This window comes from Falco rusticolus, chromosome 8, assembly GCF_015220075.1.
Source record: "Falco rusticolus isolate bFalRus1 chromosome 8, bFalRus1.pri, whole genome shotgun sequence".
Classification (NCBI taxonomy): Eukaryota; Metazoa; Chordata; class Aves; order Falconiformes; family Falconidae; genus Falco; species Falco rusticolus.
The window spans coordinates 46,795,312-46,867,400 of record NC_051194.1 but is presented as its reverse complement, the minus strand read 5'-3'; the positions used below and the strand labels follow the sequence as shown (position 1 = coordinate 46,867,400).

The following is a 72,089-nucleotide window of genomic DNA, read 5'->3' as shown; positions in this document are numbered from 1 at the left end:
ATCAAAACACAGCTCTGGAATTGGACCTTGTTCTTAAGTCAGAGTTAATAGGAATAAGACCTCCAAACATGCTGACTGCAAATGATGATTTGTTTCTGACTCTGCAGAGCCCTGTTGTGAAGAGCCCTGGAGCCATGACATATAAAAAAAGGGAAAAAAGTCTTTTAAATTGGCACAGAGAAAAAAAATTCCAAGTCCTAATGCTGACAGTTTAAATATGTAATTTTTTTCCAGAAGCCACTACAATAAATGCTGTAAATAAATATTTCTTCACTGTAACATGGTGTCCCTGCTTGCTAGAAAGGCATTTGTGTTCATGGAAGAGCCAAATCAATATGCACTTATTCCAATATAAATATTTGAATATTCAAATATAAAAGTTCATTTTATAATAACAGATTACTGGTGAAGTAGCATTTAGCTGTAATACCATAGTGGTGTTGAGTAGTGACAGCAAAGCTAAATTTACCATTTAATGAGAATGAATCAGCACTAAGTGAATAAAGGGGAAATACCTTTTTTAGCACATTTCTGTAATTCCTCCCTATTTACCTCTTTCTTCTGCAGTATTTCTCACTGGGTTTTCTTCTTGCTATTCCAGTTTATTACAGCAGTATGAACTCATATATTGACTGAATCTGTGTACAAACATGCATGTGCACACATACTGTCTATCCTTAAGCTGATTTGAATAAGTTTGGCTCATGAATAAGTGTCTCAGGAGTACTCAGTAAGTCTTAGTAAAGGCAGACTATAAAAAAGGAGGAAACTTTTAACGAAATATTTTCTCATTTTTTAAAATAATTCTGGGTTCTTTTAGGAAATTCATAAGAAGGGACATTGCAGAAATGAGTGTAGTGAAATTAGAGCATTTTTATACTGTTTCTAATACACAGAATGATATATCATCATATTTCTGTTTTTCTCATACAGGTGTTAGCATGGTTAAAATCAGCTCACATTTGTAATTACAAGACCATGGTTTGAATTGTTTATTGTTCTCAAAAATCTTAATCAGAACAGCTGAGATTTGCTGTGGCTCAAAATTATTTCCTTAATCAAATAAAAATGTTTAACCATTTCTAATAATAAGTTGAGAGAAAAATAAGTTTATTTGCTCCTATTAAAAAAAAATTAAACATGTTGAAAAACTTTTCCATGCATTGTCATAGGAAAGTTGGTGGGATACTTGTCCTGCTGTTCTGCTACTCTGTTCCTATTCTTGTGAAAAAAATCTACCACACTCAGCAAAGCCTCCAACAAAAGCAAGGTAAAAAACCCCTCCACAGTAAACCAGTAAAGAAACTCAGTTTGTGTGAGCTTGGTGATTCAGCAGTGTTTAGTAATGCAATCTCTGCAGATGCCACTCCACTAGTCCCTCATGGCGCCTGGCAAAAGCATCATCTCCAGGACACAAGCGAGCATCTTTTGCACACTGGCCATGGGGCCCAGACCCTGTGGTGCAGCTGCATTTTATACAAGCTATAAATTATTTAGAAAAGTACAGATTTTAATAAAGAGATTTTTTTTGTTGCAGTGGTTTGGGGATTTTTAATTTTTATTCTCAAAACTGAGGAACAAGATAGCATACTAGTTATGGTTTAATCGCATATAAATAGGACTCGAACTTGCGTATATGTATCATCTTTAACTAGCAGAGCACTGTAGTGTGTGCTTAATTTTCAGTGTGTAAGTAACTTCCATGGAAGTTAAAGGAAATTTTTGAAAGTGTACTTTGTATGTTTTGCCAAAGATTAATTGATATCCAAGAAGTACCTTAGCAAGTTTACTTGCATTCCCTTACATATAAACAAAGCAATTACTTTAAAGTTATATACACAGGTACCATTTCTGTAATTGCAATGATCCATAACAGCAAGATGGATCCCATGAGCTTCTCGGTGTTTGGCAGTTGAGATTTTCTGCATTTTACATGGTTGAACAGATTATCTGATGGTTTTGGCCACACAAATCACTGAGTCCTAAACCTATATATGTGAGAAATAATTTAGTAAGTAAATGCTTTTCCACTCACAGATAACCGGAAATACCACTTCACAGATATATTCAATAGAACTGAGCCACATGATTAAACTTAATCTTCCCTTTTTCTTTGTATGATCTACTGGTTTAAATATTTAAATGACTGTTAACAGGTTAATATAGGTTATCTTGATCACACAGAAATATGATATGATTAAGTTCCTCAGTGTACTTGTCTGTATCAGCTCTCACATATTCACTTACAAAGGCTATTGTCTGAACTCCTGAAAACAAGATCTCAATGAGGCATTTCTTTTGTTGGCTAAGTAGCTGTGTTTCTTCCTGGGGAAATGTGGAAGTCCATGTCTACCTTAGAGAGAATTTCTTAAGAGATGCATGTCTAAAAAATTTGCCTTCTAAATTTTCAGATAGCTGAAGCAAAGAAGAACCAACAGAGAGTCACAGCCTCAGAGCTGCTGGCAGAAGGCGACCACTGGGGTTTCTAGTCCAGCTCCCAGCTCAGATCAGGACTATTACGATCTCTAAATCAGGCCAGCCATGGCTTTGTATAGTCAAGTCTCAAGACCTCCAAGGATGAAGATTTGACAGCCTCCCTGGATGACCTGCTCCGGTGCCACACCACCTCCAGGGGCAACCTAGCAGTGCTGGTACTCAGCAATATGCTCAGCTAGAGCCAAAGGCTCAAGGAGGTCACTGCCAGGTGGCTTAGTGGAGGTTTGTAATTTATTTATATACAAATTGTCTATTGGCTCCCAAAGAGAGTAGCAAATTGGAAATGAGGACCAGGCTGGCTTGTCATTTTTGTGGCCTTAGTTTGTCTTTTCTGAGGTTTTCACTTAATAGTGGAGGTCTCCCAAAAGCAGAAGAATCTGTCATAGAAGCAAACCTAGATACTGCACTTGGTGTGGGAGGAGACTGAGGAGTCTCACTTGGATTAGAGGGTCACACTGAAGTTCTTCTACAGTTTAATCCACCACCACCTGGTGAGAGATGATGTGAGCCACATAGAACAGATTCTAGTCTGGAGTTAATTCCATTTAGCTAGAAGTCTGTTGTGATCTTGAAGAGCTTAGAAATGTAAGCATTACATTCAAATGTGATGTTGGAAGCACGTTGTTGCTTGCAAGTTTGTTCCAGCTTACAAGCCTGCTACAGCTTGTGAATTTAATTTTAGCTCTGAAACTTGCTCCAGTTTTGTAAGGTTACTGAAATCCTGAGAGAAGCCAGGTTTCTTACGTGCACCAAGAACAGCACAACGTTTTCTTAAGAATTAAGCCCACTAAAAAAAAAAAAATGTCCCCCCCAACACCAAGGGCTTGAACCAGGTTTTCCCACCTGTCAAACACATGCTGGGCCATTGATATTTGATAGAAATTTCTCACCACCCCTTTGCTCCCAGCAGCTCCAGCTTAGCTACAAGGATTTAATTACTGAGTTTTTCCCAGCCCCAGAAACCAGGAGACACAAAGAAGACCAGGAGCCAAAGTTGCTTGGTGCTGTGGTTTATACTGTGCCCTGCTTTGCTTTGTCTCTGCCACCCACATTGTCAATAAAACAAGAAAACTGTTTTAAAGGTTAGAGCAGCGTTGGTTTGACTAACAGCCTGCTCCTTGCAAAGTATTTGTATTTGAGCTTATTGAACATTCATTATTTATCAGACACTCAGCCTTGTAAAATTGATCCAGGAAAGGCTCGCCACATCAGCCAGGCTCCTGGTTTGCTGGTTGTGTGTTGAGGAGTGCATTGCTTTTGCTTCCACACTCAAACAGATAGCACAGCAAAAGCTCTCTGAAGCAGCCTACCAGCAAGGGCACAATAATAGCTCTTTTCCTGACCATTAATTCAGACATCATGCAATCAGTCAAATGAATCTGTCCTCCTCTGAGGCTCTTGTGGAGATTGCTGTCCTCTCAGCTCCATTGAAAGGGACCCTAACTCAGTAGCCTGTGTCTTCATTTAATTAGAGCTGTGATAACCCATGGACAGACTCATTTTGCCAACAGCCATATATCATAGAATCATAGAGTGGTTTGGTTTGGAAGGGACCTTAAAGATCATCTAGTTCCAACCCCCCTGCCGTGGGCAGGGACACCTTCCACTTGACCAACGTGCTCAAAGTCCCTTCCAGCCTGGCCTTGAACACTGCCAGGGATGGGGCATCCACAGCTTCTCTGGGCAACCTGTTCTAGTGCCTCACCACCCTCATATCACATGCCCATCACTGCCTGGCACCAACAAATTGCTGTCTATAAATAGAACACTTTTGATATGGTGATAGCAAGCATGGGAACACCCTGTGAGGCTGCAAATATAGCTCTTGTAGCCCTCCTCTCTAAGGAAGTCCCACACAGCCTGGTTGGATTTTCATTTGATTCCTCAGCTGTAATTCTGATCCCATGTCAGAGCTGAAAGTGGCACGTCAGCCTTGAAAGAGCCCTTTGAAAATGCCTGTGTAGGCAGTCTTGTCTCAGTGCCAAGCTTAACTGAGAGCAATGTGCATTTTAAGGAGAAACAGCTTTGGCAGTCCATCAAATTTCCTCTGTTTGTTGCTGCTGCATATTTTATGTCACCACCATATTACAAAATGAATACTCCATATTACAAAACTAATATTGGAAATATTTCCTCTGTATTTTATGGACTTTATTTGTGCTTTGTTTTCACACAATTGTCTTGCTTTCGTCTCTAGAGAATTAATATTATTATCAAGGGCAAACAAGCCTGGAATTAATCTGATTTAATGTTTAATTATTACTTATGATGTTTTTTAGATTACATACCAGCATTGTAGAATGTTGTTTAACAAGCTAGAACAGAGAGATGCACAGTAAGCTGGGACACTGGGATTACTCTGAGACCTCATCAGTGAGGTTTTTCAGCAGTAGCATCAACCATTGCGTGTTGTGAGTTTTAGTTTAAATTGCCATTGCTCTAATGAGGGGAGCAGGCAGAACACTTGGACAGAAAGCTGGAAAAATAATAAAAATTTTAAAGCTGAGCTGAGAGCACCCACCTGGACAATTTCATATTGAGCACAGCTCAGGCCTCCCAGCCTTCCTTTTGGGCAGCAGCTGTTGTCTGGAAGGTTATGCCGAGTGGCTGCTATGAAAAGGAATAAAAAAGGAGCCGAAAGATTACTGCTTGTGTGTGTAGTATCATCGATGTGAAGGCGATGGCGTATTTCTGTGGCTTCTTTTGAAAGCTGATAGGGTTGGGTTTCCCCTTGAGCATACCTGGCTGCCTTGCCTGCAGAAATCCTGAACAATACAGATGAAATTTTGGCCTCTCTGAAGTTCACAGATAAACTGCAGTTGGCATTAGTGAGAGGGAGGGAGTGATATTCCAGTTTTCCCCTAGTCTTTCTTTACTTACTGCCTGCCCTGGGAGTGAGGGCGTGGATCTGGCTATGTCAAAAATCCCCTTGTCAGGGGACACCCACAGCCCTGCTGCTTCCCTTGCTCTGCAGTGGTGAATTTCGGAGAGCTGTGCTGAGGAACCCTGTGTCAGCGAGACAGAGCCAGCACAGCACACAGCAGTGCTGAGGTTTGCTTTGAACACTGAGGATGACCTGAAGATGTGAAGTGCAGGTCTGTGAGCAATCCCTTCATAGGACAGGGACAGTGCACAAGTGAAATAGGGCTGTCTTCATGGTGTAAGGCTCTGCAGTAGGGAAGTGGACACATGATAATCTTTTCAGATCATTTCCAAGCTTCCTGATTTGTTAATGATTTGTATGCAGTGAAACCCTGCTGCTCAGCACTGTGTAGGCATCAAAATCAAGAGCAGGGCAGCACGATCCTGTCAAAGATGGGCTTGCAGGCCCTGGGGTAGTGCTGTTCTCAGTGGGGTTGTCTGTGTTATTCCAGAGTGGGGAGGGAGCTGCAACTGTGTCCTTAGGTCTAGCTGGTTTGGAAATACTCAATTTCTACTCCCTTTACTTAGAAGAAAAAATTACTTTCTCTTTTTCTTGTCTTTTTTTTTTTAACTTTGAGTGTTGATAATAGTGAAGCTCAAGGGTGACTAAAGATTGAATACAAATTGTTTAATTTTAAATAGGGCTTATAACCTCCCAGCAAGTTCCAGACAAAGTGTTCCTAAAAACTCTTTATTAAACATTGCTTATTGTTGTCCACATTTGAAATTTAGTTTACACAAAGATTTAGGGGTATTGCTAAATAATTACGTGGCAGGATAATCTGTTCTTCTTATATATGGTTACAATAATTTAAAAAATCTGTCCATGGAGTAGTTCAGGAACAACTATTCTTCAGCAGCTATTTTGGGTCAACTCAATGCATAGTCTATTAGAGGTATTACTTCTGCTGCAGAGTAATGAATCATATTTGCAGTCAGGAAGTCACTTGTGTAATTGTCACTAAATATAACAAATACAGGGCTATTTAAAGGATTTTGGGATTGTCTGATGTTCTGGAAGATGCTGTTTCTCTGGAAGGATTGAAGCCCTTTATTCCAGCTGCTCTCAGTGGTTTAATATGGAAGAAAGGGAGCTATCAGGGTTTGTGCAATGGGATGTTGTCATGCTTTTGCAATTCCTTTATAAAGTGAAAAGGCACCGCCTTAATTTGGAAAATTGACTTGTAAGCTGGGTATAAAAATATAGCAGAATTCCTCTTCATATTAAAGGCTAGCTTATCGGTTTTAAAACACAGGGCTAAACCTCATATTGCAAATCAAAACAGAGTCTCTTAAAATACTCTGATTGTTGCCAATTCCCTGGTGCTTCATTTGACAAAAAGATGGATTAGAACAAACTCAAGTGTTATTATTATTACCACCTACATGAAAGAGTGTTTCTTTTATTTATATTAATTACTGATTAATGCATTCTGTATCTTCAGCTCTTTCAGATGTTTTGAATGAGATGTAGTGCTTTCCATAGTTTCTTGTCTAAAGGGAACCCTGACAGAAAAACTGGTGTCTCAGCCACCATGCACAAGGAACCACGCAGAAGGAAGTCACTGATGTGCTCAGATGCTGTACTTCAGGAAACACTCTGGGTGAGATTCTTGGAGAAGTAAAAATAAGTTCAGAGGTAATATTGCAGACAGCTAATTTTCCACCTGACAATAATGTTGTGAGTAAATACACTAATTCATTTTACACTGGAGCACAGAAGGAAAAAGGAGCTGAATGTGTGGGGCTCCTTGGGCGTGTGGTGACTTGGGAGCAGCCCAGAGCTGCAGTTTGCCAATGTGGGAGGAGAGCAGGGCAGCCCAAACAGCCTGATAGCCATCCAGCCCAGCAGGGCTGTCCAAACAGCTCCTCCAAGCAAGCTGGCATTGCTGACATCATCTGCCTTTGATAAAGCTCAGGAGCTTTTATTTGTTTGGAAAGAAACACTACAGAGTGGCTCCTATCCCAGTGAATTTGCATGCTAACTGGGACAGAGAGGGTGTGGGATGTCGTAGCCAAAGGGCTTGCAGCTGCTAATATGGCTCTTGGTCGTTACAGCCTAGTTGTGGCAATGATCTCACCTGGGAGGGCCTTTTCATACAAATCCTCTTGGTCTCACCATTCAGGATGAGCAAAGGCCTTTTGTCTGCTTGGAAAAATGCACTAGAAGCAGCAGTCACACAGGTAGGTGGAGGACATTGTACTTAAGAACCTTAAAATGTTACTGAGCTCTTGTTTAGTCTGTGGAGATCTCAAAATGGAAGAATCCAAAGTAGGTTGCTAAGAGTTAGGACTGTACTTTGGCATCACACCTGAAAGTAGGAAAAGAAGCTTCCTAGGTTCATGGGTCTGGCTTTCATACTTTTTGTGCATAAAAACCATCACAACATCTTGGGTGTGAGGAAGTGAGTGAAATATAGTGAAAAAATAACTGTATTTAAGGTATCGATTAACATGAGACCAATATTTTGTCAGGTGACTGCATGAAATACAGTGGTGAGCCTTTCATGGCCCAGGTTTTGTGGAAAAGGGTGGTTTTAAAATAGCCTGTTGTACGTCATCAGCTGATCTGTCATTTTCCATAATTCATGAGCACTGGGGCAAGATTAGACAATGGAGTCTTGGGTGAGAATTCATTAATTTCCTCCATGGTTTAGAAATGTCAGAGGTGTAAAGCTGAGAATAATAAAAGTCAAACTCCTTAGATATATCTACTGTGCTAGGAAGAATATTACTCTGAGCATCTCTGATAGTATACACTGTCTTAGTGTGCATGTGTCTTTAATTGGTATGCAAGGAGTTTATCTGCTTTACTGCCTGCACTTATCAGAAAAGATATAAAATGGGATGGTGATAATGGCTGCCTTCAAAGAAAAAGATATGTTCTTTCAAGGGTGTAAGTGCAATAAATCTTTCTAGTTTAAGGGCTCACTGGAAGCAGAAGGATTCTGTTCTGCTGACAACTGAATGCAGGGAACTTTCCCAGGGGAAAACAAATCACGTTTCGCTATTCAAAATATAGTAAAAAGTCACTGAAATGTGATACTTCAGAATGCATATTACAGTATTTCCTACTGACTCCTTTACCAATTAAGCACACGTACATACTAATACGTTTCTCAAGCAGTTAGTATAAGGTATCTGGCATCGCATACATACACTTAGAATACACTTGTGAATGACTCCCACGGTAATCTGTGGTTCAAATTTAGAAAAAAAAAAAAAGACTAATAATAAGCTGTTTACTTTAGGTCTTTTTTAGACTATACTACAGGAATTAATTTGCCTGGAATAAAAGAGACAATGCTGAGTTCATTGCTATTCCAGAACCATTCTGCATGTCTATGGAAAGCAGAGTTAATACTACAGGCACCTACTGGTCTTGAAAGGATCTTTTGTGAGTTGAAAAGAAATCAGTATATTTACTTTAGTAAAACCCACATTATTCATAAGAATCAAATGTTGTGCCTGACTGTTATGGAGAAACAAATCAGACAAGGGTGTTTTAAACTGATCTGTCAGTATGGTGCTTTCCAGTGCTCACTTTGTTCATGCAGCCAGCAAGTGATGTTAGCATGAATTTAAATAATTCCTCTTGCCTTGAATAATGACCATGAAAGTTGAGTAATGGTATCTGGGAAATATCCTAACTTTTGAGGAGCTGCCCTTTATCTAGGACTGTTTGTTTGCTCCTCATCTCCCCCCGCCCCTAATTGCAGGGAGGTGCTCCGCACAGCATATGACTAAACATAATACAATTTGATTTGTGTTGCAGTGTTCTCCAAAGAACAAATCTGTAAAATTACAACATGTGAAAGCTTAACACAATGATATAAAATAGCAGTGGCACGGTTCATATCTTAAACTGACAGACTGATAGTGATTATTGCAAGGACAATGCCCTGCATATGTCAAACGATTTGCAAATAATTTATGTCACCTTATCCCCCATTATTGTTTTTGCAGAGGACATAAACTGTGTCACTAATATTAAACTGTCGGCAAAAAAAGCCTACCTCAGCTTTTTCCTAGCTGAGAATGCAAAGACATCTGCACAGAGACAAACATGCATATGGCCATCATTTGTCCAACATCTTACACATAGTGAAGGTTTTTTACTTGAAATGCCAACCTATGTGGCAGATGATGTATGTGTTTCTTCAGTCCTGTGATTACCAGCACAGAGCTGCTCTGCAGTGCTCTTCACCTCATCAGTTCCACAAGCTGCACTCCAAGGTGTGTGAAACATTTGCAGGGAGATGGCATCTGACATGCAGCAAGGCAAAAGCATTCTAGTGTGAATATTTGACTCCAGATTTTGTTCAAATCAGGGTCAGATTCTGACCTGGAGAAATTAGTGTGGGTAGAGATTTAGCACTACAAAATAGCAATTTGAAAACTGGAATGAATGTATTTTAAAGATGGGGAAGTAGAGGAAAGTGGTGCTGTCTCCTGGGTAACTCCCAAGGGGCTTTAAAGGAGAGGAGAAGGGGGAAGGCTTTATAAATTACCTGGGCTTTATTCTTTTGGAAATAAGCAGAGGACAAGGCAATCTTCATCATTTCTGTTTGCTAAGTTGCATCATCTCAGCTGCTGGGTTCTTTGTTTAGGTTTTGATCGTTCATTTATTACTACCAAGAAATGCCTTTGAAGAGTGATTTTCAGAGGCCGTTGTGGTTAAAAAAGCAGTAAAGAATGCAGTGCAGTGGTTGGCGCGTGGGGCTGGGAAACCAGCCTCCTGCTCTAGATTTTGCCCTGCTCACATTTGGGACAAATTACTTGCAACTGCTGTGGCTTGACTTACTCTTCTGTCAGGCAGGTTTTTCTGTCTGACTCATCTACTTGGCTAAGTTTGCCAAGTATTTCGTAATTTTTGGCTAGAAATCACTTGTTTGATTGCAGATCAGTGACGTTTCAAATAGTATGCATCAAATAACTGCTGCTGGCTTTGGTGCGAGAGATGGCTCCAATTCACTGTGGTGAGGAGGACAATATACCAAGGAACTCACTGTGCTGATTTAGGGATTGAAAGGGAACTCCATTCTCTTATTGCTACCAGTTTTTTTCTCTTGGAAGCCTCATTTAAACATTTTGCACTTTAACCCCCTCAGGAGTGAGGAGTCTGCTCGTTGCCCTTCCAAGCTTTTCTCAGCCTGCTTCTCAGTAAATCACAGTTATTACATTGGTAATTTTTAGTATTATAATACAGAGTTACCAAAGAAATTTGAGAACTGCATTATCCAAATGAGTTTTCATCTTACTTTGCATCTTTCCAATGCTGAATTTTGTCAAACTTCAAGAAAATAATTAACACCGATTTGTTTGTGATTAGTGAGTTAGAAAAGCAGATTTTAGGCTTCATAGTTCATGGAAACTCAATGTGTTTCCTGAGGCAGTAGCATTTGGACTCACTATAGATACACAGAGCAGAAGGTGGTATGCTTGCAGGATGCTTCCCTCTGCCTAAACAAATCCTAGAAAGCATGCTAGTTTCTCTGTTCACACTAAAGTGATTTTATTGGCACAAGGAATCTTTCAAAGCAGAAGGAGGACTGCAGTCCACAGGTGTGAAAGCCTTTCCTAAAGGTGAGCCCCTTTTTTTTTCCCAGTGCAGCAAGACCCTGAAGCAGCAGCTGTGAAGGCAGAGGGATCCCAAAAGGATGTCAGGGATAAGGGACAGCAGGACAGGCCCCAGGAAGATGCACTGAACCAAATGAAAGCACCTCCATAGAAATGAGTCTGCAGGAGCTGTCCTCTGTGTGTCAAAAGCATTTCCATCAGATGATGGGCAGTGTTTTCCACAGCAGTGTTTTTAGGCTTTGCTACAAGTGTGCTTTGGCATAAGAGCAAGACCTTTGCACTCACACTTGCATATAATACACAAGTCAGTCAGATCTGTGATCTTTACACACGTGGGCAGAAACCTACCTGCCTTTCACTAAACATTATAACCTACAACAAAATATGCTGGTAATAAGTTTATTTAAGTAGAAAAAAAACCATATTTTTTTTTCTTTATGCCCCCAAACTATTGATCTTCATCAACTGGCTCTCAACATGCCACAACACAGGCTTAAATCTGCAAATGAAAGAGATTGGAGATAGTCAGTAATCTCAGCTAAATACTTCTTGGCTAGGAGGCATCATAGATCAAGATGCTAGGACTTCTGAGGGAAGACGAGGACAAAAACTGCGAAGGAATTTTAGAGGGATTTACAGGAATGAAGCTAGAAAGAGCACTGGACCTAAAGGGAAATTTTTAATGTCTTGACAAGAAAAGAAGGCGGGCAGCTCTTAATCTAACAGTCCAAGTGATAACATCTGAGAGATCGCGGATAATTTTCACAAAATAATCTCAGGCAATAATCCTGTGCATCAGTCACAAAACTGTTGATCTCAGCAGTGAGAGAATGGTGTGACCAGCAACAGATAGCTTCAAAGTCAAAACTGTACTTTGTAGCTGAAAGTAGAGAGAGATGTCACCAGCCATGAGAGGGTAACAGAGACAATCTGAGATGTGTAAATTCATGCTGAGAGAAGACAAACTTGGAAGAAGATGCTCTGGGTCATGCTGTAGTTTGATCAGACCAGCTGGGTGATGGCTGGTCTTCTTTCCAGCTCTATTGAATTTGTCATGGCTAAGCTGCACTGGTTCCTCCCCACAGTGCCTGCAACAAAGTTCATTTGGATACCTTCTGATGGCTGCCTGCTTAGACTAGGAAGATGGTCTTCTGTTTGCAAGCCCTTTCCTGCTGCTTTTATTTTCTATGAACAATCATCCTTTTCATTCTTATTTCAAATCTTTATCGCTGAACTGAGGTCACAAGCCCTGCAAGACTGGTGATTTGAGAGTGCTTGTAGGGAAGGTGACAATCATGCCCTACATCCTCTAATTTTCTTCGATGCAGAGTAAACTTTTAGGGTAAAAAAAAAAAAAGAAGAAAAGGATCTAGTTGAGAGAGCACTTACATGATGTAAAGCTTGCTTACAAAAATGTCATTATTGACAAACTGCATTACTGTTAATATTAAGCCAAATACGAGAGGTGTAAGTTCATGCTGACCTCTCATGTCAGCTCACTATGTCAAGTCAGCCTCTGGGCACACGCGTTTGGGTAGACAGGCATTGCTTTGGCTGCCACAGATGTCAGCAGGGGCAGTCCGTCTGTGTCAACAGTGCAAAGTGCTTCACCTCAGCTAGTACCAAATTTGAAGTGTGCAGCAATAGATGGGAGTGGTTGATGCTCTCTGTGGAAAAAGCCTGTGCCTTCTTTCCAGCAAATTAATTACTTGGAGCCAAAAAGGGTCTCTCAAACTCTATTTTTCTTTTTTCTTGTAAACCTCAACAAGCAAACAAAATTGTACCCAGAGTTTCTGCTTGCTTTCAGTGGTGGCACTTCTCTCCTGGGCTGAGTTCTTTGATCATATTCAGGGCTAACAGTCAGTATTACATCTCATTTATGAACCTAGAAAATAGCGTTTCTGTGGGCATTGCTACGTGACCTGCACCTCAGCTCCCCACAATGGTTTTGCAGGGAGAGGACGTGGTATATCACAGTGACTTGGTAGCTCAGGGTTGTAACAGCACACACATTCCTCACTTCTGTGTAGGCCAACCCTTTTTGTATTTGCATGTGAAACACTTCTGATCAGGCAGCTGCAATCTGTGGGCTCTTTTAATGCCATAGGTGACCAACGGCCCCAGTATGGATACAATTACCTGGGTGTAAACTGAATTCTGTTGGTGTCACTGAGTTTGGTTCCTGCACCCTTGTTATTGCCATCACACAATGGTGTTTTAACTGTCCCTGTGGCAAAACCTTCCAGCCTAGACAAGCTCTAGAAGGTTAAAGTCATTTCAACGTTTCTTTTGAGGAGATTACACAATGGGCCTTGAGCTCCCTGCCAAATGCTGCTTTTTTACAAATTTGGCACTGGGTGTGTGTGCCAAGTGTTGTGGACCTGTGACACAGACAAGCGCATGTTAGCAGTTAGTGAATGCCAGAAGAGAGATCAGCCAGGAAAGTTTCAAACTACATCAGGGTATAGCCTGACTTTGCTAATGCTTTCCACTTCCAACTCCTACTTTTATCCTAAGATCAGATAACGAGTAGCACTTTTTCTTTGTAACAATTCATTAATCAGAGAAATGATCCTTGCTAGTGTTTAGATGTTTTACTTAATTTGGTACTTCTGGCCTGCTGCCCCAGTAGTGCCAAAATTATTATTTCTCACCCAGCAGGTGATAAATAACAACTTCAGTCATGATTAATACCATGAATTTCTCAACCTGACTAATGCAAAAAACTTCAAACCTGCAGAACAAGTGGGTGCTAATTGTTGTGAGAGCCATTGGAGCTGCACTCTGCTTGGAAAGAAAGAAAGCCACAGGAAATGAAGTGTTTTCTAGCAGCACAGCTGATCCTAAGAGGCATCATTAAGTACAGCTCAGCAACATTCTCTGTGTGCCGGGCTGTGCTAGGCTCTTTTTTTCCACAACACTGAGCTTTAAGTGCATTTGAGAAACAGGAGATTGCCAGGTTATTTTTCTTTCCTTGGGGAGGAGGGGAAATAAAACAAAAGCCAGAGAAAATAGCAGATTAATATCTCATTAACACCACTCAAGACTGTAATTTTTACAAACTGGTATGTGAGGAGTGGTAGATCCTAGCAAAAGCTGCCATCACTGAAGCTCCTTCCCATAAAGTCTGTCTTGAAATGTCATCACAAAATCATGAAATGTAGCATCAGAGACTCCCCAGTCAAGGAGAGCTTTCTTCAGAGAGGGACAGGAAAACCAGGGGCTGAGGAAGGGCCACCAGCTGGAAGCAATAATCCAGTACTATAAATTAGCCTGTGGCTGAAATCCTGGCTGCCTTTGAATCACAAGCTGTTTTGCTACAGCCTGCGGTGGAGCAGGGTGGTTGCTCCATTTCCCATGCTGTATGTGCAGGGTACATGGGATCCACAGTTCAGCTAAGCATACAGTGCTGTGCTGGTCAAGCAAATGAGACCTCCGTAACATCTGGAATTGGCATGACACATTTCTGATAGCAGCAGACACCAAAATCCAGCAAGGACACAACCAGGAGTCTGCACTGACCAAAATTAGTCCCATCCACAACTACACAGAGGCATCTTAGGAGTGGAGTGGTCCTGTTTTCACCAGGACTTTCTCAATTGTTTGAACTCCATCAGCCAAGGAAAGCACCTTCTACTTTCCAGCTAGCATTTAGCTCAATGTGAGCATCTCCGTATGAAGCTATTAATTCGTGGAACAAAAAGATTAGGAGAAGCAAACCACTGTGGGTGATTTATACATTGTTCAGACTCTAGCATCTATTCACTTGTAGTTATGCGTGCTTTTATGATTTTGTTTTGGTTGAGTCCCCTAGTGGGACATATTCAGAGAATGTATGTTAAGCCATGGAGCAGCTGCTCCTGACATTCTTTCTGTTAGAGATCTAATTTATGTCTTAATTTTGGGAAACTTCAGAAGTTCCAGTTGCCTGCTTTTGTCACTGAAAATAGCCTCTGAGAGCTTGGGATTTTTGAGCTTGAAAAGCTAGGAAAGAAAATGATCATCCACACTGTCCTGCTACATGAAATAAGACCACAGGTCTTCCCAGCCTGATTCTGCCTCTGGTGCAGCAGTTGTGCATCAGTCATGGGAGATCTTCTAGAAAACACAGAACCCAAGAGTAAAATCCTCACAGACTGCACTTGTGCAGCCTTGTCCTACTAGAGGGCCACTCAGACCAACAGCAAGCCCTCTTCACTTGCCCTTGGATAAGGCAGGTTGGTTTGCTTGCTCAACTCCCTTGCTAGAGAAGTTATTGGGTTTGGGTTGGTTTTGGTTTTTTCCAACCTTAACTGGTTTTATGGCTGGTCGTGTTTCAACTTTTCATTTTTGAACTGTGCACAGCATGTCAGGAGCAATCAGTACCTGTGTCCTTTCAGCCTCAGTGTCCTTTATAGGATTGCAGCTTCCCAGAGGTAAAGCGCAGCTTACAGACATTGGTCCTCAGTGCTCGGCTCAGTCTGCTCTGTAGCGCTAGTCATGCTAGCAATGTCATTTCAAAAAGCAAAATGGTTTCTTGTATTTATGAGTTACAAAGTACGTCCTTTGCCTAGGATTTTAATAGCTATTTTCAACCTGGTAGCAGAGCCGTTTTCCTTGTGGTTTTAAGTTTAGATATCACCTAGAATGCGGTGCAGCCTGAACTACAAACCAGCTCTGTGGCAAACATGCCATATAGAAAGTATGCTCTTCAGTCAGGAAGTAAGGAATGCTTTTTCCCATTTAAATTTTGTTTTACTAATTAAGTTATCAAAGCCACACACAAGGAATGAGGGGTGGTTAAATTTTCAGAAACTATTCAGTTTAGCTTCCAGAGCTCAGTCTCTGCTTGTCCTCTCTCTTCAATATTGAAAACTCTTGTCTAATTAGCTTGTCTCCCTATCTTAAATGCAGTCTGAATAGCTCAAGTGGATTTACACAAACTTTGTAACAGATCAGTATCTTCTGCAAAACCACTTCCACAGCATTTGAGTACATTTTCTAGATGAGACATTCAAAGTGGGTTAATGCATGTGGCTACCCTAGTGAGGGGTTTTAATCCTCTGAAGTTAGAAAGCTTGCTCTGTGTTACCATACAAGATTTGCATTAACTAGCTCTTCAGCATTCAAAGTGTTGTATTTACCAGTGCTTGCACTGCCGCACAGAAACCTTGCCGAAAGAGAAAACCATGGTTTTCAATGCTGTTCCAAAGCAATTGCTGAAATTTGGTTACAAGGTGGCTGATGGCCTCTGCAGCTCTGAGAAGAGGAATCCACACCCACTTACACATTTTTAGACTGCATGTAAGTCTATGCCTGTGCATAGGTAGGTGTGGAAGTCCATGAAGTAAATTACTCCTGTAGTTCATTCAACTGGTAGAAGAACTGCCAAAGCCACAGAAGCTAGGTTAAAATCTTTACTCATGAATGGCGCTTTAAATACCAGGAGGTAAAAGGCAAGTCTAATTGCTCTGGATTAAGATACTTCAGTTTTCACACGGGACTTCTCCGTAACTGTGGCGTTGCTAGTCTTAGAGACCATTGGAGAGTGCTTTTCTCTCAAAGTACTGTATATCGTAGTTTGGAGTGAATATTAAGAAAAACCCCACAACAAAATTCTCTTCCAGTTTTCCCAGAAGTTGCAGTACTGTGTAAGAGCAGGTTTAAAAGAAATACCTGGGTTCTCAGCTACCAACCACTTTGATAGCAGAAACTGTCACTAAGCAGTCAAGAGTTGATGTTCAATGTGCACACGTAGAATTTTAAGACTGAAATGCAGGACAAGGTTAACTTTCCTCTCATGGCAAAGAGCTATTTGCTAGAAGGCCAAGCCCCCCTTACACATTGATACTTACATCCTGTATCAAGAAGCAGGCAGTAAAAATTCAGCTCTATTTTGCAAGCAAGCTGACAAGAGTGGTCCCCGGCAGTAGGAGTGAGTAAGCAGTAGTGGTTCATGAGCCACACCGTGGAGGGAGAGCAGCCAGTCCAAGGTACACAGCTGTTTCCTGTTCTGTTTTTAAGAGAGAAGGAAATGGCAGCCAAAAACCTCATGACCATTGCATAACCAGTTCAAGCCATTAAGTATTTTGACACCGAGGAGTACAGTCAAAAGAATACGTTTCATAGTTGGAACCGTTTTGTTTTCTTACTAAGTCAAACAGCTTGAGCTGGCTCCCAGTTGTGCCCAGGACTTCCTGAGTGCATGAGGACTGGTTTTGCCACCAGCACACTCATGGAGTTGTTGGTGCTTTTGGAAAAGTGTCAAGTATAACTGACAAAGCAGAACAGAGTGGTGCCATTTAATGTGTTCAAAGAAATACTAGTGAAATTGAGCCCCTGGCTACACACAGGAACTCCCCCTTGAAAAGCGCCACGTTGCCAGGGGTTTGGGCATACCACAATATTTCTTTACTGCTGTAGTATATTGTGTGTACGTGTACCATAGGGCGATACGGAGGCAGAAGGACCAAGGCATGCCAGCCACAGGCTCATACCACGTCCTTCTGCTACAGGAACCGCCCCAGCCAGTACATCAAAGTTCAGAAGCAACATTAACGTACTGAAGGGGAAACATACACTTACTTAGCAAATTCATTTCTTAAAAAGCAAGACAAACTGAGGATTAAAACAGGGAAATCATAGGAAGGGGAAAAAATGTAAATCCAAAACCTGAAGGTGAACAAGAAATAAAAGCAGAGGTAGGACACATAAGAAGTAATGACAGCCAGGAGCCACTTTGACACAAAATAAGAACTGACAGTAAAAGCACATCACTTGTGTGCTGCAGAGCTCCAAGACGTTTTTGTCACCAGTTTCTGAATGAATTTTGGCTGTCAGGCAAACTTAAAACCTTAAAACATAAAACTTACAAAGGCATTTAGAAAAATCAGAGAGAGACTTTTTAAAGTATTTTATTTTTTTTATCCAGATACAGTATTTGTCCAAGGTCACTTTAGAGTAAGTGGCATACAGGCTAGTAAAACTGAAGTGCCCATACAGTTGTTTCAGGTTAAATATGCATGGTATATTCTACAACACAAAAACTGCATTTAGAGTTTTTTCTTTCTCCACAATGATTTGGCAGTTTTAAAAAGCTAACACACATTTCCATTCTCAGAAATCAATTAATTGAATAACAAAGCCCAAAACTGAAATGCAATCTACCTCAACCACCAAACAACACACTTATCTCAGTAAGGACCTCTTAGCAGATCGGGCTGCAACAGTTGTGGAGCTGTCTTTATCGTGACCCTCAAAGTACTGCTGCTCTATTCGCCGACAAAAGGCTGTGAGATTACTGTAGTTTTTCACTTTTTCAGAAAGTTCATCAGTGGTTAGTTGAGTAGTAAGGATTGTGAACAGATGTCCAAATACCAGAGCATCTAATTCAGTCGGTCTGTAAAAACAAACAGAAAAAAGAACAGGTATTTTGGAAGACAAGTTCTAATCAAGAAAAATCCTGCTGTTCTGAATAATTTTTAGGGAGCCACACAACTGAAGAACAGGGAAGAAACCAGGCAACACTGAATTTGCCAAATGCACGAAAACTGTGTATACAGTATATACGCACATTGCTAGTTCTCAGTATCGCATCTTTCTTTGCTTTTGGTACCGTGGAAATAACACTTCCCAGATCAGCCAGAGGTATTGATCCAGTATCAAACCATACTCTACCTCTTAGTTCTGTAACAAGGGCAAGTGTTTGTCATGTCTTTTGGGTCTGGTTTTTTTTTTATATATATATATACACACATACATCTGCAGAAGAATAAGACCCTCAGCTATTATCTCACACAAAATTAAGAGGAAGGGGGGGGGGGGGGGAAAAGCATAAAACAATGTTTTATCTAGGTTATACTATGTTTAAGAATGATTTGAGAAGATGCAATTCAAACTTTTCTTCTATAATGCGTATTTCTGTATCCACTCAATTTACATTACCCACCCAACTTGGAAAAGATTAAGGGGCAAAAACACACACAGAAAAGTAACCAAGACCGTATGCTGCCTTTTGAAGACATCTCCCTGTCCAGATGTAGTTAACTGAAGCCCAGACCTGAGCATTTCTAGTCTTCTCTACGCACAGGAGACAAGAAGAAGCTAATGTGATGTCATTTAAATCTGTAACGTTTTTAAAATACTAGTAAGAAAAAAAACAAAGGGGAAAAAAAGCATTTTGCAATTGGAATAAATTGGTGAGAGCAGAAGACATCCCATGAAGGCCAGATTGTTCCTTTTTTCTCCCCTGGGAATGTGAATTCTAGTTTTCACTTCGCAACTGACACTTTGCTGACACAAGGCTAGCTTCCTCCCCAGTCCTCACAACTCACAGGCACCCTCACGCTAGCTCAGTTCATTCAGAACTGCCCCTGGTGTTAAGAAGGGCAAGACAAGCTGCCCAGCTCAGGATGGTATGACATACATTCACTCCCCTGTACCTATTAACGAATGTTACCCAAGAAATTAGAGTAAAGCTCTAAATGTATAATTTTTAATAAGAAACTCACAGTATAAAGGTGTACATTTGTACCCTACATAGGTTGTGGTAGACACTGTAGAGAAGACAAGCAGGATTAAAACTAAATCATAAATGCCAGAAACTTATATAAACTTTCCTTTTAAAACCTTTAATTACTTATTTCTGAAACTTCATGTTTATATTCCAGTCACACATTTGTATGTCTGCAACTAATCATGCAGCATTAAAATAAGTCAGGAGTTTTCCATATATCTGTATCTCACATTCCTGGATGTAGTATTTCAGTAAAGAGTAACTTACTGCTTATTGAAGAAATACGGTTGTGTTCCTAATCTCTGGGAGAGAGCCTGACAACACTGATCTACATCTTCAAGCACCTATCAAAACACACAAGAGATAAAAGATCGGTATTGTCAGGGGAAATACCAACACTGCAAAAAATAACCTCCTTCGTCTATTTGCACTGACAGTGGGAACACGGTACATACAATGCTGGCACATCAGAAGCTGCTACAGTCAGTCATCAAACCTACACAGGAGGCAGGTAGCTAAGAGTTATTTAATCTAACATTTGATGTAAGGCAATTCTGATTAAGTGCTTCCCATAACATTGATAACTCAGCTTAATGAAAAGTAGTAATTTACACCTCAAAACTACTTTGCTTTTGGGGGTTTTTTTTACATCTCTGACAATGGAAGCCACAATCCTGCAAAGTGTGCCCCACACCATACAGAAAGTGGGGGCCATTACTTAAAACCTATTTTCAGGACTACTGCCTAAACTAACATCACCAGAAATGTAGACTCATGGTAAAACATCCTTCCTCCCACGCCATCGGGTTGCACATAATGTAAGATTTATTGCTGATGAAGGCAAATATCTGACTCTAGATAATGTTTTAAGTACAGAATATATATTTTTCCTACATCTGTTTCAAGAAAGTGCTACTCTTCAAAGCCTTTAAAAATAAAGAAAAAATAAAACAGGCTAAAAAAGCTTCACTTTTCATACTGACCTGTTCAAGTGTCTTTCCAGCCCATCCAATGGCTTTCATCTTTCGCCTTACCTCCCACTGCTTCTGATATGACAAAATGCGGTTAAGAGGCCACGGGTAAGGAGAGCCATACCTCGGGTGAGTAATCTTTGTCGAGAAACAGAAAGGTACCGTGTTATCATATAAGAAAATACAGATACCTCTATGCATAAAATAGCTAATGTTCAAATACTTCTATCAGAAAGGGAGCTGTAAAAGAGAAAGGGAGTTGTATGACATGCTGTAATTATTTGTGCAGAATTTATAGTTTGCAGCATAACCATTTAAAACTATTACTTCAGAAACACATACAAAACCCGCATCTGTTCTGCAGTCAGCTAACTCCAGTAATGACACAACTTCCCTAAAATGTATATGCAAGCGAAATTAAAGTGAAAAGACCATATCATTAACGGTATAAACCTCAATGTTTCATTTATGAGTAGGGACTTGCAATTGTGAGCGAAAGTGTTTTCTCATTAAATTTTAATTAAGATAAATGCTGCAGAACCACTCACCTCCTCTACTGTAACATCATCACACCATTGGAGATAGAGCTAGGAACAGAAAGAACACTTACTAAAACTTCCTAATAAAGCAGAATACAGAGACAATAATTTCTCACTAGTAGAATTTTCTTTTCTATATTAGATTAAATTTCCATTTCATTCCTTCTGTTAAACCTCTGAATGTACAAAAGAAATTAGAACTGGAAGGCAAAAGCTCAGCTGCTAGTCCTTACTTCACCAGCACCAGGACCAAGCTGAGACCAAAAGCCCACTCCCGCTGCACACGCTCCGTGGACAGGTTACCAGCCCTCAGCTGCTCAGCCACCTGCAGCTCACCAGCATTTCCAACACAGTTCCCATGCTGGGATGGCATCTCGTTAACTGGCCACAGACACAAACCGCAGAGGACCCCAGCCTCCCACTAGGCATGCGAGCACACACACTGTAGAAGGTGATCGCAGGATGCCTGGCCAGCTGTGGGTTGGGGTAGGACCCCAGGAACCACTGGCATTTTCCAGTTGGTTACATCTACAGATACATGACACATTTCAGTTTGGGGAATCATACAGGCAGCTTGTGTCTAGAGGAACATTTCAGCAAGCAATCTATAGAGCACAGAGAACTTATTCCTGCTTCCTTTCACCCCAAAAGTTGCTGACCTCACCTAAGAATAAGCAGCATTTCCAATACAGAGAAACATCCTCAAGCTTTCTTGCCTATAGTCACTTATGTAAGTGTGTGGAGTTACTACAGTTTGCTGTACCTCTGCTGTCAAGAGCATATTATTGACTAATTCCATGTAGGCTTTCATCTCAGCTTTTTGGACTTCATCCAACCCATCACTGAGAGAATGGCCCTAAATGGGGGAGGGGGAGAAAAAAGAAAAAGACAAACGTGTAAGAAATAGTATTGGAATATTCAGCAATGCTTGACCCAAGGACCTCTAAAGTCAATGAGCTTTGGCTCAGACCCTGATCTCTTACATAGCTCAGTAACAAAATACACAGGCTATTTTTACATACAGTATCCTTTAGAATTAAAAATAAAAATTTTAACGTAACATAGCTAACCTACAAGAAATACAGACTTATTACCAGTTATAGATGAACACAGTTTGAGCACACAGCCCCAGGTTAGTGTACCTCTGTGGCAAGAAGTAAACACAAATTTACATCTGTGATACAGCTTTATCAACTGCTCAGTGAAAAGACAGTGTTGGTTAAAATATGGGGGGGGGGGGGGGTGGAGGCAAAGGCAAATCTGAACAGTACCTGACACTTCAGAATTTAAACCAGTCAGTTCTGGGTTTAAGAGCTCTGAGATCCTGAGACAGGGCATGTAGAAAAAAGTTCTCAGAAACTAGCACTGCTATGCAGCTATTCTGCATAGAATTTGCTTCCAGAATTTGAGTAGATGACAAAGAAAAACGTCTCCACCTCAACAAACTTCTATGCCAGGGTATCTTTTCTTTAGAACAGCACTACATTTCTACACTATTTTAACAAATGAAGTAACATTCCAGAAGAGCACATCAATTCAGCACAATGCTAAGCAGGACTAACATGCTATTCACCAATTTCTGAAAACAATGTACTATTACCTTGGCTTTTACAAACTGGACTATGGGTCCAAGTTCAGATACTACTTGATTTCCCACATGAATAAAGGGAACTTTGCCTGTAAAATGAGAAATGTATTTTAGTAAGAGCTTTTTATACCTGTAAAACATAATTTACAATTTTCAAAGCAATTAAATATTGCATCAGTGGTTTTAGGGGTTGGTTTGTTGTTTGTTTTTTTTTTTTTCAAATGAGCACAGGCAAAGCTCTAATGCATAGCTCACCTGGTGAATGTCTGTAATAACAAACATCTTCCTCCTCCTAAACCTTTTCTACATACAATACTTGCAATTGTGTATTTCAAAGTTACTGAGTGAGATCTATTGACTTGTATTTTAATAATGGATTTTGGTTTGCCGGAAAGACTTAATTCAACGTATCTCTGAAGTACAGCTGGGAAATCCCAGGAAAGCAGACAGAGCCCTTGGCTAGTTTTACGACGCGTGTTCCCATCCTCCCTCCTATCCCACTGTCAGGGAAAGGGCTGCTGAAATGATGGGAGATGTGGCACTATGCCCAGGAAAGCAAGCAGGGGGAAGTGCAAATGCACACTCAGCAAGGCAAGGTCTTGACTCTCCCTCCTCTGGTCCTTTAGATTTCCAATGACTGGGCCAGCCGGCTCCTGTTGGCTGCCCCAGTCTTTACTCTCTAGTTGTGAGCCGGCATTTTCAAGCTCCCGTGGTCCTGGGGTCAGGAAGAGGTTCTCAGTATGAGACTCAGCTTTTCCATCTGGAGGGCCAGGCAGAGGAAGGAGCTTCTTCACCATCATGGAAGCAAAAATGGGTAACACTAGGAAGGCTGACCATTCAGTCTATGAAGCTGAGCCCTGATAGCCCAGTGTGAAGCAGGGCTAAAAACAGACAGTCTTTCTCTGGTTGGTAACTTTTCTTACACACAGAACCAAGCCAAAGCTTTAAGGCAGGCAGGGGTACAAGAGGAAGCCCTGTCACACACAGCGTGCCATGGAGTACGACAGAAGTTGCCATATGCCCCTTTTCCCAGCTCTCAGCGTGTGAAGCTGAGGACTCCTGCTCCAATCCACCCTAACCAGGTTGCTTGCTCTGCAAATCTTCATCCAAGTGCAACTGATAAACACCAAACTTATAAATCATTTAGCATTATTTACATGATTGAAATAATCCACAAACCAGAGATAAATGCTGGATGTTTTGTATTACAGAAAATGTCCTCAAACCCAAAGGCAGTAAATGAGCCTGCCCAGTGCAGTGGGGCACTGCACCCTTTTACCTTCCCACCTCTCACTGTGGGCAAACTCTGCTCTCCATAGACAGCACAAAGAGCAAGATCGGTACCTGCCTGACTCCAAATATGTTATTAGCAATACATTCACTCTTTTCAATGAAACACAAAATACCTACTGTTTGGCCTAGCTCAAACACTCACTTCTCACTGGCTCATCGGCCTAAGGGTAATAAATGAAGTGCACCACACCAAGAAAGGCTTCATCTGCATCCGCACACTGCAGGTTGCAGAAGGAAACAGAGTCTTCTCTGTGCTGCAGAATTCAGTGGTTTCAGTCAGACTGTACTTCACATACCAGGACAATTCTTTGGTATCGTGCTTCTGACTCCCTCAGAATGGGTTTCATCATTATGACAACTATGAGATAAATAACCTTCCCCAAAAAAGATGAGATGCAGATCTTTGTCTGCTGCTGCGAGACAGAGGGTGGTGGGGAGGGAGAAGGGAATAAATGACAACCTTGTTTGAATTATCATTAAAGATTGAACCAATATAAAGACAGAACATGTGGCAAGTGAATAAAAATAGTAGGGACTCCAGGTGTAAGGGCAAAAATAATACATGTATTTCTACCTACGTTTAAATTGAAGCAGTATCGTTTTCCCTCTCATGCTCCTTGTTTTCAGAAGAAGGAAGTGTTCAAACCCAATTACAACGTCAGATGCCAGAAAGTGTGGACATGGGGTGCAAGTGGCAGAGAAATGAAAACATGCAACTGTCACCACTCCTACTCCTGCGCACACAAGATGCTCCTCTGTGCATGAATTCAGCATTTCAAAGCTACTTTATTTACCAACAAATAATATATCTCTCTCCATATTTTGCTGATTTTTTGCTACTGCCAGGCAACTGTTTTTTTTTTTAAAATAGCTTAATTCCACTGCTTTTGACAAAAATATCAGTAATGGCAGCAGCAGAACCCATGCAGCTGACAGACATATACTGACAAGCACTTCCACGTGGCAGTCACCAGAGCCAGGTAATCAGTAAAGCAGCACCTCCTCACAAAACAAAAATCTGGGACAGTCTGCAAGGACTGCCAGACGTCTGTGCCCTGCATTCAGCAACTCTCTCTGGGTTTTAGTTAACCTTCTGAAGCTGGCCTCTGGATGTTTTTAGGCAACCAGTCATCCCCAGCAAAAGGCAGGCTGTGTACCCTTCTAATGCTTTATTTATTGTTGGTGAGTTGGGATGTTCTGCCAGACTCATGGATCAGAGGAAGATTTAAATCCTCTATCACCCTGAACAGCGACAATGCACCCTTCAGTCTTCTCCTGTATCAACATCCTGGCATCATATCCCAGACAGGGTAACAAAAGATAATCTTTCTCCAGCGTCGTCTCACCCCAGCAATGGGAAAATATAACAGCATTCACTGGAACATTCCCTGGATACAGAATAAAGCCACTTTTGGAAACATATGTCTTTCTATTTCAGGACACAACCACTCTCAGGCATTTGAGAAAAGGTTTCCACCAGGCATCTAAACTGTTTGAATGCTTTGTATGGGTACCGCATTCACAGGCACAGTTACACACCGTGCCACTGTTACTTTGCATTTGTTTTAACTGTTTGCAGAGGAGAAACTGCACTGAAGAGGAAGGGGGAAGGCAACCCGCGCACGGTTGCACCGACCGACTGTTATCAGCAAGACAAGGCGTAGTTGCCATGGTATCAAAATGGAGGTATAACGTAGTAATCTTAATGAAGGCCACACTTACCAGATGGGGACATGTACTCAGCATTTGCCCTGCAAACCACCCGGATTGGCAGATTGCACATTTGCAAAAAGGCCTGGAAACAAAGAGTCACATTTTAAAAGCATTAATAGACCAGTGACAAACAAATGTATTATTCTCAATGCATTTGACTATGTTTTAGCAGTTCCTAGTATCGCTTATGAAGTATAGTTCCTTGCATACTGCTTTTAGGAAGAAAGAAGGGTAGGTAAAAGAAAAACAAGGGGGGTTTTAACTTCCTTAGACAACTGTTTTATCATCCAGTCACTGACTGGAATTCTATCTATTTTTCCTGTTTTTTCAACATAAGCAGAGAGAAGCAGTATCTGACAGACACAATTAGTGCTGTGGCTGTACAAAATTAAGTGACATTTTGCCCCTCCAGAAAATCGTAGTACTTGCTTCTTCTGGCTAAAGCCGGCTAACCAAGTTCATGCGGTGTAACATGGCGAACACCTACAGTACCTTCCTACATTATATTTACAATAGCTGCCAGAAGTTTTGCTCTATGATACTGTCAGAGCACAAGCCTGCTTTGGGAGGAAGTATTTATGATGTTTAATTTATGTGAATCATGGAGAGCGTAAGTGATCGATTTACTGCTTCTATCTGTAACCTCAGATTCAAAGCATTCTCAGTAGGATACAATTTTGCCAACACCTACCATCACCACAAAATCCTTAGTGTGCTTCTGTTGAAATACCAAAATATCAAAAAAAATACTTGTAATTTGGACAGAACATGGCCAGTAAAGTACCTCTTAATCTCCGGAGTCTCTCACCACTCAGCTAAGTCCTACCATTCTTTTTGTCTTTGCAATTAGACAGGTCACAATTCCAGATTCCAAAATTATACTTATTTATCCACAGTGGCTTGAGGTCAAAAAAACATACACCAAGACGGTTACCACCATGAAGAAAAATGCTGCCGTAACATGGCACTTTCCACATGAGCTTCCTCCTACCTCTTCAAATTGCAGGACCTGGCAGTAAACTGCACTCTCACAGCTTTAGATGCTGAGACCATAATCATAGACATCAAAGTAACCTAAACCTTAACCTTGAGATTACCCACATCTGCACTAAATGAGACCATAAGACATGAACTGATACCGGCATCAGTCCTGTTCCTAACTTGGTGGTTTATGCAGTATCCATCAAGGAAAAAAACAAAACAAGCCAAACAGCCCCCGCTCTCCTCTCTCCTGTGCTCTTCCAAGCCCTTTATTCCCAAACCTAACCCAATCCAGGGAAAAAAAAGCCAAAAGCTTTGGTCCTTTTCCAACCAAATTCAACAACTGCACAGTCCATTACAACATTTGGCTCCTGCAGGTTTAGATGACTTAAATTCAAATCCCAATTTAAAGCAAGAAACTATGGTCACAAGCTGCTACACACGACACTGATTATGGCTGACAAGAGGCTGCCTCAGAACCATGGAGGCTCTGCAAAATCCACCAGAAACCTGGTTTCTAACATCTTTTGATGTCCTCAGCGTAACTCTTTAACTTAATGCACTACTCCGAAGCCAATTACTATACATGCACATGCAGACAGAGACACAGAGTACTAGTCATCATCAACATAAGCCAAATACTGCAGCTCCTGCCCTATTTAGCAATAAATTGCTATCTAGAGTGTTTAATCCCAGCTGGAACCTCCACTGCTGCTTAAGGATGCAACTATCAACCAAAGACGATACAAGGTACTGGCCACATTTGACACCACCCCACTTTCTAAGTCTGTGTACCCATTAGTCAACCAAAAACTGAGGCTTTTGCTGTCTTAGCATCTCGAACTCCATGCAAACAGTAAGAATACCCAAAGGACTAATTCTTAAACAAGAATTTAAGGCATTGGTCTGCTTCAGCCCAGGGTCTCTTCCTTTGCCTCCTGGCTCTGCAGGACCTAGTAAAGTCCAGGCTGTTCCAGCTACTGTTAAATGCATCATGTCTTCTGCCCAAACGGTGGCTTCATATGCAACTTCTTTGGAAACAGTGAAGAATACAGAGACTTTGGTTTCTATTAAATACATGCTCCTATGCCGCTGCTGGGCACAATCTAACACACCAAAAACATACACTCTAACTCAACTGGTACACAGACTTTGTTCTTCTGAAATTTCTACCAGTAGCTAACATCATCTCAACAGTACTGTGCTGCAGTGGAGCTGATGGCATCAAACAACAGCTCCAAAGAATTTCCTCTTTGGGTGGGAGGAGCAGAGTGAACTTCTACCATACTACTGTCCTGGTTTCAGCTGGCAGGAGAGGTAATTTTCTTCTTAGAAGTTGGTGCAGTGCTGTGTTTTGGATTTGGTGTGAGAACAGTGTTGACAACACACTGATGTTTTCAGTTGTTACTAGGTAATGTTTATACCAAGTCAAGGACCTTTCAGTTTCTTGGGGAAATGGAACTGGGAGGGGACACAGCCAGGACAGCTGACTTGAACTCGCCAAAGGGATATTCCTACCATGGGACGTCATGCTCAGTATATAAACTGGGGAGGGTTGGCTGGGGCCTGCAGATCCCTGCTCAGGGACTGGCTGGGCATCGGTCAGCAGGTGATGAGCAGTTGTATTGTGCATCGCTTGTTTTCTTTTCTCCCTTCCTCTGGATTCATTTTTCTCCCTTCTCCCTCCTTTTCATTATAATTGTTATTATTATTATTGCTCTTAACTTTGTTTTATTTCAATTATTAAATTGTTCTTATCTCAACCCTCGAGTTTTACATTCTTTTCTGATTCTCCTCCCCATCCCTCCGAGGGGTGGGGGTGAGTGAGCAGCTGGGTAGTACTTAGTTACCGGCTGGGGTTAAACCAGGATAACTACTTAGTCCATAGTTGTTGAAATTCATCTCAAAAATATGTTAAGTTTCATTTGGTCTAGGCTTCCTAAATGAATTTGTTTTGCAGTAAGGCACTAAAATAACTCTCCAATTCTGCATTAAGCTAGAAATTACTTTTATAACTGCCATGTACTATTCTCACTGCAGGTTTAGAAGAAAAAAATCTGAACAGCACTGGAGTTAGGGCAACACATGAATAACTTAAGTACAGAGACATATTTAAGCAAAAGGAGGTGAATCAGAGAACTATTACTTTTTCATATCAGCATGTCAAAAATGAGACACACTGGCACAGAACGCTTCAGTTACATGAGTTGCTTCAGCAAATTACTGCCTACTGTACATCACATCATACATTGGTACTGTGTGTACAAGGTTTCTAACAAAAACAGTTCATGACTGTGAAAAACAGTCCTCAACATAGAGGCTGAACTATAAATAAAATCTTTTCAGTGTAAAGAGCTCAGCCAAGTTTCCATCAAAAATCTGAATCTGACCTTTCTCTCTCTCCTTCTCAATAAACATCCATAGATCAAAGAATATCAACCTTTATTACATTTGGCAGGGAAATTCTACCTCAGCCTCTGGCCTAGTGCAAAGGGGATTGAGAATACATTGCCATTTTGGCATCTCAGAAATGCAAACACGCCGGGACCATGTGCCTTTTTCACACTTCTAAGAGAAAAGAGGAGAGAGGAAGTTGAGCCAGAACTGAGCTCTAAATTGGGAAGAAATATTAACTAAACAAAATGTTTGCTACTCTGCATAATAAAGCACAGATTCTAGTAAACTTAGAAGTCAGTCCACCCTCAGTGAGGTTATAATAATTTTTAAAAAATTTAAAAGATGACCCTAAAGTAAACACCAAACCAAAAACCTGAATAAACTTCCTTGGAATACTCATCTTCAGTTCTGATGAATGTTTTTTAGATGACTGAGCTTGGGAAACTAAAGAGTGATTCGAGACTAAAATTGGACAAATCCATCTGGTTCTGCATTCACCCCAGCAGTCCTCCTGTGGAGTTCAGGAACAGTGGCCACTGGGGCTGCCTCTCCAGAAGCATTACAAGGCCTGTTCCAGCTATCCCTTCAGCATCCACGTGTTAACAGCTTTACACTTCAATCTTCGTCTGTATTTAGGATTGGCTTTAAGATTAGTGATGCAATAGTAATGAAACACAAAACCAAAGGAAAACAGAACAGTGAAAGAGTTGAAGACAAAAACCATTTTGTGCCATACCATAAACCTAAAAATAAAAAATAAAAAAATTAAACCCACAATTACATCTTTAAAAAGACAGACACCCAGGGAATTAAAAGACCAATATGCTGAGCTGTAATTTGCATCCAAAGCATGACCTATTCAGTTTTAAGTGCTCTTTAAAAATTGTTCTGCAGCAGGAAAGTGAAGCAAAGCCCCACGATATGAGACACGTTTAATCCTTACTGAATCTACACTGATGAACTAATCATTACCTAGAGAAATAGGCCAGTATCCATTTCTTGATTCAGCTTAAACTAACGGTCAACTGGAGAGCCTTCAAGTTCACTGAAAAATATATGGCAACTGATAAAAAGAGGCAGTGCTATCCCAAACTATGAGGGCTTAGACTAAGAAATAAGCCTTACAATTTGCATTGCTAGGAGAGTACTTACATTCTTCCACTGATGTCATTGAAAAGCGTTGGAAGTATTAGCAACATAAGTGCTTTTGACTTTTCAAGTTTTCAAGCACAGTGAATGCATTTCATATTTATGGAAATTATGGTTTCTTTTAGAAAAAGAGATGGACAAGGATCATGACCAATGCATTCTTACAAATATCCACTGCCAGAAAGCCTCTAAAATTTTTTTTCTGATGCATTCAATTAGCAAAATCAGATTTTAGACAGTAACTGATGTTAGATAGTAAGTGGCATGAAGTATTACCAAAATAGTTGAAATTGGCACAGATCAAAGAAATCATACAGAGAGAATACAGGACAAAGCAGCAATTTTTGTGAGTCTCTATCTCATTTAACACTTTAGCCCAGTGATCAAGGGAGGATTTGTTCCCTTTTTGACGCTCACATAGAATGTCAAGAACCAACACATTTGGTGTGCAGATGGTATCAGACTGTCATGGCTTCCAACCCTGATAAAAGATGCAGTGAAACACTGATTATTTCAGCTCAGAGCATCTCATTTCCCTTTGGGTACCTCACACATATAATTTGAGCAGGCAAATAAACCCTTACTCTTCCTGTCGGAGAAACCAGCAAAAGGGAGTGAGCTTAGCTCCTCTGAGTGCTTTTGGAGTGAAGGGCAAAAGGCTGAAGGCTGAAACCACCCCAGTGCAGTTCTGCTGAGATTCATGAAGATATCAACACCCCTTCAAAGACACAGCATCAAAAGCTGAGCAATCTGAAAGATCAAGGGCCCATGCTTATTCTAGTACATCAGAGATTATTGCTAACATCATAAATTTGACTGATCAACTTAAAAAAGGACTGAAAGGGGCCAACTGAATTCCAAGTGACATAAGCTAGTTAATCAAGCCCTTGTGAAAATTCACCTAAAAATGGTAAGCAAGACTGTAACAACAAAACTAGAAACAAGACATTTAACTGAGCATAGCGTGTCATACCTTGACTTGTAATTCCAAAGAACAGCATTAGATTTCCCACTCTTTTCTCCTCTGGAAAAAAAAAAAATGTACTGCCAAAGAACGAACAGGGTGACTATTGTAGGCTACAACCTGGATCTCCTCCAGCACCTAGGATTCTCATGCAATAATACTACAGCAGTTGCAGTTCTTCAGAATAGGGGTGGCGGGGGGTAGGGCTGGCAATTATCTCTCCCGTCTGTGGTAAAACTGGTACACATTACTTCATCTAAAGTTTTCCAGTCCAAAGTAAAGATGTTCACTGAAAATGTTTGTTGATACTTTGAAAAGAACTCTCCTAAACAAACTCTAAGCAAGGAAAGGAGAACCGAATTCCTGCTGGAAAGGATAAACTTTTTTTTTTAACGCTTAACACCTATCCAAAGAGTTAACTATTTGAATCAAATAGGATAAAAAGGAGAAATTAATGTTCTCATATCCCCTTGCCCATGTTACAGAAGATCAAGAAATTACTTCCCAATAGGCTTTACACAAATAAAGGTAACTTCCTTCAGGCATAAATCTATGGCATTCACTACAACTGAAGGACATCAAACAAAAACACTCAGGCTTTTAAAAGGAATGAGTAATTTCATGGCTCATACTAGTTAGTGCAGCATAAAACAAGGATAATGAAATCTCAGTTAGGAAGAACTGGGTTTATTCCCCTGGCATCAGCAGGAGTGCCTCTTTTATTCATATGTTCCATTGACTCTTTGCATTTCTGTACTTTTAAAAATAGGGGCCCGATTTCTTGTGCTGTATCAGCATTCAATGACTGGAGCAGATGCCTGGAAAACTGTCCAGTTTAGTAACTTATGTTTAATATAATGTCTACTACAAACACTTAATTTACTTCTGGAACAAAGTGTGTCCTTTCTTTGGATGAGGTTAATATAAGAAACAGGTAAAGGCATTACAAAATAAAGATTCAGCTTAATGGGGTCTGTTCAGCTTCTCTCCAACACAGCCCTATTCTGTCTCTCTTCCCTGCAGGCCAACAGTCTCCCCTCTCATGCTCTTTCAGCCCCTCTACCTGTAGCATCAGCTACTCTGCCAGCACCAGGGAAAGGGAGAAATGTGGACAATGTATTTCTAGCAATGCTGTCTCTCTTCTTCCAGACTGAAAGCACCAAGCCTACAAAGTTACTACTGCCTCTGTGCACCTTGTTTTTAATGGGAGATCTTGCTGTAAACAGGGAGGAGGAGAGGGGCTGCAAGTCCATGAGGGAAAATAGAGGAGAGGGAGATAAAAAGGTGCCACCAGATTAATTATGTCTGTCTTTCCCTGCCCTCCCAGTATTTACTGTTCTAGACTAGGGAACAAAGACTGTGGAAGTGAGGACAACGAATTGAAGAAAAGGCATGGAGAAGCCTCTCAGCGCCTTTCCTGCTCTACCACAAGCTGATCCACACAGGACTATGGTTTGCATTGCACTGCCTTCTCCTCCCCAAGAGTAGCATGAGCCACTCTGTTTTCGAAGTCAGCATGGAACAAGCCAGTTCATATTTTTGCTGCGAGAAAATGAAGTATCAGCAGCTATGTGCAGAAGGGCTGATAGGAAGCTCTGAGGTGACACTTGTTACAGTATTAATCACCAATCTTATGCCTATCATTCATTTCAATCATGGCAGGTGACACCTCCTGCCAGAATTACAGAGTACAGTTACAACAGCATTGCTTAAAGGACACAATCAATTTAAGGCTTATTTTGTTTTCTTATAGCCTGACCAATTTCAAATTCAAAATGTAGGTAATATGTTGGATTTCAGGTATCTAAAAAAATAATCAGAGCAATCACCTCTCTGCTGCCTTAGCCCAATTCAAAAGCCCAGAGCCCAGAAATCACAGCCAGCCACGGGGCAACTCACCCCACCCTCCCCTTCCTCCTTTTCTCACACAACTGACATTCTCGTCTCTGCTACTGCCGCTGTCCTCGAAACAATGCAAGAAAGGGATGCCATTGCGTCTTCCTATGATGACAAGGATGGAAAATGACTGTGCATGAAATACAATGGGAAAGAATTAAGAGACGGGAGGGAGGACGTTTGTATTTTACAGTTAATTGTTTCAGATGCCATTCTTACTCTTGTTCTCCCTTCCTCTTTGCTCTCCCCAGCTAAGGAAGGGCTGTTTGGACACTGTCAGCTGGAAATACAATACACATCAGGCAGCAAATCACCCTTTCAAAGCTCCACCACAATGCTCTTCCCTTCCCCTTCAGTCCCCTCGCACAATAATACATATGAGCAAAACACATATACTCATTAAAAATTAGTTACAATTTGATGTAAATCATATCCAGATTGCAGTTTCTGAGATCAGAGGCAAGAATGAAATTACTTATGTCAAGACTCAAATAGTTCGCAACTTATATCCCCAACATGAGCAACACTATTTTCAGATGGCACACTCCAGGCTTCATTTGAAGAAGATATATTCATGATTAGTTTTTAATAAAGAACGAGGCACTCCAAGCCACCTCTTATTCAGCAGCACTTCTAAAAGCACTTATACAATACTGTTGTGAAAAAGAGTGAAAGGCGTTTTCTGTTTTCATTTTTGCATTATTTCATGAGCATACAAAGGACAATATGTGATGACAACTAAAGAGTTATTCTCTACTTTATTGCAGGAACACATTTTAAAATTAAAAACCATGAACAAATCTACAGAATAATTCAGTTTTCATATCAAACAGCTGCAGACCCTGTAACTGAAATAGTGTGTCTAAGGTTATAAATGAAAACTGTTCAGTATCATTCTTTGAGTGACAGATTAAATTCCTAATCCAGTTATGGTAATGGCCACATGTGTAGTTTAACATAAATTAAGAGCTTAATTATATTTGTGACTATTTTAAACAAAATAACAAATTCCTTTGTACCTGTGAATGTAATTTATAGCAAAGCCACGTTCATTCTCCAAAACAATCTATTTTACACTGCAGCACAACACTGCTCTAATGGTATAATGTAATTCTTGTTGTAGAATGCAGAAAGAGTAGATTCACTGGTAGCACACAGGTTTTGAAGATAAATGAAGATGCTATTCATTCAGGGGTAATTTCATCTTAGAACTATATGAAAGATGTTTCACTCACAAATAGTACCTGTATGGCTTGGGATTTAAGCATGTTTTCAGCTACAACGCAATGTGCTAGATTGATTATGTTGATACTGCATTTCTCATCATGAAGAATTCCAACTTTTATTCTCTTTAAAAAAAAGACTGTCAGATTTTCATTTCAGTACTAAGCCTTTGTTCAAGCCTCAGCAACAAGTTCAAATTTCTGCTAATGTTTTGCCTAGAGAAAAAAACAAACCACTGCTCATATACACACACACACTCAAGAAAAAAAAAATCACAAATCTGTCAAGGGCAATTAATCATGCATGATTTACACATTCATTTGATTACTTGTTGAAGTAAATAAGCAGTTGGTCTGTGTAACACAATTTTAAATTGCCCAAACATCCTTCTGTCATTCAGGACTAAGAACAGACAATTCTAAATGCGCTTTCCTGGAATATATTAAGACCATTTATAAGGACATCAATTGCACAAGCAATTAATACATATCTTAACATAATGAGCTGCAGGCTCTATAACCTCAGGACAGCTATGAGAATTTCCACAATCCTGAACATTTTAGACAGCCTTTTAAGCAAGACTCTGACACTACTTGCATAAAGATTTCAGAAGAACCTGTAATAACAGAGGCAGTCTCAACATCCACATTCCTCCTCCCAGCAAGTCCTAACATTTGAAGCAAGAGGCCTGGCACAGCACAGCTGTATTAACCCCCTCCCTCCTATGCAGCCACACTACTTCCATCCAGGCACTAAACAAAAAAGGCTTTACCTGCACCGGGTTTCAAAGGGAGACGAGGCCTGGACAGGCTCTCCGCTTCACACTGAAATATACTCTCCTATGGTAATTCAGTTTTAATTCGTTTAAAACTCCATTTTTCCATCCCTGAAGTTGTAGAGTTGTTTTGTTATTGAAATATAGTTGTGTATTCCTTTCTGGGGTTTGGTGGCTTTTCTTACTATCATAAGACTGATAAGCAGGAATGCTGTGTAATGGAAGCTGTATAACAAATAAGCAGAGAACGGTTTTTAACCATGAGTCATGTTACCCAGGAGGTGTATGTGTCTTCATTAACTTTAATGGGAAGAGGGCTGAACATCTCACAAGAAGAACAGAGCCTTCATTCAACACACAACATTCTCTTTCCTGTCGCTGGATAATCATTACTGATTAGTATTTTCCTTGATCTTAATTCATTTGCAGTGAAAATAAAACTTCATTCAATATCAAGATTTTGCAGCCTAAGATCAAATGGGCTTCACTTTCAACAGGACTGTATAATACAATACTTCAAGTTAATGAACAAGGAGTGCAAACACCAAGATGTACCAGCAATAATGCACTAGCTCTTTTGAAGTTATGTTGCATTTTCAGCAAATATAAAGAAGGTGAACCCAGTAAAAGGGAAAGGAATTGTTAGTCTGTTTCCAAGAACAACAATGGGCAGAAGCAGAATTAAAAAACAAACAACAAAATAAAAACCCCTACAAGAATCAGCAGAAAGGTTCCACAGATGAGAGGGATTTTTCTGGGGGGGTGGTTTGGTTGGTTTTTAACTATTGAAGGCACCACTACATTTACTTAGCAATTAATGGAAGACACTGCCCTCCCCTCTCTTATCTGACATACAGCTAAAGTCAGAAGTCCAGATTTCATTGCACAATGAGAAGTCATAAGCCAAATCATTATTAAAACAGCTAGATTCAACCAACTTCTTATGTTCAGTCTGCAGCCCTCACTACTCATTAATTCAAACAAAATGCCTGCAACAGTCTGTTCCACCTACACTGAGAGTAACTTGCTCTGCTGTCTGCTTGATCTGCTCTGTTGAAAAGAGGTACATGAAATGCCATCTGTATTGCAGGATCATCAATTTTAAACAGTCAACTTTTACTCTAAATAATTACTTATTATGACATCTGATTTTATTCTTTATTTTATATGTAGCTGTCTGTATATATGTCCTCTGAGCGCTATCCCAGAACAGCGTTATGAAGAGGTGCTGCAAGGAGATTCTGAGAAAGATCTGAAAGACCAGTTGCAGCACATTTAGAGTCTTGTTGTGAACCATGTTCCTTAAAGATCTGATGATTCACACGCTCTTTTGATCTGAGGGACTCAAAATTCTGATGCTTTTTCACCACATGGATGTTCAACAAACCATCAACAAGGTATGTATCTTCTCTAGTGCTATCTCTATGCCCCAAATTAGTAACAGGGGGAAAACTAATGGCAATAGTGGGGAAAAAGTCCCAGGTACTAGCTCCTATTTCTCCTCCTATCCCCCATTCCCATTTCTTCCTCAGGAAAAGACACACACACACCCCCCAGCAAAAAGATACCCAGTAAAAAGATAAACACTCATCAGAATAAAAAGGAAATTCTAAACCAGAGGAATTCAGCAATTTCCTTACACAAAATACACCAGTATATTTAAAGCTTTCTGATCACTAAGCTAGTAATATATACCTACAGATCCTAGTAACATTTCAAAATGGATCAAAGACACCAAGGATAGCTATTCTTTTGCAGTCAAAACCATGTTACAGAGATTCTTCAAAATAGATATGATTCCCTAATACAAAATTGTTCTATAAAGTTTAAGATCAGATATCTACCAGAGCCATATTTATAGTCATGGCTACTATCAGTTGTCCAGCTAGAGAATATTGAAGAAAAACAAGCATTTTTAATATATTATAGATAATTTATCATCTAAGTGACACGTGTAGGATAACAACAGACTGGAAACAGTAAAGCAAAATGATGCATTAGAAAAGGAAATTTTAGGGTTATGTTGATGCTTTTTTCTGTGGTTTAAATACAAGCCACACCTACACATATTGTTAGATGGCAAGAATATTCATGACAGCCACAAAAGAATACAGTTTCTGGAGTAAAAAGGAACACTGAAATCAAGTGAGCAACAAAAGCACTTATTTGCGTTAACTGTGAGGCACAATATAAAACACACTGCCCAAACAAACAGACACTGCCCCATTTATTTTGTGTACCAAAGATGACTCCTCTTTCCAGGAAAAGATAAGAGTGTTTTCTTGCTGTGATAGAATTTACTCTTAGAGGTACCTCCTAGATTGCCAGACTGGAAGGAAAAAAGTTAAGAGATCTTGGAAGTAATTACCATGATCAAATGATCCCAACCTTTTCACCGATCATGTCAGCTAAAGTTTCCAAGTGTCTCACCTCAACTAAACAAGATGTGACCTTTTTGGATCGCACTCAAAGACTGCTTGCTCTAGCTGCTCTGAGCTAAACTCACACAAAAAGCAAGAAACAGGGGAACAGTGCAACTCCCTACTACACAAAGCAGCAGCAGTTACTCTGAAGAACAGGAACCTTACAGACATCCTGCTCACCACCACTTCTGACAGTCAGGCCCTCTTTGCTAATGGGGAAAACATCCCCTTGAGATTTGGGGTAACTGAACCTAACAGGTTAATGCCATTTATGCAGACTTCACAGCCACAGAGGTGCTTTTAAGTCAATTAGAGATGCAGGTTTGTCAATTATATGGACTATTTCTAAAAACCACATTGGATCTCAACTCTGCACGCATAATGAAATTGAGAAAACCTATCAGAGACATATAGAGGTTTCACACCCACAGCATGAAGCAAACATGCCTCAAGTCTGGGGCAGTATTAGCTTCGAGAATTAAATACCCAGCAAGTATCATGCAAGATGTTACCAGACAAACTACCATACCAAGTGACAAAAGATAGGAACCATGCACAGTTCCCAGAACAGGTAGATAAGCAGATACTGTACAAATATAGACCAATATAAATATGAGTACAAGCAGCAGCACTCTAAAGAGGACTCACAAATGTCCTTAAGGCACATCAGATACAGGAACTAAGTCATTGATTTTGACAGAAATAATTCTTAACTTATTCATTTCACTAAATGCTGTTACTTAAGCTAGATAACTATTCAAAAAATATAATGGAATTAACATCTTTAGTTTAGAAAAGATGACATTTTACCTGAACAGCAAGGGAAGATGCATTATCAGAAAGCAGAATTTGTTCCTCTGTTGAAAGAAAAACAAAAAACACAATTACAAAAAAGTGTCCATTTAGCTACTGACCTGTAATTGTAAGCCATTCTAGACTGCATTTCTGATGCATAATACAAGGAGCATATATATAATTATTATGCAGCTGGTCTAGAAAACCTATGATATGAACATTAAAAAAAGAAAGAAAAAAAAAGAATACCAGGAATATTTCTCCTGCAAATGCAGTTGCACTTATCATACATTACCACCAATGTACAATAAGAAATACTCACAACTAACAACCAAATGCTTGAGTTTTATGCCAATTACTCTTCTTCTAATCAAAGTTAAATAAACCCACATCTTCATAACTCCTCTGGCTAAAAAGTAAAAGCATTCAGAAACCTATAAAAGTGGCTTGCAGTTAATATTGCACACTGTGTCTAGGTCTGTCACACAAAAGAAAGATGACAAGTTCACTGCAATAAAAATTCCATGCTTAGAAGACTAGGGCTGCTACCTATTAGTCTTCATTACTTTGCAGTCTTCTGACAACTGTAGCAGGCTGCTGAGCCCCAAATGGGGGCCATAATGTGATCTGATGATATATGAAGAGCTGCTAAAGGGAGCCTGAACCATCCTAGCCTATACATTTTAACAGTTCCTTTTTACCGAGAGCCCACTTTACCACAAGACTTCAAAAATCTGCTGCCTCAGCTATTGGTGCAGTAAATCTGCCAACTGTGCCTGCAACCACATCATTTTACACTGCCTACAGCAGCCAATATAATGAGTCAATAATAAACCAAGGACCTTATAGGCCATGAATAGCTGGTTTATATTGGCAGATGCAAGCGTAGCTAAAACCTCTGACCAGACAAACAACACAAAGGAGTCTTTTAACAGTTTCTGTGCTTCCTTGCCGTTAATTATCTTAGTGCATATTTAATGCGTTTTCTAAAAATAAAGTAATTATTAATTGCAACAAACAGTGTACCCACCCTTCAGTTGCTGATACAATGCAGCATTTTCAGGCCAAGGCTCTGTGGCTGTGGAAAGAAGAGGAAATAATTAAGCAAGCCAAACAACAATGTGCTTGCAGATGCTAACTGAACACAAACGTTACCTAGAGCAGGAACACAAACTGCAACGATGCTGATGCAAGATTTAACCTGTCCTAAAATCACCCCATTGCCACTGTCTTCTCCCATACCTCTCTCCTGCTCACAGGGGGACAACACAGAGCAGAAAACTAAGTCCCAAAATGTAATGTTGCAAGAAAAGCTAAAATTCAAGCTACGTTACAGAAGGCCCTGTTAATTCTCAAGCAGCTGAAGCAGCTATTTTACCTCCACCATAAAAACATCCTTGTGCACATCCCCATCACAATTCTGGCCACTCTCAAGATCAACTATTTATTAAGGTACTAAACAAAGAATTCTGGAAAGAACAGAACAACACACAGAGGAGATAGGCACAAACCTCCAAACCAAGTGTGAGCAATGCTTTGGGGAAATGAAAGTCACTGGTCCTATACAATACCACAAAGTCAGGTGCTTGGGCACATCAGAAACCTATCCACCAGGACAACTGGGACTACTTATTGCTTTAAATGATGTACTGGTCAACCCTAAAATGGGAATGTCAATATGTATTAACAAAACTGCATCATCAGTTGTTCAAAACAGTTAAACAGTTGTTAAAAAAAAAGGCAAGAAAATAAAAGACAATCACATCTTCCATTAAGAACCGTTGCGCTTAATCAGTCATACACCACTTGAATTTATGGGAACGCAAAAACAGTGATCAGTACTGATTTACTGTTAATGGTAACATTAAGATAACAGGTCACCACATTGTTTCATCTCCCTTACATTCCTTGTGAATGTCTGATTAAAAAATCTATTTTAAAATACCAATTCAAAACTTGCATTCTACCCAAACTAGGTATTTGTAAACAAAATTAATGCCCTCATAACTTTAATGTTTTTAAGCAATAATGTCTATAAATAACTGTGCGGTTCAAACAGAAAGATGTCACTGGCTTCCGTAAGGTCATTCTTTGTGCCTTTGCCCTCAGAACTCGAAGGGAAAGAAAGTACAAATGTCTATCATCCTTTTTGGATACTCATGAAGTATTAACTTCTATGGAAGTCACATAGAACTGTAAAGCTTCTAACACTGTACACAGTTTTGCAAAGGTCACGGCCTCTAACATTAAGGCAGAGCGCCTACAAAAGCTATACTAGTATGGGCATGAGAAAGCAACTAATCACATTTAAGTGTCATGAAAAAATGTTTTATGTTTTATTGTAGCAGTTATTGGTTTTACACACCTCCATTAAAGTTTTGCCCTGGAGTAAAAATTTTTGAGGTGGAAGTACATTTACTTCTTTAAATAAAAAGAGACCAAGATAGTGTCTGTGGTATTACAGTCTTAACTGTTTAAAATAATTTATCTAACATACATTTCTTCAGGTCCACCGAAGTCTTGGAAGAGCAAATGGAATGAGAAAATTAAGAATGTTATTATTATACTTCAGTAAACTATCAGTGCTAGACTGAGATACTTACAGAAGTAACTAAGTCACAAAGGCACACTGATCTCAAATACTCCAGCCAACCAGTGAAAACATCCTTTTCACATGTCCAGAACGGTACACAGAACTTCAAATTGCATGGGCCCATTTCTACTGAAAATTTTTGCCTGAGCCTCTTCAGACTGAAATGTCAGATTTATATTGCATTCTTGAATTCCAGCCCAACTGGAAATGGCCTATTTTTACATAAGAACATGGCTGAAATATTTCAGGCCCACAAAAATGAAGTGAACTTTTCATCTTCCAACAAAATGCTTGGTGTATTTCAAGAAATTCAAACACTAGTAATTCCAGTCTGATCCTGGCACTAAGCTATATGCAGCCATAGAGATATACGTATATATGTAACAGCTTCTCGGCACATAGAACCCAAAACTACACCGCTGGTAAGGCATGCCATATCCATGCCATAAACTAAAACACGAGTAGAGTGGTTTTTTGTAACTTGTTTGCCCTTATCAGCTTATATTTTCCTTCCACATTCCACTGATCACATACAGATATTCATGAACTATTATCTGCTGATCCTAATTTCATTAGTCATGATATTAAGTCTTTATCACACAGTCTTAGTACACAAAAGCACATGCCCAAATTGAGGGATGGAAAGGACAAGGGTAGTTTAAAATCTTTGCATTCACTCATTCGCAGTTTAGTTGTGTACTAATATATGTCTTTTGTCATCTTTACATTTACTTGTCAAACAGCCATATGAAAATCTCAGCCTTCGTTATCAGTATACCTTAAACTCTGAATTTCAGCAGTTCCAAGAAAATGAATGAATAATAGCCCCTGCACTTGGCACCTGACAAGTCTCCAGAGGGAGGTCACAATTCCGACTATGCTGACAAGGTGGACACATGCTCATGAGCTTGAACTGAAGCCTCCAGTCCTTTTCACACAGACCAGACAATTGATTTTGCTGTCACTGTATGGACTGGATTTTAAAACAATCAACTTCATGTTAAGATTCACTTATTATTACTCATATCCCAGAAAACAAATATTCTGCAGCATGCATTCAGAATTGCACGCAGCCAATCACGTTCAGCCGCACCAGAGGTAAATACACAAAGCCTGTGTAATCCTCTGAAAATCAAAGAATTAAACACTCATTCGCTATCTATCTCATATCTTCCAATTTCTACTCACTCTTTCTTCCAAGGTGTTTAGAGTATTAAATATTTTTTTCTGATGGAGCAAGAAGTTTAAATACACACTGCTACCTGAGAGGTCCAGGTTTGTAAAGTGCAAGCTAAGCTCATGTATCAGCTACCAAGCCACCTTCAATTAGCTATAAGGTGAAAAGATGCAGCTAAGGGAGATCAGAACCGTGTTGGAGGAAGAGAAGAGGAGGAATTGCTGAAGGGCTGTCACACGCCTCCACGAGAGGAGAAAGTGTGTAACATCTTTAATGTACGGCAATGACTCTTGCCTTATGAATGTAGGTGAAGACATAATTTGTAGAATAATAGGCACTAATATTACACACTGCTTCAGTTCTGTCATATTTCCAATCCATCAAGTTGATTAATGCTATAATAACTCCTCACAAACTTATCATTTGTGCACTAATGAAGTCAAATCCAGTTTATCCTTTGGCAACTATAATCTTCCGGTCTGTAGATGTTAGTTTCCCTGCTAACCACAGCTACTGTGGCACTAGGTATATAAAGAGAAAATTAACAAATGTGATGTCAACTCAGTTTCAGAAGCTTTCAACACAGAATCACATTTATGTGTTAGAACCTACGCAACAGACATTTTTATCATTAGCTGCTCACAGGATTAAATAACTGCCTGGAAGTATGCCTTACAGGAAGAGCTTCTCCACATATCTTCAGAATTAGGAACTATTTGGTTCTTCCTTCTGCCTTCATAATCAGAGGAATTACTATTGTGTGGTTTTCAATGGGTCTGTCTCTCAGGCGTGCAGTCTTTAGTAAAAGTTGTTTTCCCACCCTACTGAAACTTTTCCCATGCTTAACGAATTCAAATTTTAGTCTTTCATGTAGATGGTCTGCTGTTTGTTCAGGACAAGCAAACCTCATACTATTGTCTCTCCCTGCCTCCCCTCTACCAAACTGCTTGCTTTAAAGCCAGGTATAGGAAACAACCATCTGCAGGATCAGTCCTCCCTGTAGCATTTGTCTGAAGTGAGTTTGAGTTCAAAAATTACTGGGAAGTGAAAATTAGAGTGAGATGGACACAGAAAGCATTACTTTGCAAGCCTTGTTATCCTAGGAGCTGAGAGTTCAGCAGATGCAGCATATCACAACAACCAGAGAAGTAAAATAGCAAGTAAATCACCTACATAAAATCTTATTTGGTTTTGTGGATGACTAAAAATGCATGAAAATTTCACTAAGCTCAAGGTGTTTGTTAGTCAAAGTTTCATTTATTAACAGTTTAGCATAGAAAATGTGATTTCAAAGTGTTAACAGGGTTCTCAGGTGTCAAATTAGACTTCGAGAAGAAAATTCTGTGAACTGTGTTGCATGTTCCCAGCGGAATTTTAATTACTTGGGTTTGCAACTATCCATTAAAACATTAAAACTATTAGATTACTAGAATCTTCACCTGTCACGTCAGAGAATGACTTAGAAAATATGTAATCTCTGCTCTCAGTAAAAAACTTCCAAAACACACAATAAGTCATGACAGTCACATAAAATTCTTTGCCACTAAAAATGTATTGCATTAGATGCATTCTTCAGATTTTGTGGTGAAATGTTTTACTTGAGCAACATTAAGGCCAGAAACAGATACTCAACTAGCATTTTGATTTCAACGTTTCCAGATGTTTCAGACTGTGATTTCAATATTAAGACTTTATCCACCCAAATGCTTTTGGGACAGCAAGAGAGAAGAACGCACATATGCTGTAAGAAGAGATACTCAAGAGCACTGGACCCCACTACCAGCAGGGGATCAGGAGCTTACCTGAGGCCTGTGCACATCTCAGCTCCAACTAATGCTCTCAAAACAGGACATACTGTACTTGTACAGTGCTGAATTTTAATCCAAAGAATGAGAGGCTGCAATAGCACTCCCCCAGTGAAGTCTATGCAAGAGGAAGTACCACATTCCCAAGATGCTCTACAGTGCCCCAGCCCCACCAATTCCTTGTCCAGGCTGTTCAGAGTCTCTTTATACATGTACACAACTCAGTTTCAACTCCTACACTCTACTGGGAAACTATTCATCCTGTGTCAGTGCTGCCTGGACAGACGGGGGAAACAGACATTTTCATCCACCTTCACAATGATGAAAGAGATGTAATGAAATGATGGTTTACAGTTATGCCTTTAATTCTGTTACTTCAAAAAATGAGACTCTATGGAAATGAGAAGCCACAAAATACTCTGCATGTTAAATCATGTAATATGCTAAACAACAACACCGCCATTTCAGCAGTCTAGTATGAATAGCCAGTTTCAAGTGGAAGGGTATGCAGTGTGATTTGCCCTGCTAGTCTGTTTGTTGTCAAGCTACAGCATTCTTGAATATCAGCCACAGCAAACACCACAGACCTCTGGATCCAGGCATCAAGATGTTCCCTCCTGCACAGGAAATTAAGTTATCAACAGGCTAAAAGTTTTTGTAGGAAAAATTCAACTTGAAATTAGGTTGTTGCAAGCTATTAGCAATACCATAGAATTTTGGTGGGGCAAGAACATTTCTGAAAGACAATGCAGATCGCAATAGTTTCCTGTTATAAAACTAGCCTATACCTAATAAAAATCAAGACTACTGCATTAAGACTCAATATTACTATCCTGTTGATTATTTCTCAAATAGTGAAAAACTATACAGTGAGAATTAAATCAAGACAATTTCTGCCCCGAATCTCCTATAAACTAAAATTTACTTAATTCTCAGTATGCTAGCAATTTTCCTTTTGTGTCTTCTTCCTGCTTCTGTGAACACAGTACTCAGTCAACTAACAACCTCTTCCATGCAGTTCACTGTGTGCTGTTGCATAGATGAGCCTAGGATCTAGCTAGTGAACATCTGATCTTCTCAGAGTAATTTCCTGCAATGTTAAGAAGTTTATGGGTTGTATAGAAATAAAGACTACTTCTCTAAAGTCACCACATTTGCATGGATCAGTTTTCTTTCTGATATATTCCTCTTAAACACTTTTATATAAAACTTGCATAAAAAGGAGGAAAGCTAAAACATCTGTATTTACCAGTTTGGTTCACACAGCACTACAAGGCCTGTTAAAAGAGCCAAGAGGCAAGATATCCTCTATTAAACACCAAAAAAAGTTGGCATTAATTTGAATCACAGTATTGCAATATTACAGCTGGAGAGATTAACTTACACATTATTTCCAGTTTCCTTTAGCCTCTCCCCAGGTACAAATTTGATTAAATTATAATGAGATACCTCAAAACTGCTTTCTCACAAGAGTAAACACTAAAAAGAAATTTAGTCTTACATCTGGGCAACATTCACATCCAACATTACACACCAGTCTCCAAACATTACACAGCAAACATCATAACCGTCAGCAGGAACACAGTTACCTTTTCTGGTTTCCCAAGACTGGTGCTATGGGGGTGACCGGCTACTCACTATGTTCTAGATGTAGTAACCCAAAGAAAGCCACACAGAACGCTATCGCACAGACTCCAGAAGGAAAGAGGATTATTCACCACTTGACATTAAGATGCATCAAAAAGAAGCAGACAATCACTTCATTCTCTTTTCATAATACAAATTGGTCATATTTTCAAGTAGTAATATATTACTTTAAAAGAAAAGGCCAAGAATTTATGTGTTTCTATACCGTTATTACAGAAAATAAGTGGAGGGGTATATTTTGATTAATACAGTGAAGCTGTGGCCACTTTGGAACCAAAGCAGTTGAAAATATGTATCTCATACATTAACAGTGATCAATAAAGGAAGTATGAGAAAGTTGTGAATTAGCTTCCTTAAGACCCACCACCAGTCCAACCCACCCACACTGAATACAGATCAATTTCATGTAATTGGTCTGATCCTGTAAACTAACAAGGGCCAAGAAAAAACGAAAACATCAGCAACTCCCTGGCTCTGCTGACAAAGGACTAAAAAGTGTTTCATAGTGCCTTGCCAAATGAAAACCGACTTTCACACAAGTTAAACCGTATGCATTAAATCATGTATCAAATAATTACACCATTTGCTTAAATCCATCCCAGGCCTCCTACACAGAGCTATTACAATTCACGTAAATCATGACTGTTCAGTAATTATTGATCAAGCAGATTGTCATCATAAAGACTCAATCTCAGCAACAATTCTCAAACTTGAGTTTCCTGTGGCTGCACCACTAAGACAGTCAGCGTGTGACATTACTGCAGCAGCCATTTAGCATGACACAATCTGCTTCTTCACCCTCCAAGAAAGCTATTAATTGCATGTATTTAAGCATTAGTCCAATTCTGTTACTATCTTTGAGTTGACTTTCCAGAGCATACACATCTGCAGTTCAATCATCCAGGATGCTCAGCACTCATTGCTAGGGGAGGCCACAGGAGAGAGATCACTCAGCATCTCCCCACTTGCACAATCACACCTCCCACCAGCAGAGGCGGCCAAAAAATCTCAACAAAATTAAATCCATAAATAGAAGTTGCTCCTAAATCAACATCTGGATTTATTCAGAAAAAACAAGAGAGTGTGCCAGCTAAATGATCTCAAAACATTTATTTATAAAGTCCTGACAAGATGGAGCTATTTTACTTATTCCTGATATTCAGCATAAATACTCCATCTCAAAGAAGCTCTGTAATTCTTAATCATACCTTTTTATAGATCTCTAAATCAATACCTTCCCTTTGTGCTACTTAAGTCCCTTGCCCCTCTTTGGCCCTGACTCAAGAAGTGAAACTTTAAGCACAGCAGCTGTGAAGAGTAGGACAGTGGAGGTATGGTACTCATGAATGCCTTAAGTGCCTTACTGAACTGGGATGTTTCTTAGCCATGTTATCTACACTTGTACACTTTAAATCAGTCCTTTGAAAGCTCTCTTAGATTGAGATCCCCTCTTCTCTGTGGTAGTCTGAACTCCTCCTCCCCTACAGATATTTGGCAGGCAGTCTGAACACCACTTCTGCAAAATGCCCGGAGCTCCCTGCTTTCTCATCCACAGCACCCCTGCCCTGATCCACAACAGAAATCCTACACATCTGTCCAGCCAGACAGGACCTCAATATCCCACAGGTGCTCCAAAAGCTGCTCCCCACACACAGAATTCCTGCTCACCCAGCCCTAGTCCCTCTGGGCTTTCAGTAAGGCTCCCCTGCATTGTCCCTTTCCTGTCTTGCCCACAGCCCTGAGCACAGTGGTACCAGGAGTTACAAGTGATGACAAAATAAGACTCTGCCAGAGTCCTGAAAAGGGGCAAGAAGAGCTGAGACCTCTAGGCAGAAGAGCTCTGCAGGGTAAAAACAGAGCATTGATGCAGTCAGCCAGCCAAGCGCTGCCACTAGCAAGGGGAAAGATGGTGCTTTAGGGCTCACAGTCTTTAAGTCATCCCAAAACAGACAATGGTCTTTGCAGTAGCACCTCTCAGGCTCTTCCTCACCTCTGGGAAACACTGCAGACTCCCTACTTCAAAATCTGAAAATGTTATCCTGTTCTTTTAATCATATCCTCACAGCCTTCCTCATTTCTTTTCCAAGGCTTTCAGTGAACACACCCAATGCCTCCAGAGTTTCTCCAATATGGTATTCAAATGCAAATGCCACCCCCCAAAAAAAAAAAAAAAAAAAAAAAACCAAAAAACATGCAGTTGGACTTGGAAAGTTCTTGCTAGGGATGCAAGCATGACATTGGCTTCAATTTTATTATACAACAGCTAGAAGGCAGAACTGTTAAAAATTCCCATCTCTCAGCATTTTTTCTTTCCAATTCAGCATACACATTCCATTTTTTTGGTTGGGCTTTTTCCCCCACAAATGAGACTGGTATCAATTTTTCCTCTTTCTTTGGAGCACCATTGTAATTTTTTCCTTTGATGTTTCCAATCCTTCCTACGCATTTCATAGGTTTTACTACTACATGTAAATTCTTCCATTTTGTATTAAAAAATCCACATTTGTGTGCCATCTATGTCGCCTTCTCAATAACTAAAGAGCAGAATTTAAAAAGAATAATAATAATAAAAATTTCAGAACCTGGTGCGGACTTTCTCCCTGTCCTCTCCATGACTTGCATGCATCTGCAGTTTCTCACTCACTTTCAAGAAAGAGCTGAAAATGCCCAGCAGCGTAGCAACATTGGACACCCGTTCACCTAGAGGAAAGGACAGCAACCAAGCTCTTTCACTCAATTCTTGTTTTGAAAAGGGAGTGGCTCATAGGGCACAAACCTACAGGAAGCGACCACGTTAGTGCCTGAGGACAGTCAGAGAATAGAACATTCAAGGACCAGAGAGAAAAAAGGAGTGAGAAAGACAAGAAACTGGTCTCTCTCCAAAGTCATTCTTCTATGACCTCTTGTGAGCTGAACAGTTAGGCTCCTAAGCAGCACTCATATTTGAAGCATTCTACAACGGATGAAAGCTCACTTGCAAATCAAACTGGACAATAGCAAAATAAGTGTTACTTTTCATTTACTAACTTTGTTACTGTTATTTCTAGAGCAATCTCATTTCTGGCATGAGAAAAGACAACAGTACTTTAGCAGAAAACATGTAACAATAAAATGCTGATTAGAGAAAGACTGCTTAGTTTTAATGGAGCCAGAAACAACTACAGAAGCATACTCTTACTATAAACTGCAATTGTATCGCTTCTTAAAAACAAAAAATAACAGTATCTCAAAATGAATTGTGTACTGTACTATAATAATTGTGAAAGTAACTTTTCCCCCAACCTAAAAAAAGACTAGATAGGCAACCCACTCAAAGGACTGGTTCAAATCAAGCCATAAAACGTACGTGTCTGAGCATAAATTGGCAAGAGCAGTGTAAGAGACTTCTTTATTGGAACTGAACAAGAGTTAAAGGGATTCCTTTTAGTTTCATTACCAAAAAAAAAAAAAGCACAGGTAAAAGAACACTGTAAGATAAAATCATACAGCCTGACAAATTTTGTATTTTCGAATCGCCTGGTTCTGACTACAAGCACCTCTGCAGAAGCCTTAAACAATCTGTGCTGCAGGCAACCTGTTATTAAGCAAGAATAACTATGTTTTTTCACCTTACACATGCAGGAAATGTTAACATTTACCTATGCACATTTTGATGCACAAAATGCATACTCCATTTAAATTTTATGTCTTTATGTGCAGGAACAATTCAGGTGGTCAGGTTTCATTCCCAATGTATTTGTTCTCAGCCAAACTGCAGCTTGTCTCAATACATTAAACATGCACATCGGAGATTTATTTGTGCTCTGGCATGTCACACTGGAGGTAGACTCACTAAGAATGTAAAATATCTAAAGGCAGAAGGGCATCTGTTTTTCAAACTGCATTCATTTCCCTTAGTATTAAAACTAGCCTAAGACCTTTGGACGTAACTCAACAGCAATAAACAGAAGTAATTTTCCAGAGATCAAAGGACAAACAAGGACATTATTTTCTCTCTTTTGATCACTGATCTAAAACTGGGGGGTGGGGCTGGGGTATGGATAAGCATATTGAGTAATTTAGTGATCAATTAAACATCTTTTCAACAATCTTTTACAGATTATTTGAGCAGTCAGCTTCTCAAAACTACTAGAGTTAGGAAGATTAATGTTCTGGACCACTTGAAAGCTGGCACTCTAATTCTTCTTACAGTATAAACACTCATTTCCTATCCCGTTAATACATGATTGATGCCGAGCTACTCTAAACAAATTCTCTACCATATTATCCAATTAATATTTTCTGCAGTTCAGAAACAGATGCTTTAAAATGTGACAACATCCTTGCAATTCATGAAGCCATGGAAATATTTGTTTATTATACCTTGAGACACAGCATCAACCTCTTTATATTTCTGAATAGGCAAAAGTTGAATGGCACTAAAGCAAGTGGTTTACTCTACAGATGTGATTTAGTCATCATTTTGTACTTAATCATTAATTCATTACAGCAGCAGGCTGTGCTCAGCATGTTCAGGTGAACGTGTGTTACACAGAGGGTGCAGAACTACTGCAGCAGTGCAAGCAGGCTGAGCAACTGGTGCTCCCACAGAACAGCTGAGGTTGGAAGGCACTTCTGGAGGTCCAGGGTCAGCTGCAGCAGGTTGCCCAGGCCCATCTCCAGTTTGGTACTGATCATCTCCAAGGAGGGAGACTCTACAATTGCTTTGAGCAACCTACTCCAGTATTAAAACATCCTCACAGTAAAAAAAATTTTCGTATGTTCAGATGGTATTTTCTGTGTTTCAGTCTGTGTCAAGACAAACCTTAGAATAGGGACATCAGAAGTGAATGCATAAGGTGCAGAAAAGAAGTTTTCTAACACATACACAAGCAAGTCAGTGTGTAGAAGAAAGTTATGATCCTCTTCTCTAGTAAAACCCTCCCTTAAGCTTTTAAAACATTTCTAGAAAACAACCTATGCTGGGATGATTGTCTTTAAACACTGGCATGCAAAGAGCCTTGCTTTATGGCTATGACATGTTGGAGCAGTGGTAATTCATTGCAACTGCCACGACAAAGCGACCATCCTCATGAACAGGATCCTTGATGGCAAGCCAGTCAAATTTTATTTTTATGGACACAGAAAAAATCCTCAATCATTCTTATCATTCTTACATTTCCATATCTACATAAAAGAAAGGCAGTATTCACAACCACAGATATGGGGACAAGACGCTATTAAAACAAGTGTCATTGTTAAGTGGTATTTTTTTCCTCACAGATACACCATTTGTCTTTCTCACAAATATTCTTACATTTGCAGGATATTTATATCTTCTTGGTACCAGAATAAGTGTTCTCTGTGTTTGTGCAATGTCTCAGGAAATCCAGAAGCGTGGTGGGTATTGGCCAAGATCCCAGATAAATTTTTTCTTTTTTCCACTAGAAAAAAACTTCCATATCCACAGAGTGAGTGATTCTGCAGTCATTTAGTTCCAGTCAGGGACTGGTACATAGTACAGACGAGCCAAGAAGGCCACAACTCACTGGCAAAGGTATTTTTTCTTTTCAAGGGAGATAACTGCTTTTGCCACTGATTCGCTTTTGCAAAGCAAAGGCAATATGTCATAATTTTGTTTTAAAGAACGATTCAGTGGACAGGTCTGCAACAAGGATTTGTACTGCACCTTGAGTTACAGTAAATAGCTGCATATCCAGCAGAAGTACAAGATTAATAAAATAAGGACCAAGCATTCCTGCTCTGCAAAAAATAAAGGAGTATTGACAGTATTTTTCTGTTAGATGCCTACATATTACTTTACCTATAGAAAGAAAATGAGCATCACTTAACCTGTGACTGACAGGTAAAAGATGCAGTGCTACTGTTTTAAGCTTATTAAATTGCAGAAGGATCCAGAAGTACTTGAGCAGCTCTGATGCCCCGAAAGCACCACCTTAATAGTACAATTTTTAACACATTAGTCTGAGTATTATAAGCAGCATGCAACTACCCTGAAGGGGAGGCAAGAATCTCTCCAGGAACAGAGGAAGAATGCTTCAGCAAGGAGGGAAAGAGCCAGTTGTTGCAGAACTTTTTCTTCTTGTTTCCATTTTTTCAAATATGCCTTTTCCTTACACTATACTTAATTTGGATCTGACATTGCTGTATTCCACAACAATCTGCTCGTTTAGCAGGAAGTTGTTGCGGAAAAAACCAGCACTTTCAATAAGAACACAATGAGATGCCTACATACAGTAGAGTTTTGAGTTTGTATTTGTAATTCCAGAAGAAAGTAAGTATCAGCAAGCTGTCACTCTAGAATATTCATAAAGGTCACAGAGCAGAGGAACACAGCAGAATCAACACCTACTCACATATGTCATTATCCTTGTGTTCCACCAAGTAAGTAAAATATACTAAAGGCTAGTAAATGGCACTAAAACAATGCTGATCATGACTGTATTCTCCACATCCTGAGGATCCAGGGCTCTGGCCCTCAGAATGTAAGCACCACTTGTGCTAACATCTATGAATTAATGAACGCCAACCCAAGAGCCCAGCACAACTTTCAAGCTTGACTATGGGTACCTCTACACACACAGATTCAAGATCCAACACCTTCAGTTAGCCCACCAGGCAGGGGCAAGCCTATTCTGGAAACTGTACATTCACCATAGAGATTCCAACTCAGATTGTTATGCTGGGGCCTCTACCAAATGGCAGAAGGCCCAGCTTCTGAGACAAAACACCACCTTCCTCCTTAACAGTCAAGAATGCTATTTCCTTGCAGTATTTCTGGCTTGTGAGCTTGTGGAGCAGCAAGAAAACTGTAACAAAAAATAACAAGTAAGGGGAAACTGGGCAACACACTGATTTTCAGGAGGCAGAACACTAAATGTATTTTGAACTTCCTAGCAACGAATTACCTGAGGTGCAAGAGTTGGTTGGGGTTTTTTTGCTTCAGAGCAGATCAACGTAATTTTTTACTAAATAACTCCACTGTGACACACATTTCTCTTTTATGACAAGGCTCACGTGCAGTTTAAACGGCCCGGCTGCAGCAAACCACAAGAGCACTAACAAGTAGCGAAGGTGCCGTTACATTTCTGAGCCTCCCAAGAGCAACAGAGGAAACGCCACAGGCACCCGCGGGGAGCGGGAGAGGCCGGCACCCGCCGAGCGCTCCCACAGCGCGGGACTCGGCTCCAGCTGCTGAAGTTACAAATACGACGCAGTTTTTTGGACGACTGAGGAAAAGTTAATTGCTTTAAACACAGAAAAGTTATTAAATCAAAGTAAACAGGCGCTCTGGCCCAGCTAGGGGCTAGGGACCCCATAAAGGAGGGGGCCGGGTGAACCTGTGCTCCGCGGGGAGTCGCGCAGCGCGAACCGCCCTCGGGGCCCAGCGAGGGGACAGGCACCCGGCACCGAGCCTCGTACGGCACCCGGAGCCCCGGTCTGCCGCTGGCCCTACGCAGCCGCCCTCCCGGCACGAGTGGCCGGCTCGCTCCCACGGCGCCCCAGCCCCGTCCTGAGGGGTCACCCAGGGGACCCGGGCGGCTCCTGCCCCGCCGCCACCCTCAGGCCGCCACCCGGAGCGCGGCGCCTGACGCGAAGCTGGGCCCGGCCGCCCGCGGCTCTCCGGGCCGCCGCCCGCCCGCCCCCGCCCCTCACCGGCCAGCTGAGTCACGAAGGCCTCCGCCACCAGCGACATGTCGCGCAGGGTGGGCGACAGGCAGGCCGAGGGCACGCACAGGAACTGGGCGCCGCGCCGCCGGGGCAGCAACTGCATCCGGGGCCTGCCCCGCCCCCGCCGCCCGGGGCGGGGCCCCGCACGCGGCCCCCTGCGCCCGCCGGCGGCACGCGGGGCGGGGAGCGCGGCCCGGCGCTGGCACGCGCGCGGCGCGGGGCCCTGCTCGCTGGCGGCGCTCAGCGGGTCCGGGAGGGCGACCGAGCGGCGCCTGCGGATAACCGGGCGCTGGGGAGCTGCTGTCACCCGCCTCGGTCCGGTCTGAGGAGCCGTCCCTCTGGACTCGCGTCCCCTGGGAGCCCCAGCGGGGCGGAACCACGCGCTTCGCCACGGCGCAGCAACTCTCCGCACTGGGGAGTGCGCGGGCACCGAAAGCAGAACCGGGGGCTGCCAGTAGCGGGAAGAAGCCGGGGCTGATGCGCTGGCAGCGCAGGGCACGGCCGGCGGCCCGGGCACGGCCAGCCCTGGCGCTCGCCGCCGGAGCCTTCTGCCGTGCAGAGGCGGCTGGCCCCGAGGTGCCGCGGGCGCTTCAGCGTTACTCTGGTAGCAAAATGAAATGCGAGCGCGCGGAGGGAGCATTGCTGGCGTTTTGCAGCTCTTGCTTGCTGGTGGGTGAGGCGTGTGCAACCCGCGCGGTGGCCCCGCGGGGAGCACCCCGGGCAAGGCTGCGCTGGGCCGGCAGGGCAGCGTCGGGATGGAACATCGCGGCTGCTGCGGCTGAGTCCCCAGTCACAGGGAGGCTCTACTGGGATGGAAGGGCAGCTCAGCCTACCCCACGTGTCGTGGCGAGGCAGTATCTTAAGGAGCTGAAAGACACAAGTTAGACTATTTTACATTCCTTTCTTATGGAAGAGTCCCAACAGGGTTCTTCGTGGGTTGTTGAGGGGGTGTGTTTGGTTTTTTTAATTCAGTGTAGAAAGAGCGATTGGAATGCTGTCACCAGCTCTAGGGTCTCCCCAGCAAGGTGACTCAAGCCTTCATTCCCCTGCCGCTCATCTGTGCGGAGTTCTGACACACGCGTGGGTTTTATCTCATTAGTTCTCTGAAGCTAACACAAACGGCTAAATATGGTTTAGAGGCTGAAAGCAGAAAAAAGGCCAGCCTCTAAGCACCTGAAATTGCCACGCTGATGGTGAGACAGAACTCTTCCCTGATACAAACATGAACGAAAGAGCTGCTTCTAGCTGCACAGCTTTGGAACACACCGCTCCCCTGGACAGGTCAGAACAGTGTACCCCTTGGGCCATTAATTGTTTGACCTTTAAAACACAAATCACAGAGGAAGGGAGACAAGGTGGGCATTAAATGATCTGAATCTGACACAAGGTTGTTCTGAGAAGCTTAGGTGCTTTCTTTACTGAGCATACTGGATATGTCCTTCTCCACGTCCTGGTACCAAAATGCTTCCTGAAGTGTCTTGGGGACAGTAAGTTATAACTAAAGGGACTCAGTAAAGGGTACAGCTGCCTTTTCTTCATCTCACATTAAGATTCCATAAGACAAACTCTGCATTTTGAGGTGTACACCTTGCCTTTAAACAAGCACTAATTTCTTAATCTTGATTCCATAATATTAAGACTATCTAAAGTTTGGGAAAAAGCCGTAAAATTAAGTTATACATCAAATATGTAGATTGCAGAGAGCATAGTGGATGTGGTCCATTATTCTGCGTGCCTCTTGGTCCTCATTTATCTAGCCACACTTTAGTGAGAATTAAGATTATCTCATTTTATCAAATAGACTTACTCTACTGTGAAGGACAGGCAACACAATGATATTTCAGTCTTCTAAGATCTTACAAGTACTAGAAGATATAGAACAAATACAGAAATGTATTAAAGTTTGCGAAGTATGTGGAAGTCCTGGTGACGCTTACTATTGAATCACAAAGTGTCATTACTAAAAATATTCTTCACACGGTAGCAAAGCATGATATTAGGGCAAAAGCAGAAGAGCCAGTAAATACATTGGAACAATGGACCGAGGCCTGAAAACAGTAATGTGGAAGAGGACTGATTATTTTTAAATGCTGTTGAAAGCTGCATTTCTAGTTACAGTTATAAGTTGGATAGCACTGAATTATAGAAACTCCGAGCAGTCTTGAGTAGTTGTGTGGCTTTGTATTAGAAGATTATAACAGTCTAAATTAAGATGGTGTGTCCTATTTGAGTCCTTTCACCACCAACAGTATTTAGAAGGCTAAAACCACAAGACAGTGCAGAAGTTGCCCTGATAAGGCTGAGCTTGAACTAGGTGTGAGCTAGGCCAAATCCACAATATTAGCACCAATTAAAGAGGAAGGTTTCTCTGTAGAGCTCGGTTCAATACAAAGAGCTCATCTCCAGAAATGAAGGTGGATGATACAAACTAAGTCAGGGAACAGAAATCGGGAAATAATCCAGCAAGTATCAACAAACACACACCAGCAGAAATCTATGAAAATCCAAACAATTAGCCAAAACAGGATGAAAACTGAATGATGCTCAGCCCATGCCTCCAGTGTGTGGCAGGACACAGATGCTTAAGCTCCCTTCTCTGGGGCAGGTCAGAGCAGTGGTTTTTCTTTCTGCATTCCCAGTCCTCCTCCCTGCTCCCACTAAAATGACTGCTTTAGCAGAGTATCTTGTAGGAAATCCTCCAGGGAGACCTGCAGTGATGATAGATAGTAATAATGAAACCGACTCCATCACCACCTTTACCTTTATTTGATACTCCTCTTGCCTCCCCCGGCTTTTTGAAGAAAGTCATCGGTCTTGTGAGCCTGGCTTCCTGCAGGGCCTGCATGTGAATCATTTCTTCAGCTGGTCACACAATTAACAAACTTTCTGGTAATACTTACTCCATGCCATGGAAAGCTCCCCAGTTTTCACAGATTTTAAAAGCTTAACAGCAGATCCCAAGGTACTAGCGCCTGATTTCAGTGCTGAGGGAAGGATGCACTTTCAGATAGGATTTCAAGGGAAACCAAAAGGCAGAATTACAGAATCACACAGAATCAAAGAATGGTGAGGGTTGGAAGGGACCTCTGGAAAACTAGTTTGTCCCTTGGGCTTTGCATTTCAGAAAGTCAACCAGAGTGGATCTAGTAGAACCATTACCTGTTAATAAGAGTCTCACCTTACACAGGCATGCCCAAAAGATGGAGTAGTTTTCTCATAGCGCATCTCTCCACATGGACTGCCTTTACCAGGTAAGGTATTAATTGCTAGGGTTACACTGTCTGCTGGGGAAACAGGGCTAGGCCATACACACATACACTCCATTTAGAATAGAATTTGAATAGGATAAATCTTCTGCCTAGGAAAAAAAAAAGACTGTTCTTTTTAGTTCCCTTAATATTATTTAGACAGCTTTTAACATGTATGTTTAGCTTGTATTCTTTTGTTCCATGTTAATATTTAATAAAATGTGCATATTATACGTGTAGTATAAGTCCTTTGCAGATATAATTGTTAGGAATATTTTTACAAGAAGAATTGGAAGATGGCAATGAAAGGCTTTTGGTCTCCTGCATTTTTTTAAGCTGTTAGCTTTTTAACACATCCACTATTGCTGGCCATTCGAATTACAGTCTAGCTGGCCAAGTGTATGACAGGACATAAGATTAAACAAACCACCAGAAAGTGGAGACAGTTGAATGAGAGTCTCCAAATTTTGGTTCTGCTAGGTGTTGCTTGCAATTCTTAAGTTTGTGAAGGTGACAGAGGACACTGCAGAGTTGTTCTGTTTTGCGGTATGACCTTTCTTCATCCCAAGACAACTGGCTGGGCCCATACAGCAGAGCACCTTCTCAGCACATGACAGGGGTCCTCTGCCCAAACCGCTGTTTTCCATTTCCATGGAGCAGGTCTCTAAGAAGCCAGGCCTTTTCAAGGCACAGGAGTGCTGCCAGTCATAGATTCAATTAGGAATGGTTCTCTCTGAAAGAAAACTGTGTGGAAATTTCACTGATGAGTGAAACCTCTGAAGACTGCTTGTGTGGTATGGCTGGTGTTTGAGAATAGGCCAAGCAGTAGCAAGAGACAGCAAACAAACCAGCCCTGAATCACCTTCTCCTCACCTGGCCTGTGGCCAGGCGGCCCCTCTGGTGTAACTTAGGGCATCCTGGGGGCTGCTTTGCACTATGCTGCCTGTCAGTGTCTTTAAAAAGCTATTATGGCTGCTGGGAATCTCTGCAATGAAGGAAGACTTGAGTAAATCCTTCCCTGCCAACACATCCAGTGCCAGGCAGCAGCAGGAGGGTGTTTTTAGCATGACTTCATGCCAGAGGTTCTCTGTACACTAAACAGTCTGGCAAAGCACACAGAGCAACAGAAACAGATGGATCTGGACTAGCATGATCAAATGGATCTCACAGGGCATTCAGTATATCTTTAATGCAAGTGTTTTTCCTATCAGCTATTTCATGCAATCCACTGTTCTTCAGTGTGAGGAGTGGTGCCAAAATTGCCCAAGTATGGGCCAAGCTGCATGTTTTTCAGTTACACACACAATCCTGTGAGTTTACTAAGGAGGTACCATTTTATATGAGAACCTGAAATCAAACCTGAAGCCAGACTTTCACCTCTGCAGCTCCTGTGCACTTCCTTGGGAAGCTGGCATGTATGTCCTGTGGTAGCATCCATGACAGAGAAAGTAATGAAGATTTTTTTTTGGCAGTTCATGCATATCTTATAATGATAAAATTAAGAGAACACTATCAGCAACATGCAATTATTTGCATACTCCGGCAGGTACAAATTTTGATCTAATAGTTGTGTAAACATGATAAGGTATGATTTCTAGGAACATGCTTCTGAAAAAATGCAGTAGTCAGAGTATTAACACTAACCACTTTGCACTTATGGAAGATACTGCATAGGTAACTGATGAATCAATTAATGCTGATGCATTTCCAACAACTCACATGAGGATAGAAAGAGTTTTCGTAGAGTTTTAAGAGGCACAAGAATAGCATTTCTGAAAGCAAACAGGGTATCTCAAGCTGTGAATGAAAGCCATTAGATGAATCATTTTCTCCTCCCTTTCTCACCTCCTTTCCTGCCTTCTTTTATTCAGCAGGGTCAGATTTTCAGAGGTGCCAAGTCTGTTTTAGCACATCTGTTGTCCTTGCAGCTGCCCTGAGCAGGCATCAAAGTAGTTGTGCAGAAATCCCAACTGCACTGTTTTACTCACTGGAGGCATTGCCAGCCCCCAGGCTCTTGCATATCTCTGTTACTCACAGCAGCTGCTGAGGAAGCTTTCCCCATGCTCTGAAATAGCTAAGATATTGAAGTCGGACCTTGTTCTTCCCCGCTTTAACTTAATTTTCATTAGGGAAGCTCAGCAGGCTGGCAGGGCTTCTACAGCCACAGCCCATCCTACTGCTCTCAGCCCAAGGCATCACACACCTCCATGAGGTCAGGGACATCAACTCATGAGTGAGGGTCCAGCTAAGCAAGAACCATGGTTAGGCAAACAGGGCAATTGCTCTGGGCTGAGCTTTAAATAGATCCCCTGGGCTGATGGGCAGGGTGTGAGGGGGGTCCCAGGTGAGGCTGGTCAGGCCATCAATGCCCCAAGGACCCTGGCAGTGTCTCAGCTGCATGTGGAGCATGTTTCTCTCAAGTGGTGGATTTAGAGCAACAGAGCTCACATAGCTTATGCTATATAGGACCAGATTTGGCTTTTAAGCAAAATCTCAGATCAGAGGGGCTTGCAAGGGGGAGCTCCCAGAAGAGAGCTAATGGCTTCAATGGGACTTTGCCCTGGTTGCCCTGCTCATGCTACCGCACTGGTCTGCGCTGTCTTCCTCTCCCCTCCCTGCCAAACTGACTCTACTTTTGGCTCCCTTGGATCCAAGCTGTGTTAACAGACTGCTTCCACTCTTGTCTATCTTTTTATAATCCCTAATTGACCAGACACCAGCAAATAATTTTTTTAAAGCATGGATCAGGGCTGCATTGTCAAAATGGCACAAATGTCAAAGCAGCAATCATGACTCCAACTTGCAGTAGCAATGGCTGTAAAGGTTCATCCTGATATTTGTATAGCTCATACTGCAGCAAAATCCTGACCCATCTTGTTAATGAAAGTAAGAATAATTGTTCACAGTTTGACTGTAGGCACTGGTTAGGCAAGTCTTCTCAAATTCTAAAGATGTTATCTGGAAAATTAAGGAGCTGCAATTGAACTCGGTTTCTGGACAAGTGTGGTAAATACTGAGGAGGTTTATTAATTCATCAAAGCTCCTTGTGAGAGGATCTAAATCCTTCTCTGGAGGCCGGCATAGAAAGAATTAACTTTCTCCTTCTTCCTGTAGAAATGATCACAACTGCCTGCGTGGAGGGAAGAGGCAGCTGTAATGAATTATTTATCTGTAGCACACTGTAAGAGGGATGTGCTGTGATTAATTGTAGAGCTGGGCAGGAAATGGTTTCTTTGTCCCAAAAGATTTTTGAGATTAAAAATGTGTTGCTATTCCACACTGGGATAAAACCAAAACCCCTTTAAAAGATCTCAGAAGGAGAGAAAGAGCAAGACCCACCTACAAAAGACCCTCATCAGTTGTATGTATAGGACTCTTTTGCAACATGAAAGCCCAACAGAAAATTCTAACATCTAAGAAGAAAGTGGTAGAGAATTCACGGAATCCATATCCTTGGGCAGTGCTCTAGGGAGGAGACCAACAAGCTGGAGCAGGGACATGAACTTTGTTGATCTCTCATGAGTGCTGTCTCTTCTGAGCTGGGATGGGGCTTAGCTCTTGGCTTTTCACGATGTCCATCTCACTTCAGCAGAAGAGCCATTGACTTGTTCTGCTTGATTACTTAGTCCTCAGAGAAGCAATGCGTTGTTTATACTGACTTTTCTGTTTTTACAGCTAAACACTGGAGAGCTGAATGACCTTTTATAAACTTTCTGCCTCCAAATGGGAAACCTTTTTTGAAAAGCTTACATAGAAGTAACTTTCTATTTTCTGAATCATTTCCCCCACGTCTCATAAATAAGAAGCTTTTCTCTAGGTTTTTTTGTCAACACTTCCAGGTTAAACATATAGCCTGACCGTACAAGAGCGCCCTGCTATATTTTTAAGGGAGACTGAGAACTGATTCACTAGATACAACATAGCAGAAACTTCAGAATTTGAATCTGCTCCATCTAAAATCATTGCCTTGTTCCATAAAAGGAACAAGAGGAGTTTTGCCATTATCTTCATTACAGCTGTAGAAGTTCATACTTGACATAGTTTCTCCCCAGGGTACAACTGTGGTAAGGAGAAAAATTATGCTAACTGAAATAACTTGAACGTATATAGATTAAAAACATACTGTCTTTTTAGTAGTGGGTATGAGTTGGTGAGGCTGGGTACCTCCTGAGATTTGTAAGGAGATGTGGCAGATCTGATTGATCCTTTTCCTGGCACCAGTAGAAGGATGTGAGAAAAGCACCAGGTGTCTCCTTTGGTCTTGTTTGGGACCAAGCAGCCAGAAATAAAAAATAGTGCAGCAATGATTTCAGGACATTTTGCAAAGAATATGCACTTTGAAGCCTTTTGAACACTGAGACATGGAATAGGAATGCCTGATTGAGAAATATTTTGAGCCACATCAGCCAGATTCAGTTACCATGAGTGTACAGAGAGCACAGGCTAGCTAAATTCCAACCTAGTCCAGCTAGCAGCCATGTGTAAGCATGACATCCCCAATCCATTACCTCCTCTCAGTTCCCTGAAGGCTGGAAAAAGTTACAAGAGTAATGTTGTTAGGATCTGAAGCCTTCTTAGTCAGATGTTCAGAATTAAATGTGTTTAGTAAAATGAATGCCTGGGCTTGCCAATGTATCTCAACTCTGGTACAGAACACTTACACTGATGGGTCAGATGGCCAGTCAGTCTCAACTATCAGCATCATCAAATGCAGGCAGGACCAATGCAGAACAAGCCCTAAGACTGACAAACCCAGCACATGTGAGCAGTTGGTGGCACTGCTTGTACGTCATACAGCCACCAGTGAGGCTTAGGCTAGCCTGCAGCTGATGAAGGCTTTAGGAAACAAATTGCAGGCTGGCAGTGACAGCAGATCCGGTTGTCCCTCTCTAGATGTGACCACTGCCAACAACATCCAGACATGCCATCAGCTTTTTATTAAATACAATGGATTTTAAACATAGGAAAAAAATCTTCAGAAGAACAAGCCAGAGCCATGTTCTTCCAGTTCTTGAAAGTATGGCCATCTGCCTCTGGGGTGAGTGAGCTCTGTTGCAGGCCTTAGATCACAGGTGACAGACAAAACAAGCATCATAGATGACACTGACAACATGCAGACAGGTTGTAATGCTTTTTTCTTTTTTTTGTTTCCACACACTCTCCTACCCCCTGCCCCCCCCTCCCTTTATTATTAGCCCCAGAGTTTTGATAGTCCTTTTCTCCTGTGATTCTTGCTGCAACAATTCACACCTGTGAAGTCCCAAATCAGATTACCAAATCTATTTGATTTGGTACCACCTTGAAAATCAACCAGAAGCACCAGGTGATCCATTTCTTAAGTGAGACCTGACATTAAGGGTGTTCAACAGTCCTGTCCCATTTTTTTGTCTGCCTGGTCACATTAGAATGAAAGTCACAGTGCTGGTTATAATTACAAAATTTTAGAAAATCTTGGACCTATTGTAAGACATCATCCTATTGCATGCACTGTGTTTTGGGGTCTAGTCTCTCCAGCATGAGAAGATGGGGTTTATAATCCATTGGTGTCACGTACCTACCACGCTTTCACTCAGCTAAATTTCTAAAGGGAAGGATAGAAGGTTTTATTGATAGGCTTTTAACAGTGTTTGATAATTATAATTGCATTTCATACACTGGGATGTTGAAGAAAATGTCACTCCACATAAATGGTATAATTTATAAATCCATATATGTGTGAGGTTTACAAATAATTATTCCAATAGCTATGCTTAGCATAGGGATCTGATAGTAGAGATTGCCAGGATTAGAAACTGTTTCCATTATCTGAACAGTAACTGGGCAAAATCTGATCTGAGTAGTCATTAAAAAATTTAGTGAGATTTTTATCTATTTTCAAATACCACTCTAAACTTTATTGTGTCTAATCTAGCTTACTTGTTAAAGGAACATAAAAAGGGGCATTAGGAATGTAGATTTAGTGTAGCACAACCGTTAAGATGAAGAGTAATGGCTGAGAAGCCTTAGCTCTCAGATTCTTCTGGTATACTAATATAACCAAAATCATATTACAGGGGTGTGGGTGTTTTTCATAGGCTGTATGGGCAGAAGGAATGGTTTCTTTTGCCCAGCAGAAGCAGCTCTCCTGATCCACTAAATTCACACACTGAACACACATGGGTGTAATTTTATGCAGACCCACAGCAGCATGGATTGATGCATTGCAAAGGTCATTGTTCTCTGTGTAAGGGCACAAGCACCCAGGTTAGGTATGTCCCCCATGCTGGTGGATGTAGGGGTCTCACTCCAGGGCCAGGGCCATGGGCCAGACTGCTTGAGTTAGACCTGTTAAACATTTTCATAAGGCGTGATGCACCATCCTGGTTAAAAAATGCCTCGGTTTTCAGAATAAACTGAAAATTCTTGTGGTTTATTATTTGTAACACTATGCTTTCTGATGAAGTGTAGTAAAAAAATCTATTTTCCAGGTGGTGGGAAGTCTGATAGGCTGGTAGAGAAGGAACTGACTGTATTTGTTCATGTATTTGTTTGTTTACTTAAACTGCTGGTTTTCAATCTGCTAATCACCAGGGGCTGTTGCCTTTAGGGGAAACAAAAACACAAGAAAACCAAAATTGTTTATGAAAAGCTTTTTTGTGGGCCAGTGGTCTGATAATAAAGGGAGCCTTGTCCTGCTTACAAATAGTTCTTAAGGACTGTTATCTCTATCTGAGATTTTAGCACTCTATGCAAGCATAAGTTTTAGCCAAGGAAGATTCACATGTTGCACAGCTGAGGGTTACTTTATTCACTTGGCTGGTGCTCAAGAACAGCAAATGATTTCTGGATAAAACTAAAATACAGTAAGACACTGGCTCTGGGTAGTATCTTTTCCTATATATTGCCCAGAATTATTTGGGTGGCATTTTTGAGATATGGCTGGGGAGGGAGGTGAATAACAGACATTGTTACAATAGGGAATGGAATGATTTGTCATTTGGTTCACCTTTCTTTCTTTCAACAGAGTGCCTTTCTCTGGCCAAAGACTCCTCTAGTTCACAGACATTAGGAAAAGCCATAAAGAATGATGGTTGAGATTAAGTGAGCCACATATACATATAGCTATATGTAACCACATATTGCCAATAGAAAAAGAATGCGTTTCCCATAAACTTCAGTCACCTCTTAACGTTAAACTGGTAACAACCATGTCTTATTTGGGGTTTCTCTCCATACATCTTTCTCCTTGGTCGTCAGGGATTTGCAAGTGTTCTCGGGATTTCCTTGGAATTTAGGCTAACAGCGTGGCGCAGGACAAATCATAAGTATGATTTATTAGCTGCTAGAGACAAGTGCTCGGAACTACAAGGAGGTCTTTCCATTTTGTAATTTTGCCTGCAAAGATTTTTCTTAAAAGAGGTAATAGTCTGTTTTTCTCTACTAATAATCTATACTGCTTTATGCATAAGCCACCATTCCAGGTTTTACCAATAAATAGAGGAAATGGCACACTTTTAAAAGGAGATTAAAACGTGGTGATTGGGTTGCATATTTTTGTTTTCTGGCCTACTGCTGTGCTCTTTCATGCTTAAAATAAACCTGTATATGCAGCTCATACCATAAACCAGAGTCGTTGGTTTGACCCTTGGCAAAGCATTCCCTGTACTGTATTTGCAAGCAATAACATACTCATTCAGTTCCGCATGGGAAGCCAGATACCCAAGCAAGCCTGGGTTCTTGCCTAAGCTTGGTTTTCAAAGAGGTGTGATTTTCTGTTATCACGTACCTATCCAAAGGATATGAAATCTCTACATTCACATATACCACTTAGGAACAGTAATTTTACAACTTTCTTCTCCTTAGAAGCCTTCCAAATCAATTTTTTGTTCTGTTTCAGGCAAAATGGGAACACATTAAAAAAGTTATTTTTTTCACATCTCTTTGTAGCCTGTGGCCCTTTGAGCAATAGTCAGTAGGCAAACACTAATATGTGACTGAAATAGAATGGTCTTTCTGCGGTTTCTAATGATGTTTGAGGGAAAATAAGGCCAGGAAATAGTATTTTCATAATTTGTGATAAATTATATGGTGGTGGTTATCTACTGAGGTAAGTCTGGAATATTTTGTTCTGATTGCAGGGAGAACTGCAGCTTGTGCTCTTACCTCTATCTGCCTAACCTAAAACCTGATTCCAGCTGCTAGGCATCAAATTGAACATGTGTGAGATACAACTCTTGGGATTAATGTGAAATGAGTGAATCTTAGACCTTATCTATCATTTATTTGTCTCATGTGTGCACCCATGTATATCACAGGCATTTTTATTTAATTATTCAGGAATTAGCACATGACTTGCATTAGCTCCTTCCTCAGGGTATCTTGCTGACAGAATGGTGCAAAGGAGCAATATCTAATCCTCATACAGCTAACACTCTTCGTGAAGAAGAAAGATCCTATTAAACTGGCCCTGTCATGTGAGCAGAAATTACACTTAGTACTAAGTACTGGTTCTTAAAACAGAATATAGTTGTGTTCATAGTAGCAAATTGATTCAGACTGCCATAAAAGAGTTGTAAGGTTTCATCTTAATTTGCAAGTAAATCTCTCTATATTCAGGCTGTGTCATTTTGATGGATACAGAACTGTGCACTGCTACAAGGCCGGCACATGTATTTATTTATACAGGAAAATATACAGCATGAAAACATTCATTATAAAAGACTTAGTGTGTTTTAATGGCCTGATCCAGCACCGCTGAAATCAATGAGAATCTTTCTTTCCATGTTGGTAGCACAGGAGCATGCCAGCAGTGTGGAAAACATTCCTCTGACCTGAAGTGCCTAGCACAAATGTCAAAATCATTAGGAAAATAAAAGCCTGCCAAACCAGCAACCCCATAGACATGTGACAAATATGGAGGCAACTGAAAACACAGCTGTTTTCTAAAGTTCACATGTGAACCATATGCTCTTAGAAAGATGGGTTATTCTGGCTACATGTCTATGCTTATTTGTTGTTTAAAAAAACCAAGGAGTACTAACAGGAGACTTGGTAAAAACTTAGTTTAAAAACAGTGAAAAGGGTTGGATAGTAGTTGACTTGCGTGTAATATTCAGCTTGCAAAACAGATTTGATTTACTTGAATTTTCATTAATTCTACCAGATTTTGCTTCATTCTACTTTAAATAGCATCTTCTCCAAAACAAATGGCAGAAATATTATTTCCTACTTTGCAATGAATGATCACCCTGCAGTATGCCTGTTTGGTGTCATTACTTTAATAAAGAACTGCAAACCCCATAATCTGGATGCAACTAGTTTCACACGAGTACTTCTATCCTGAGAATTTTTCAGTGATAACCCATGAAGTGAACCAGCCAGTGGGATATGAACCATAACACCATATACAGAACAAAAATGTCTCTGTGTGCATGCACAACCATGAGCCTCTAGCTTTATTGTACTTTCCAGGTACAGTCAGGATATGATGCATAACCAAACACTTCTGTCTTGGGAGGTCCCCCCCTCAGATGCTCACTGTGGGGGCACCCATCTCCTTGTCGAGGAGGCCTCCTGCCCTAGCTCAGCCGTAAGCCTGCTGCCGCAGCATCATTCCAATGTACCTGTCCAGCTTTTGGGAGCATACTGTTTCCCAGGGCTCCCACTAACCTCTGCTGAAGCTGCCATCAGCAGTGGCTTCCCAGTCCCTCGGCTGAAGAGAAATCTTCATAAAAAAGCCTGTAAGCAGAAGGGTGCCTTGGGGAATGGAAGGTACTATAGAGAATAAGTATCCCTTATGTCGTGGACTTGCTGATTTGAAAGTTCCACCTTCATCTGCTCTCTCTGTTCCTTTTGCCCAGGAAGCATTCAACAAAGACCAACAAATGTTGGTGTCTGGGGCTGGCTTCCAAACAGCAGCAGTCACAGATCCTCTGAGATCCATCTCCCCTGGTGCTACAATGTGTTCTGCACCTTAAAGTCCAACACCCAGGAGAAATCCAGAGCAGAGACTTGTCCAAAGTAGTTTTGTGCCACAGATAAATAAAATCACATTCCCATAAATCCAGATGTCATTCCTTTCTGCATTGGTGTTATGCTTTCCCAGTCACAGGTAGGAAAAGTCTAAACTTGGCTCCTTTGTCCACTTTGATACTGAATTTTATCTCTGGGAAAGACAAAATTGTGAGAAGTGAGGATCACTGGTGAATTTTGCGCTTGCATGGAGGAATCAGTCATCATCACTCTTTTTGAACAAGTACGCCAAGTAAAAGATCCAGGAATCCTCTTGGTCTTTCACTGGCAGAGGTCTGTGGTCAAACCCAGGCATCTTTCTGCACTTTAACAGGTCTTTGAGGTTTTTCTTGTGGTAAGATTTGTTGCAAACTGATTTAATATGGTGCATTTCTTTAACCATAAGATACAATCAAGCCTGCGAAAGCTGGATGATCTCAGAGCCTGGCCCTGGATGCTCGTAAGAGGCTTTATGTTGTCTTGTCCTTGCCCAGGCACACAAGAGGTGCTGGGAGCCAGCAGATGCCCGGTCATGGGCAGCCCCTTCAAGGAAAATCCCAGCACCCCTGCAGTTTGAATGGGAAGAGGTGTTCCTCCTATGACTTTATTTCTTTTAAAACTTTCCCTCACAGTTACTGAACAGATTTTGGACTAAATCAGCCACATCAGCAAAGGAATGGGAACGAATGAGGAATAAATACAAGCATAAACAGCCTCTTTTTTTGCAGCATTTTTTGAAGGATAGGACAGAACACAAGGGCACTTTTTTCAAAAGGGGATCTTGGACTCATACTGGTGGCAGTGGCCATCCCTGCCCCTTCCCGTAAGAAGTCTTCCCTGCTCTCCTTTGCTCTGCCTTCTCGGGGTTTCTCCCTCTCTTCTGTGTGAACTCTGCCTGAGCCTGCGGATCTCTTTTTAAATGCAATACGAAGAAGAGGTCGGGAGCTTGGGGCAGCCCCCCCTCCCCCATAAAGAGAGGGAGCGGCAGCCCCCGTTAGCTCCCAGCTGCGCCCACCCGCTGCCTCCTCGGCCCGGCTCGAAACTCAGCAGCAGCGTTCGGGGCTGGCACCGTTCCCTGAATCCTCATAAATAAAACTGTAAATAAGTTGCAACAGAAAAAACAGCGGAGCTGCATCGCCGCACTCCCGCCTGAAAGGCCACCTCGGGTGCCCCGCCGGCCGCAACTTCCCGCCCGGCCCCGCAGACCCCCGGGGGGGCGGCGGGGCTTCACGCGGGGCCGCCCGGGGCACCCGTGGGCGCGGCGGCGGGGGCGGCCAGCGCCTCCCGCTCCCGCTTCTTCTGCTTCATGCGGCGGTTCTGGAACCAGACCTTCACCTGGGCGTCGCGGAGGCGCAGCGAGCGGGCCACCTCGAGGCGGCGGGCCCGCGACAGGTACCGGCTGAAGTGAAACTCCTTCTCCAGCTCCGTGAGCTGCCGGGTGCTGAAGCTGGTGCGTGCAGGGCAGGCGGGAGGTTCCCCCCCGCACGGCGCCGCGCAGCCTGCAACGCCGAAAAACACCGTGCTTCAGCGGGGACAGGGGAAGGGAGCGAGGCGGGGGTCGGGGCCGGGGCAAGGAGGAGGGCAGAGGGGAGCCGGGATGGGAGCAGCCCCCGCCCGCGCCCCGCCGCCCCACTCACTTCTCCCGGGCGGGCTCCGCTTCGCTCGCATCCACTCGAAGGTGCGGGGCGCCGCCGGGGCCGCCGCGGGGGCCGGGGAGCCGAGCGCGGGGGCGGCCCCGGGGCAGGGCGAGAGGCGCCGCGGCCCCCCACCGCCCGCGCCGGGGCAGGGGCGGCCGGGCTCCGCCGGCGGCGGCGGGCGGCCGCTCCCGGGGAAAATGGACGTGGCGTAGCCCGGCGGCCCCGCTCCGCGGGACGGCCGGTAGCCGCAGCTCGGCGCCGCGGCGGGGGCAGACGGGCACCCCACCGCCCCGGCGCAGGCAGGCGGCGGGGAGGGCGCGGCGCTGGCCACGGTGCCCAGCGCCGGGAAGGCGCGGCCCCCCCGCCGGGTGCAGGGGGGCTGCGGGGCCCCGCGGCACAGCGCCGGCGGGCAGGCGAGGGGGAAGTACCCCAGGTCCATGGCCCGCGGGGCAGCGCCCCTCCCCGCACCTGCCCCGCGCCCCGCCGGGGCAATACTGCCCTGATATAGGGCCGGGAGCGGGGCGGCACGTTCCGCCCCGCGGCCAATGGGAGCCCGGCGGGGGGAGCCTTCATCGGGGGTCCCGGGCGCCGCGGGCTCCCCTGCCCACGCCCGGCTGCCCAGGCCCGGCGGGGGGCTGCGGGCGGGCAGCCCCCCGAGCCCTTCGGGGCCTCCCCGCGACGGGCCGCTCGCTCTGCACTCGCCGGAGCCGCCGGGCACTTCGGAGCCGCTAGCCGGGAGTTTGGAGGGTGGGTGAGCCGGCGCTTTCCCGCTACCGGGGCTCCCGTCCCAGGCCACCTCTGCCCCCTCCCCTTGCTCTGCTACTGGCCAGGCCCCCGCAGGCTCCCACGGGAGCCCCCGCAGCCCGAGGGAGCAGCCGGAGCAGTAGCGGGCTGCGCAGGCACCCCCAGGCTGTCCGCACCCTTGGTGAGGGGGGGACTGCTGCACCTCGCGGCACTTAATGGTCTCGTTCCATCAGATAAGTGCTCTGCAGCCTCTCAAAAGTGAATCCCCAGGCTCACCCCGTTAATGGGCTTTCATTTTTCCCTTGGCGATTCAGCATTGTTTACTGAGGGTTTGCAGCCGGCAGAGAGTGCACCAAGTTGCACTGCCCAGCCAAACCCTCCAGCTCTCTCTCTTGGCTTTCATCCCCCCAGAACGGCAGAGAACAGGAACAGGCACGGAGGTTATGAAGCCTGGACTCTGAAAGTGATCATCTTTCCCTAAATGGCTCCAAGTGACGCTTGACCATCCAGTCTGAGCTATACATATGTTTGATTTGGATAATGATGGGTTTCATCCAAGTCATCAACTGATAACCATGTGTCAAAGCAGTTCAGAACAGCAAAAGGGTGTGCTGAGCAAGCATGCTTGGGCTTTGGTGCCTGGGGACTGGACAGACAAGGAACATGAAGAAAGGCTACATCATGCTGCTTTGAATTAGATGTGTAACTATCTAAGTGTTTAGGAGGTAGATGTGGACTCAGCTGGGAAATGCAAGGATGGTACCTTATAAAAAATCATTTTCTTTCTAAATAAAAGCATGAAATTGAAATGCCTTCGCCCGTCATCTACTGCCTTACACTCAATAGCCCAAAGAGCTCTATAAGCTCTTGGCCAAGTGCTGCTCGCTGCCACAAATTTTGCAAGGACCAGACATGGTGCAACCACCCAAGGGCAGCCAGGTTCCCCAGAGAAGGAAAAATTCTGGGTCTTTTGTTGATTTCAGAGGTCTGACTCATGGCAGAGAAGGGACGTGGGGAGACGCAGTCAGACCATTTCACGGACTCAGCCTCAACTCTTTCCCATGGAGACTTGTGCTCTGCAGCTCAGCCCCAGCTGGCCCACCATTATGCCCAGACAATGCTTCCAAGCAGGCCTGGTGGCGTTTTTTCCTGCAGAGGACACATCCCTGGTACAGGCAGATGCAAGCCCACATGGACACAGGAGCACTTCCCTGTATATGCATCTAACCAACGACACAGTCTTCTATCAGCCCCGCTTTCTCCCCAGCTCATCCAGCCCATCCGCTATAAAGCAACTATTACAGAGCAAAAGCTGGCTATACAGATTACTGCTTTAATGTGCTTGTAACTCAGAGTCTACAGGCAGAGCAGCCGCTGTAAGCTCAGAGACCTGAAGTTAGCTGTTCTCCGGACACAGACTTGTTTACTGTTCTGAGCTGTGTTGCCCTACTGCAGTAATAATGGGTGATCACCTACATTTTCATTTGCAGAGGATGCAGGTATAAATTAGAACAGTTTTAATCAAATACACCTTGTCAGGAAACCTGCATTTTGAGGAAGCAGTTGAATTCTGGATGATACAAATTTGCTCAGCATACCCATGGCAATCAGCAGTTTAGAAAATACCATCGTCTGACAAAACAGAAGCCTAGGAACACCAGGCTTTCTCTTTAGCAGAGACAGGCTGTCCATGCAGGAGAGCATCTGTGCTCTTCAGTCTTCCCTGCTGTAAAAAACTCCTGCCTGCAGCGAAGCAGACAGCACTGGCTCTGGAGAAGGGCTGCTGCTTTACTTGAGTCTTCTGTTTGCAACTGGTTTAATTACACCTAAAGCTGTGTTTTAAACACTAAAAGAGCTGTCCATGTTCACACCAGCATAAGATCTTTCCATTCACCCAGCTGGATTCTATTACCAAGTTTCTTGTTTGTTACCTGTTTGTTTTTGCAGGACTGTTTAAGGATGAGGAAATTGGAAATCAGTGGCTAAACACAGGCAAAGAATCTCTTGCTGCTCTGGCTTTTGAGGGGGATGCAATTTTCTATGCTCCTGAATTTCACAGTGTTCAGACATAAATAGCTAACTGCCAGTGATACAAAACTGAGTGACTGCAGCTGGTTTTTTGCAAGAAGTCTAATGGAAAGAGTCCCTGGGTGTCAAAAGGAGGAAGAAAAACAGTGGGTTAAAAAGAAGAGTGGGGGGAACATAATGCTGTCAAAGGCAATTTGAGAATGGCTGGGAGCTTTATGGACATCTGTGCAAGCAGTGCAGTGATGGCATGAGCCCGGGGAGCTGCTGGGGCAGAAACCTCTGTGAGAACAATGGACCAAACCAACTCCTGTGCCACCACACTTCTGGAAACACGTGGGCCACTGAAAAACCTTTGACAGCCACTGTGAAATTAAGACATGATGTAGGAACAAGCCCAGCTAAAAAACCCTGAGCCCTGTTGGGTGCAGACACTAACCAGCAGTGCCCTGGGGAGGCTGCTTGCACAGTGTGTGTGTTGAAAGCAGTGGCAGCCCTGAGCCAGAGACCTCTTGATGTTGGACCGTGTTGCCTTTCTTCTCTGGAGCAAGCCTCCACCCTCTGTGCTTGTCACAATACTAACACATAGGAGATTCAACAGATCCCTCCCCAGCCCTCAGGAAAATGACATGGAAGGCCTGGTTCAAGCATGACCTTGTCCTTGCCCCTCTGCTGCTATGACACTGCCAGCTAGGGAGAGCTGGTTCTCAGCAATACGTAGGAATGGATGTACATCCATGGCATGAAGATAGCCAGTGTGTGGGTGAGCATCCCAAAGAGAGGTAAGCAAACACCGAGGATTTAAGCGGTGGCCCTGTTAACCCAGGCAAACTATCAAAAGCCCCTGGGAGGAAGGCTATGAGAAAAGAAGAAGCTCTGGGGAGTTTATTTTGTAAAGTGGATAAAACCAGGGATGTACAGAGACCCCAGGGCAAAGAAGAGGAATCATCCTGCCACTCTGGGGGAGCCAGGCTCAGTTCCAGCACAAGCACAGCCCTTGCAGGCAGGCAGGGCACTTCGTGCTCTCCTGAGGAAGGTGTGTTTCCCTTTGCCCTCAATATTTCCCTGCCACAAGTTCCACTGTCCTGGTTGTCCCTGGGGTAGTTTCAGCAGGCCTGGGACAGGGACCTCTGCTCTCCCAGTACATGTGATTAACTACAAAGATCCTCTGCACAAACACAGAGAAGAGGAAAGTCCCTCCCTCTTTCTGTAAGGATTTGCCCAGAAGAGCAATTCCACATAGGCCTCTGCGCCACGTAATGCCCTGTTCAGTGGCTGAGAAGTTAGTAGGAAGGAAAAATTATGCATATTGATAACCCAGAGGTATCGAGGTAAGCCACACTGCTGTGCAT

The 72,089-nt window shown here is 42.2% G+C and overlaps 2 protein-coding genes across 2 annotated transcripts; both read right to left on the bottom strand.

The window, feature by feature from the left end:
* Window positions 1-17,873: 17,873 nt before the first annotated feature.
* On the bottom strand, window positions 17,874-53,218 carry MTX2 (metaxin 2). The gene is made up of 10 exons (XM_037397595.1): window positions 53,079-53,218; window positions 39,231-39,278; window positions 38,216-38,262; window positions 25,606-25,678; window positions 22,603-22,679; window positions 21,766-21,858; window positions 21,012-21,050; window positions 20,476-20,601; window positions 19,760-19,836; window positions 17,874-18,376 (listed from the first exon to the last, which is right to left on the bottom strand). Exons 1-10 carry the CDS (start codon window positions 53,194-53,196, stop codon window positions 18,166-18,168), a joined length of 909 nt encoding a protein of 302 aa, XP_037253492.1. The 5' UTR covers window positions 53,197-53,218; the 3' UTR covers window positions 17,874-18,165.
* A 12,482-nt stretch (window positions 53,219-65,700) lies between these two features.
* Window positions 65,701-68,724, bottom strand: HOXD1 (homeobox D1). The gene is made up of 2 exons (XM_037398032.1): window positions 67,969-68,724; window positions 65,701-67,830 (listed from the first exon to the last, which is right to left on the bottom strand). The coding sequence occupies exons 1-2, from the start codon at window positions 68,405-68,407 to the stop codon at window positions 67,559-67,561; spliced, it is 711 nt and encodes a 236-aa protein (XP_037253929.1). The 5' UTR covers window positions 68,408-68,724; the 3' UTR covers window positions 65,701-67,558.
* Between the last annotated feature and the right edge of the window lie 3,365 nt (window positions 68,725-72,089).

Bases quoted from the DNA above. Each gene is read 5' to 3' on its own strand.
- MTX2 (XM_037397595.1), bottom strand. From the start codon at position 53,196: ATGCAGTTGCTGCCCCGGCGGCGCGGCGCCCAGTTCCTGTGCGTGCCC. The intron at 21,859-22,602 runs GTAATAGTACAT...TCCCCCATTTAG, and splicing joins TCCAGTTTGTAAAAGCCAAG to GGCCATTCTCTCAGTGATGG. The intron at 20,602-21,011 runs GTGAGTGGTTCT...TTCTCGACAAAG, and splicing joins ATGATGTTACAGTAGAGGAG to ATTACTCACCCGAGGTATGG.
- HOXD1 (XM_037398032.1), bottom strand. From the start codon at position 68,407: ATGGACCTGGGGTACTTCCCCCTCGCCTGCCCGCCGGCGCTGTGCCGC. The intron at 67,831-67,968 runs GTGAGTGGGGCG...TCGGCGTTGCAG, and splicing joins GCGGAGCCCGCCCGGGAGAA to GCTGCGCGGCGCCGTGCGGG.